The sequence below is a fragment of the Pleurodeles waltl genome, chromosome 5, assembly GCF_031143425.1.
Source record: "Pleurodeles waltl isolate 20211129_DDA chromosome 5, aPleWal1.hap1.20221129, whole genome shotgun sequence".
NCBI lineage: Eukaryota > Metazoa > Chordata > Amphibia > Caudata > Salamandridae > Pleurodeles > Pleurodeles waltl.
The window spans coordinates 1,006,951,508-1,007,023,596 of NC_090444.1; the positions used below are offsets into that span (position 1 = coordinate 1,006,951,508).

The 72,089-nt window shown below is 46.6% G+C and overlaps 1 protein-coding gene across 2 annotated transcripts; it reads right to left on the reverse strand.

The window, feature by feature from the left end:
- Nucleotides 1-12,698: 12,698 nt before the first annotated feature.
- Nucleotides 12,699-42,022, reverse strand: LOC138296244 (trace amine-associated receptor 1-like). 2 transcript variants are annotated; one of them, XM_069235172.1, is made up of 2 exons: nucleotides 41,755-42,022; nucleotides 12,699-15,155 (listed from the first exon to the last, which is right to left on the reverse strand). In XM_069235172.1, exon 2 carries the CDS (start codon nucleotides 15,017-15,019, stop codon nucleotides 13,997-13,999), a length of 1,023 nt encoding a protein of 340 aa, XP_069091273.1. In that variant the 5' UTR covers nucleotides 15,020-15,155; nucleotides 41,755-42,022; the 3' UTR covers nucleotides 12,699-13,996. The 2 variants fall into 2 exon arrangements, with proteins under 2 accessions (XP_069091273.1, XP_069091272.1); XM_069235171.1 differs by having other exon boundaries at nucleotides 41,750-42,020.
- Between the last annotated feature and the right edge of the window lie 30,067 nt (nucleotides 42,023-72,089).

The window sequence follows — 72,089 nt, forward strand, 5'->3', positions numbered from 1 at the left end:
CAAATTTAGAGGTGTCAATCCCAGCCAAAGACATAATCCACTTAACCCAGCGAGCCAAAGTAGCCGAAGACACAGGCTTGTAATGCTTCCTGAAGGAAATAAGGAGTTGATGAGTTGAGGACGTTCTTAGATGAGCAGTCATATGCTCGTAAACTTTTAAACATTGTGCTACACATAATTTGGGATGATCCGGAAAGTATGGGTAAAAAACAGACTGTAAATTTGTTTTTGTACTTCGAGACACAGTAAATAACACACCTGAAGGAGTAAACTGTCTAGAGGAAATATCTAAAGCTTTGACATCAGAAATCCATTTAATAGAAATAAGACACAACAACATAGTGAGTTTGGCCGACAACATCTTCAGAGTAAGAGAAGAATTGTCGGGCCATGAGAGTAAGAAATTCAGAACTATATTAACATCCCACAAGAATCTGTATTTAGGTAGCAGTGGATTAGAAAACTTTACTCCCTTTAAAAGGCGGCAAATAAGCAGGTGTTCACCCACCGGCTTTCCGTTGACGAACTGGTGATTAGAGGAGATGGCTGACCTGTACAAATTGATAGTACAAAAGGCTTTACCCTTACTACCCTCAGCTGCAAGAAAATTCACTATAAAAGTGACATCTGCTGAAAGGGAATCGATGTGTTTTCCCAGACACCAGCTCTGCCATAAAGCCCAAGCTGACTTATAAGCTTTTCTTGTTCCAGGAGCCCATGATTGTCTGATATATTCCGAAGCTTGTGACGAAATGAGAGGAAAATGTTGGGAATTCCCAAAATTTTCCAAGCTGAAAGAGAAAGAAGGTTGTCCAAAATGAGGTTGTGTGGGCGCTGCAGAGGGTCCAAAAGGAGGTCTGGGAAAGTAGGGATGAGAAAAGGAAAATCTATGGCTAGTTCCAGAAGAGTTGGAAACCAAATCTGGGATTGCCAGAATGGAGAAATAAGAATTAAAGTGGCTTGCTGACGACGAACCTGAGCTGGAACCCTGCTGATCATAAAAAAAGGGGGAAAAGCGTAAGAAAGGGACTTGGACCAGTCTTGAAGAAATGCATCGGAGGCCAGGGCCAAAGGATCCGGACGCCAACTGTAAAATTGAGGGAGTTGGGAGTTGAGGTGAGACATGAACAAGTCGATCGTCAAGGGCCATTGTCTTGTAGAAAATGAAAGACTCGCTGGATGGAGCTTCCAATCGCTTGAGTCGTGGAGATGACGAGAGTGCCAATCGGCAATGGAGTTGAGAGTTCCCGGAAGATACTCTGCATGAACCAAAATTTGGTTTGTAAGGCAGAATTCCCAAAAACTCTTTGCTAATTATGCTAGAGTTTTGGATCTTGTACCCCCGAGATGGTTTATGTATCGGACTGCCGAAATATTGTCCATCCTGAGAAGGATAGCACAACAGACCTTATTCTTTGCGAAGCTTCTGATTCAGAATTCCCAAAAACTCTTTGCTAATTATGCTAGAGTTTTGGATCTTGTACCCCCGAGATGGTTTATGTATCGGACTGCCGAAATATTGTCCATCCTGAGAAGGATAGCACAACAGACCTTATTCTTTGCAAAGCTTCTGATTGCAAAGGAGCCTGCAAGCATCTCTAAACAATTGATATGCAATTTGGACTTCTCTAACGACCATGAACCTCCAGTCGAGATTGGACCACAACGGGCCCCCCAGCCGGTTAGGCTTGCATCTGACTCTAATACAAGATCTGGGGCTGATGGAAAGATAGTTCTCCAGTTCCAGGCATCTAAATGGTCTATCCACCATTGCAGTTCTGTACGAGAATCGTGATCGAGAGGAATAGTGTCTGCGTAAGAAAGCTCTTCCCATAAATGTTGACTCTTTAAACGCTGAAGGACCAGGTAATGCAAGGGACCTGGAAATATAGCCTGTATGGAAGAAGAAGGAAGACCGACGACGCGGGCGAGAGTTCTTAGGGAAATGGACGAATGACATACTACTTGAAGAATCTCTGACTTTATAGATTTTATTTTTGCAGAAGGAAGTAGCAGGGTGTCTGAAACGGAATTTATTAGAAACCCTAAGAATTCTATATTTTGGGTAGGGAGAAGAAGAGATTTCTCCTTGTTGATGATGAAACCCAAGTCCAATAGAAGAGCACAGGTTAAGTTGAGGTGAGTTGTAAGTAATTGTGGCGATTGACTCATGAGGAGAATATCATCCAGATAAATGAGAAGTCTTACACCCTGAGCCTTGAGGTGCGCCACCACTGGCTTCATGAGTTTGGTGAAACACCATGGAGCTGAAGAGAGACTGAAAGGTAGAGATGTAAAGTGAAAGAATTGGTCGAGCCATTGAAATTGTAAAAACGTCCTGTGCTCTGGGTGGATCGGGACGACCAAGTAAGCATCCTGCAAATCTAAACGGACCATCCAATCGTTCTAAAGCAGAGAGTTTCTGAGATAGAGGATGGTTTCCATCTTGAAATGACGGTAAACAACAAATTGGTTGAAAAACTTGAGATTGATAACAGGTCTCATTTTCTTGTTCTTCTTTTGAACCAAGAAAATGGAGCTGGTGAAACCTGAAGGATCTGGATGAGTGAGAGCAATGGCTCGTTCCTGCAGAAGAGAGTGCTCTTCCGAGGAAATAAGAGCAGACATATCTGTAGAGGAAGAGGAGGAGCAACGGCTTGCACTGGGGTTGAGTCGAATTCTATTGTATAACCCCGAATGGTATTTGCCCAGTTCTTTAATAAAGTTATCACCAAAAAGAAAGTCCTCTGGTTTAACCTGAGATTGGATTGTGGCTAGGTGTACCAGTTTAGGGTCTAGTTTGAGTAGAATACCTTTGCGCCTTTCTTGAGAAATAGCAGCGTTAGCATTCCCCAGAAGGCAAACAGACCTCTGAACCCATAGGGTGAGTTCCTCTGGATCAATAAAGGAGCCATTGATTCTGGCAGACTCAGCAATGTCGAATATACGGGTGAGAGGGCCAATTACGTCCAACAGTTTTGTCCTGACAAGAGGACCAGGCTTTATCAACTCCTTTCCGAGGATCCTTGCCGAATTTGGTGAAGAATGTTAGGATGGGTTGATTAATGGTAGGCGTAGTGGAAGACTTATGCGCCAAAGAGGGACGAGGACAATCTGATCTGAGCTTGGCTCGTGTTTGTTTATACAGTGGACAAAATAATTTGGCCGACATATAATCCCCCACATGAGCGGCTGGGAATCATTCAGTCGAATTGGGGTGTAAAATAAAAGAGGGATCAAACATAGGCAAGCCTTCGCAATCCAGAAGCGGTGTGGGAGTGAAGCCTCAGAGGAGGAAAATGTAGGCTTCTTGGAAATAGGCAAAGAACACAAATCATCGTGGTCAGATGGATCAGCATCTGAATCAGCATCAGGTACATCATCATCAGTGTCCAGTATGGAGGAAATTATTAAAGGAGACATAGGGGGTGATTCTAAGCGGGAACCGCCAGAAGACCGTACCGCGGTCAGAAGACCGCGGCGGTCATACTGGGTTTCCCACTGGGCTGGCGGGCGACCGCCGAAAGTCCGCCCGCCAGCCCAGCGGGAAACACCCTTCCCACGAGGACGCCGGCTCAGAATGGAGCCGGCGGAGTGGGAAGGTGCGACGGGTGCAGTTGCACCCGTCGCGAATTTCAGTGTCTGCAAAGCAGACACTGAAATTCTTTGTGGGGCCCTCTTACGGGGGCCCCTGCAGTGCCCATGCCATTGGCATGGGCACTGCAGGGGCCCACAGGGGCCCCGCGGCACCCCCTACCGCCATCCTGTTCCTGGCGGGAGACCCGCCAGGAACAGGATGGCGGTAGGGGGTGTCAGAATCCCCATGGCGGCGGAGCGTGCTCTGCCGCCATGGAGGATTCTCAAGGGCAGCGGGAACCGTTTCTGGCCGCGGCTGAACCGCCGCGGTCAGAATGCCCAGCGGTGCACCGCCAGCCTGTTGGCGGTGCTACCGCCGACCTCCGCCATGGTGGTAATTACCGCCAGGGTCAGAATGACCCCCATAATGTGTTTAGTTTTTGCCTTGCGTTTTTGAGATGTACTTTATGGAATTTTATTCTCCTTAGTTGGAGCCTTTTGAGGGACCGCGTCCTCTGCCATGGGTGAGGGAACCTCACAAACCTTTAGCGCCTATTTTTGTGTATTTTTTTACATGGGTTAAGGGCGCTTTCTGCACTCCCCTGCAGATTGGGCTGATAATTACTTGTTGAGCATTTTCAAAACTGAGGATTCCAGATTTTTTGATAATTTATTTATAGAACTATTTACAGCTTGCTGTACAGAGTTCTGAATCAACACATTTATGTCCTGTTTGATGGCAGAAACTTCCTCAGGATCCACCTGAAGTGAAGTGGAACTGCCAGACTCCATATTTACTGAAGAGACAAGGAATAGATAATGAAACCAGGAATTTAAGGGTTAACTGGGAAAGGACAGGGGAAAAAACAAGAAACTCAGCCCCTGGGCGTGAACAAAAACTTCCTACTGTGAAGCCACACAGAATAGAGGAGCTCTTCGGGTCAACAAACGTGTCCGGTGAGCGAGGGGCTGAAAACCCTTTGTTTATGTCATGCGAGGCAGACGCGCGTCAGGCGGTGTTCCTGAAGTGCGAGGTAGACGGCAAACAGCTCGTTCCTCAAGCGCGGGCCGAGAATAACGGAGCAACGCATGAGGAACGGTTGGAACCGCTCCTAAGGAGCACAGCGCACGCGGAGGAGAGCGCGCGAGCAGGGGGAAAAGAAATGCAGCAACTTGCCAACTAGGAAGAAAAAAACAAGGTTAATAATATCACAAAGCAGTGCGAGTAAGCGCGATAAAATACACAAATTAAAACCAACATTTACAGTGAAAACCTATAATAAACATGGAGTAATGAAGAAAAATCACTTAACTGGCTGCGAGCAGCAAGAAAAGAGGGCTGTTCGCAGTCCAGTTACATCATAATGGCATACATGGTTATTCATTGGTTATTGTAAATGGACTACAACCTGTTTCCCATTGGCTGGTTTTCTCTGCGCTCATGGGAATTGTAGTTTTCTTCACTTGCTGCTGTTTTATTAAAGCAAGAAAAGAAACGCATAATAGGAGCCTCCAGTCTTGTCATAAAATGTATTCCACCTGTCCTACGAGGTTGCCTTTTAAACAATTACAAACAATGCATTCAACAATGGCTGCAAAATATAGTTAATTTATTTATTTGCCCCCAGCCACTATTAAACGGGCTTAACGTCTGTTTGCCTATTTGTTCATGCTGGGTTGTGAGGTATTGCCAACAACATGCCAAGTACTGGCTGGAGCAACCTTGTTTTTACCCACATGCAAGCAAACACTCTGTATTACTTGAAAGGAAAGGCTTAGGTGTGATGTAGTGAATACATCAAATACTGCCAAGTTACCGCTGCCTACAGAGCTATCTACAGCAATGAATGTCTATTTTATTGGCTTATGCATTTATTGATGAACTTATTAATGGCGTTGTAGATGGCTTCCATGGTTTCTCCTTCAGTAACTGTTAATCATACATCTGGGAAAATTATCTGTGACATAATGAGGCATGCCATTGCTGCCATTAAACACAATATGATTATACAAACAATTCACCACCTGGCAAGTTGCTATTTCTTTCTTACATATGCCTTTGTTTTTTAGTAGTAAATACGTTTATTGGGACCAATGCCCATAAAACATTATTCACGATTAAAATACAAACAAACAGAAACGTTACAAAGACCAAAGAGAGAATGTTATTAAAATGCAACTTTACTAACTTATTGATGGCCCTATCATTTTAACACCATATAAAAAGCGACGTAACCTACTGCTGGATCAAGAGAATACATGTTAGACAGCAGTGCGATCGCTTCCTCACTAGACCTTGTCTGATATTTAATAAATAAAGTTTCAGAAACTTAAATCGAGCTGATTTAGAAAACAGACAATCTATTAAAGAATGACCCATTGAACACTTTTTGTCTAAGGAACATTGTCACACACAAATATTCTCCTCGCAGACTTCATGCCAGTCCATTTGTGAGAAGACCGGGTGACATCTGCTTCTTTTTTTGAGTATTTCCAATCGTAGTTTGGGGTCTGGTAAACTATAGATATACAGGAAGAGATCGGCGTGACACAGAGTTTTGTAAGTTAGACTAATGGAGGGTATCTTACAGGAATAGGTAATATCCTGTCTGAAGAAGACCTGAAATGTTGATTAGTTAAATAACTGTTTATTTATAAAAGGTTGCCATGTTGGAATTGAGCCCAAGGAAATAGACGAAAAGTCATTGACTCTATTTTAACCACCATTCTAGACCATTCCTTTTCACTGGCACAAATTTCCTCCCAGCACATCTTTCCTCCCACTATAACTTGGATACTTTAGATATGTGTTCGTCCTAAATTAACTGTTGGACAAGCCTTGAAAAACTCATGAAAGACCATGAAGTTAAATTCAATTCCCGCCTTATGCCTTGAACTATTGACCATTTGGGTAGACACAATATCCTCTTTAAGGCTAGACTCTCAATGATGTCCCAAGAGAACCTTGTGCCTAAGCATGCACCTTGGCCCCATATAATGCAAAAAGTGGAATCTTGCCACTGTAGGCTTTCATGGGGGGAGCAAATGATTGTCCTCCATAAACGAGATTAAATATCACTATGGATTTTGGATAATCTTCTGTTCTCAAATTATTAGAAAATGTAAGCCCTAAATATGTGTACTGATTCACTCATTCGCTGCATCACATCAAGGTGCCATTTGAGATTTTTTTTTTACTTTTTCCAAAAGTCAGTATCTTTGTTTTCCCCAAATTTATCGTCAGTGCATTTTCTTTACAATAGATGCTTAAAGTATCTAATTTTCGTTGCTGACTGACGGCTGTATAGTCTAGGACTATCAGGTCATCAATATACAATAGATAAGGGAGATTCCTCAAGCCCATTTGAAGGAAAAACGCTGTCTTTTAAAGCAGATGGCAAGTCTGACACATATAGACTAAAAAGCGTGGGGTTTAAAATTCAGCCTTGCCACAACCTCCTAATTTAATTTTTTTTAAAGTCTCCTTGACTTATCTAGTTCTACATGGGTCCAGCTGGACATACAGAGAGCCTAGATTATATTTAAAAGATCTTCTGAAATCTTTCAGTTATTCAATTCGCTCTACAGACACCCTGTTTTCACTGTGTTGAAGGCTGTGCAGCAGTAATAATGCAACAGCACAGCCTTTGATTCATTGTTATGATTTTTTAATGACTGCCCTTTGTGCGAAACAGTGGTAATGATATTGACCTTCCCGAAATCCGCCTTGTTCGATGGGGTGAAGACTACAATCCCTGACTCATTCCTCCAAATGCTTCCGAAATATCTAAAAGACTGATAAGTCAATAATTTGCTAGGTATCTGATGTCACCCTTTTCAAAAAATAATTTTACAAAAGCTTCTCTCCAACTGCCAGGATATTTCCCTGTTTTAACCATCCATATGAATAATAGGGAAAACACTTTGGGCCGCCAATCACTATTGTTTTTTATTACTACTGATGAAATATTGTCCCAGCTGGCTTCTCTACTCAGCGTGTAGGATGTTATTGTAGACTTAGGGCCGGATTCGCAAAGGTATATATACACTTTTGTGTAAGTTTACGATGGCATGCTATTCACACAGAGATTTACAAGTAGTGCCTTCACGAGTACGGACTCTCCGCACATAAAAAGACCTATCTTTATATGTGCACAGGCTCCTCAGTCATAAAGATACTAATCGTAAATCCCTCTGTGAATAGCATACAATCATAAAAATATGCCTTGATAACTGCAGAACTGCGTTTGTTTATTCATTCTAGCCGGCCTCTGAGATTTCTCTCCTAACAAATACTAACAATACGTCCAGCAGTGGTGGCAAAGAGGAGAGTTCTATCTATCTATCTATCTATCTATCTATCTATCTATCTATCTATCTATCTATCTATCTATCTATCTATCTATCTATCTATGTCTGTCTGTCTATCTGCCAATTAATCAGCCAGTCTTCCTATCTATCTACCTGTATGTCTGCCTGTCTGTCTAGCTCCCGGTCTTCCTTGCTACCTGCCTATCTATTACCTATCCTTCTGTGAGTCAGCCTGTATGCCTGTCTATCTATCTTTCTATCCATCTTTCTGCATATCCTCCATATCTGTCTGTTTGCCTTTCTAACTGCTTAACTATCTTTCAGCCTGCTTTTTTATCTGTTTGCATATTTGTCAACTGATCAGTCTCCATATTTTCCCGTCAGTCTGCCTGTCTGGATGCCTATCAGCTTTCTGCATATCTATCTGCCTATGTTACAATCTTATTTAAATTGCATCTGCAGTAACAATGTCTATCAACCCACAAACATGGAAGCCAATTCTTGTGCTACAGCACAAGCAAGAAATATTACTTATTTGAAATATAGCATAGCTAGCATACCTAATATGTATCTTCCTCTCTAACTGACTACCTAATTGTCAATCTATCTACCATCTTATAAACAATATATCGAACCATGGCTGTGAAAATGCTTGGCTCTTAATTACTATCAAACATGTTTGTTTCATTGAAAACTGTCGTTGGCTTTCTCATTGCGGTTGCCATTCTGGGTTGCTCCAGCAATTACTAACAATATGTGTACCAATGGCAGCAAAGGCACATTTTCTAAATCGCTTACCACTAGTGAATGTGCGTGCCGCTTTGGAAACCCTTTCTGACGATTTTAGGTCTTGTTTACAGAGTGCTTTAGTTGTATGTTTACGAAGACTTACTGGGTATCATAAAATATGTAGGATGGGCTTTGAGCTAGGCCCTTGCTCATGAATGGATGGTTGTCTTGTTTATCTCAATTCCATGCTTGTTAATACATGACTTTTCTCCCTAGCCTTATTTTTAATCTGCTGTGGAGTTCATCTTTATTACTATGTTTTTAATTGGATATGGGGTGAGAGCAGAACCCACCCAGGATGGCCCTCTCCGAATTTTATTACTCTTTACTTTTGGTGGGACTGCATTTGTTAGGTCATGTTTTAACTTGCTTTTAGGGCGGGGTGGGGGGTCTGCACTATTTCTACTTGACTGTCATTGGGCCTGATAGAGTCCCATTCACCTTCTGTGGCGGCCATTTTGGAGAGGCCACAGCGCACTGCTAGTCAGTGCTTTATCAGTTCGGGTCACATGACCTTGGGAACACTATTAAAGCGTGCCGCTATGCTGACTCTGTCCGGGTGAGAGCAGAAGCCACCCAGTTTGGCGCTCTGCTAGTTTTATTTGTCTTATTTTTGGTGGGACTACATTTAAGGGGGGACATGTTTTAACTTGCTTTTAGTGTGTGGGTCTGCATGCTTTTTACTTGACTATCAATGGGCTTGTTAGAGCCCCATTCTCCTTCCTTGACGGCCATGTTGGACGTGCCACAGCGCACTGCTAGCCACTGCTCTAGCAGTTGAGGTCACACGACCACAGGAACACTATTAAAGCACACTGATGTGCGGACGCGGACTGGATGCGAGCAGAAGTCACCCAGTTTGATGCTCTGCAAGTTTTATTTGTCTTTATTTTTGGTAGAACTACATTTGTGGGGGACATGTTTTAACTTTGTTTTAGGGCGGGAGGTCTGCTTGCTTTCTACTTGACTGTCATTGAAATTGTTAGAGGCCCATTTCCCTTCTGTGGTGCCATGCTAGTTAGTGCTCTAGCAGTTGAGGTTACATGACCCTGAGAACACTATTAAAGCATGTTGACGCCCGGATGTGCCACTGGCATGCCAAAGGCGCACCTAAGGCATGCCCATCTGCGCCCGTCCACGCCAGGAGCCAGGGATGCTGCTCGTTTAGTCTCAGGTATTGCGCGCATAGAGTTAGTATCCAGGCAGATGCTTTTTAAGCTGTGCCCTGTATGTGTTACGGGGAATTGCAATGAGTGGAACCCCATGCAAACAAAGAGTTTCTGTTGCCCAGCCTGTAACTGCAGAACGGGAGCCGGGTCATGTAATCGAACATGAAACAGATATGCTGAGGGCACACTCAGAGAAATACAGACTTAAATGTGCTCTGGTTAATGCATGCTCAATACCTAAACATAGCTTGGAGAGTAATGATTTCATTGATTCCAATAGACTAGTCTGTCTCTTACGTAACGGAAATGTGGGCAAAAGACGATTCAAGTCCTGACCTAGTGATGGCTGTCCCTGCAGGGAATGCTATCACCAGGGTGGAAAGGGGACATCGCGGGGGGCTTGCTAATAAATTTTGACAAGAGCTGAAATTTACTCTGGAAAACAGAGGCTCCCCAGGTAAGGAGGGTTGTGAGGTGGGACTTTTTGAGAATACATAGGAAGAGCACTTAGTTAATGTCTGGGCTACTAGTATATCACCCTCTGGGCTCCAAAGCTCAGTTCCTAAAGAACTGGAAACACATAATAGACCTGTTCATTGTTAGAAGTAACTTTACTTGCTTGGGGGCCTTTAATCTCCACCTTGAAGCAGAGAATGATAAAGATGTAAAGGGCTTTTTGGACCTGATGAACAATTTTGGATTTTCACAAAGTGTAAAGACAGCTACTCATCTGGGCGGTCATACTTTGGACAGACTTCTTACAAATGGTGCTGCTGTGAGAGTGGACGACTGCGCTCCTCTCAATTGGTCAGATCCTTTCGCAGTTTTGTTATTTTTAATTTACCTTATTAAAATGACTGTAGACCATCTTGGAATAGCCATAGGCACAGGACAGCCACCGTACAATGCTTTATCTTTATCAGAAAAAGAACATTCCAAAGTGGCCACTTATGCATGCATGTGTGCTCATACATGGTGATGCAATAGTGGACATCACAATACCAAGAGTGCTGCAATGTATGTGTCACAAAGCACTAATGATCATTTTTTGTTTCTTTCTTTTATAATTGTTGGATGAAGCCAACAACATTGGCAACAAGCACTGAAAAAAGCAAAATGTGATCACTAACCTTTTAGAGGCAAGGCCTATTTTGTGCATCCTTGTTTACAAAACCGAAACAATAACCCTTGACGTTTTTAACCAGAATACATTGAGTAGATCTAATGTTATGTAGGGACCTTCAACTTCCACAAAAAAGATCTTTAGTATAATTTTAAAAGAGCAGAAACGTACTAGTTCAGGGCTTTACTGTGAACTTGAAATAATGATGGTGTTAATTTACTCACCAAACTGTGCAAGATGGATCTCATAAAATATTTAATTAACATATGGAGGCATTCCTGAAAGAAAATGTATTGCTAAATGAAATTGTATTCTAAAAATGGGCAAGGGACTGGACCTTGAAGGAAACAAAGCTTCAAAAGTAACGGCAACACAACTAAATGTTCAAAGGCTTGAGAGTCAAGCACCCCACTGATAGTCTTTTAATGTTACCAACTGCTGACAAAATCCAGCCATTAATTTTCTCCAAATACCCTTGGGAACCCATGTCTACCACGTCCCTCTGAAACATAATTACAGTTTTGTCCTATTTTGTTCATTATTTAAAAATTACCATCTGCCTCAATCCTTTTAATGTTTAATTTTCTTCATTGCCTATCCAATTCTGCCCGCTGTGATCTGCCCACTCTGCCTTACGATGCACCATTCTCAACTTTTTTTATAACGTCCTATGGGTGGACACCAAGACTCCTCCTAAAATTTCCTTAATTGCTATTTAGTTAGTTATTCCTGACTTAGTCTTCCTAATGCACTATTTTTCTCAATATTTCCTAAGCTTTCCTTTGAGAAAGCCCCCAAATTGCCCATGTATTCTTACTTATATCTAGCCATTTTTGACCAATGTTTCTAATCTAGTATAATATAAATTTCTCTTTTTTTGCCACAAAAATGTCCTGACTATTCTTTGTGGGAAACCCCTAATCTGACAGACAACGTTAATTTAAATTCACAAATGTGTGTTCTTTGCTGCATGTCCAAAGTGCTCTAAAATTTACCATTTGCCTCACCATTCTTAAATAGTCAATGGGTTAAATCCCCATAAGGTTTATTTTCTAATTCACGTCCAGTTTTAACCAATTATATGAGACAAGGGTGTTGTAAAGCAAGTAGTTCCTAACCTGTTGTCCATGGACCACTAAGGGTACGCAACATCTATTCGGGGGTCGATAGCTGTTCATAAAATGATTATTAGCAGACTCATAAAATATATATTCATAAAAAGGTAAACTGAAAGTGTTAAAACGTTTAGCATAGCTGAAGAAATTGGAAGGTAAAAATTAAGTTAGTGTCATTATCCTGATTTGTGGGAGCAGCACAAGTAAAACAAGCAGCATCCACTATAGACTATTGGTGGCCTCAAGAAAAGCAGCAGTGGTAAGCGCTGACAAAAAGACAGCTTGCCGCAGGAGCCAAAGAGTCTAGCATATTGCTTTGTACTTTAGAAAAGCTCTAACCTGCCAATTAAACTTTCGATTTTCACCTACTTTATGTTCGCGAATTAAATGATTTCCTTAATTTCTCTTTCCGTTATATGAATATGTGTTTCTGTGTAGTGTTCTGAGATTCAAGTCAGGGAAACTGCTTAGGTGGGGGTCCCCGGCTTTCAGGAGCAACTCACAGGACATGCACAGATGACATAAGTTACAGAACCAGTGTTGTAAAATACTTCTATGTTCCTGTAAAAATCAGAAGGAAAAGCTCCATGTCTCTTGTCCTACCAATCTCTGCTTCCCCTAGCAAGCCCAATCTGTTGAGCATTCCTGTTAGACATTTCCCATGATGAATTGTAAATATTGTTGGTATGGCAATCCGAAAGCAGTAGCAGCTGGGCCACACACAAATATGAAGTGATCATATGCACATCTCGTTCAGTGTGCATCCCTTCAAAAATCTCACTGTCAGTTCTTTCCATTTTTTATTTATTGTTTGTTGCATCACGTTTTGCATGCAGCTGTTTATTTAGCAGAACTTTAGCATCTTCACAAAGCCCACGTACAACTTCCTGTTGTGCTTTCCATGAGATCTGATTGATTTCTAATGGTACTCAGATCCCTGAGGGAGGGTGTCATGCCTGAGGGAAATCCTGGTGGAAGTTGACAATAGAAAATCAGTTTTACATACTTTTCATAAACATTGAAACACTAGTTATATGTTGACTTGGCGTGCAAATCATTTTCTCTATTTTCACATTGTAACATTCATCCCACCTGTTACACACAAATTAGTTTCTTTTTATCATTATTAATATTAACATCAGGTAATATCATACACAAGTCAGCACACTTTAGATGAAAATAGAAGCTTGTGCATTGTCAAGCAATCTATGTGATTCCAGTTATTTTACATCCTCTGGGGAATACACAAATAAGATTAAATTATTTTAAAATTGACAGTAACCATCGGAGATTCCTGAACAGATCTAATGAGCAGCTCGGTTTCCCCGTTTGAAATTGATGTTCAGTTCAAGTGAAAGACCAATACAAATCCTCGGAATTCTGTCTGGCAATCTACGCAGAGCAACAGGGCAGTCATCTAACTTCATTTTTAGGTCTAGCTCGACAAATCACCTGCCTGCAAGACATATTATTGTAAATCCTTCAAATTTACATGGATTGGGCTTGGCTCCTCCCAGTGGAGTATTACTTTCTCACCTAATGTTACTGTCTGTTTAGTGTATCATTGACCTTCCATGCACTGCCAGCACCGCAGCGCAGGAGGAACTATTTCAGATCTCAAAGTACGGTGAATTGTTACCCACTAATTATTTAGGTTATAGATGATTGTATACACAAATACGTTTTCTGTTTGTCTTTCCACTACAACGATGTTTTGAAATATTTTTCTCGGAATTCAAAATGCAAGCCAGACCTATTAGCTTTGATAATGTTTGTTTTCTTTGGCACACCATTTTTGTATTAAAGCATTAAAAATGTAGTTGCTCTCAGTGATTCTGGCCTGATTTGAAATGGAACTCCTGCTAAGTTTAGACTGCTGAAATTCAAACTGCCACAACCAGTGTCCATATTAATCAATCACTATAGAGTTTAGTTCTGGAAGACATTGGATGGAAAACTTTTCCACATATGATCATCTTCAGTGCTCGTCTGAACCACTTGTAGAAAAAGGCATACACCATGGGGTTAAATGTGGAATTCAGATATCCAAACCAAACCAAAGCATCAATTAAAGTTGGTGGCATGGCATAGTTCATAAAGGGGTCCGTGGCAGTGCAGAAGAAGAACGGGGACCAGCATACAAGGAACACGCCCATCACTATCCCTAGCGTCTTGGCTGCTTTCCTTTCTCGGATGCGAGAGATCTGATGCTTTTCCCCAACTCCAACCTGACACTGGAATTGGTATGAGGTGGCATCCGTGATGGTCCTAGCTTGCCTTCTGGCTATGCAGTATATTTTTCCATAAATTGATAACATAATAAATCCTGGGATATAGAAGGATATCAAGGAGCACAAGACACCAGTAGTTTTATTAAAAAACAAAAAGCAGCCCCCAACACAATTGATATGGTCATCAAAGAACTGCTCTGATCCCATGAGGTTCAACTTGAAGAAAATCATGCCAAAGCCAAAAATGGCAGAGCCACCCCAGCTGAGACAGATCATGGACAGAATGACCAGATTATTGATCTTCCTCTTGTATCGCAGTGGGTCACAGACAGCATAGTAGCGGTCCACAGAGATGAAGGAAAGGTGGAAGATGGAAGCTGTGCTGAGCATGACATCCATGCTACTGTGCAGCTGGCAGAAGACATCCCCGAAGTACCAACAGTGCTCCACTGAGCGCACCATGCTGTATGGCATTACCATGATGCCTAGAAGGAGGTCCACAGTGGCCATGGAGAGGACTAAGTAGTTGGTGTGGTGATGGAGCTGCTTGAAGTGAGCAATAGAGATGATAACCACAAGGTTTCCTGCAATTGTTGTCAGGATCGTGCAGACCATGAAGGAATACATAGGGACACGAACATCAAGACTCCAGCTGCTCTTCTCGCAGGAACCGTTTAATGAGGCGAAGCAGAACTCAGCAGGCATGTTCTCATCAGTTTCCAATCACTCCTTGCTACTTTCACTGCCACTGTAAATTTGGAGTTGACTTCAATCATGCATGTAAAAGTGGAAAGCATTCTGTTTTTTCCTCTGCCCAGTGAAGGACATCCAGCCCAGGACACTGAATGGAAATGAAGAAATAAACATTTAATGAAAATGATACAGTTGAAGTTGTCAAAAAGTATTCAGCGAAATTCTAAAATTAAAGCAGCAGTTTCATCAGGACAGGACATCAAATGAAACCTTTCAAAATATCCATATTGACTGGATTGAACTAAGTAATGCACCCCAAGATAGACAACAGACCTTCCAGGTGGGTTTACCAAAGTTGATATGGGACATTTTTCCAGGGCCAAGAGGCCAATGTTAAAGCACTTGGCTGATTAAGTGCATTGATCGCTCATATGGAAAGATAAAGGGAACATAGAAAGACAGGGAAAAATCATATTAAAGAGGAAAACAGACTGACAGATCCCTAAAATCGATAGGATTAAAATGCATGAACAAGAAAATGTTATATAAAAAGAAAGGGAATTGTGTTATCTGAGAAACAAGGAACAATGGGGAGCAATGATGGGGGGGATTACTGAGAGAGTTAAAGTGAGTCCAATAATTTTCCAGCTAGTGCTAGAATAATAGGCATAAACTCTATTGAAACATGCAAATATGCTTTTGAGGAACATAGATTAGCCACTGAGACACAGAAATTAAGAAACTGCTAGAGAAGCACCAAAGATATTATGACCCAGGTATATATGTATATATATATATGTAGTTAGAGTTTTTTCAAGTATTTCGATCTCCCAACATGCCCACTTTATTCTTCAATAATTTAAAGTTATAAAAGCTGTCCTAAGTGCTGTAATATTTGGGGTAATTAGCAGTGCATGGCGAGGGTGCGAGTTATAGTTACCTTAGGCTGAGTGTTATAGTTACTTGAAATAACTGTAACTATAACTGCTGAATTTCTAAGGGTTTTGTGTGAGTAAATTCAGAACCTAACTATAACGTTCCTGTAACCTTTGTTTTTTAAGTGAATTTCTAAGATTTGTTTAATTAAATTTCCTAACAATAATATCCCTGCAACCTTTGTTTTCTTCAGTGAATTTCTATGTTTTTTGAAAAAGTACAGTCATTTTCATTACTATATGTTAAACAATCCATTGTGGGGGTTGGCCGCAGGGCTGGATTTCGGCCAACCCCCTATAACCACTCAACCCTATGACGAGCACGGCCTTTGGCTGCGCGCAGTGGCAGTTAGCCACAGGGCCTGTCTCTCTGGTTGTGAGAGTAGGTGTGTGAGGGTGTCTCTGGGTGTGAGAGTGTCTGTCTGGTTGTAAGAGTTGGTGTGAGAGGGTCTATATTGTTGTGAGAGTGTCAGATTGCGCTTCAATAGATTGAAGATGCATTCACCTCCACAATGCATTTCAGATCATTTTTCAATATGGAATTGTGGAGGAAACACACTTGCTTCGCGTTCGACAAGCCCAGGAGTTAGGATCATTTGTCCTTTCCATAAGTGGAGCTTCAACTGGTGCACCTGGTAAGGTTATATGTGTAAGTGCTTCCTGTTGAGGTTTAATTGCTGTGAAGTGTGGATCATGGCTAGAATGGAAGCTCACCTGATCTTTTATCCAAAAAGAGTCCAAATTTTGCACAAAATGTCTTTCAAACTGCAGCAATTTCTACTGGTTAGTTAGTAAGTGCTACCTCGTTGGTTCAAGATCCAGTGTGGGGGAGGGGAGCTGCGTGGTTCCCCCCCGGCCGTTTTCAGCTCCGGGGACCGCACCCCTAGGGCCCACTACAATTTAATTGGAGGGACGGCACGCTCACCTCCCCGGGCCGATCTCAGCCCCTGGGACCCAATCCCCTGGGCTCAGTGTTCATTAAATATAGGGCCCCCATCGCCCAAATGATTTCGACCCCGGGGACCCCATTCACCGTGGCCCAGCCTTAAAAAATTTTGTATATTTTTTGACGAGGGGGAGCACACAGGCCTCCTCCTCTGGCTGATCTCAGCTCCAGGGACCCCATCCCCCAGGGCCAAGCCTTAATATATCTGAAAACATTTTGAGGAATGGGGGCCATGTGGCCCCGTCCCATGGCTAATCTTGGCCCCTGGGATCCCATCTCCCGGGTCCCAGCCATCAGTCCTGTGCACCCCGCAGGACACCCAGTGTGCAAGGGGACCGCAGAGGGAACCTGAAGGCCCCTGCGGCCCAACTGGCTCCCCGCCTTCTGCAGAAGCTGGCAGTGCTTTTGCACACAGGGAAATGCTAAAGGTATAGCTCCCTGTTTGTAAAAGCAATTGTTTCCTCTGTTTCCCTGCCAGCATGTCTGTGGGCAGGGAAACAGAGAAAACTTCCGCTTTCAGCAAGTAGTCACGGTCCCAGTCCATTATTGGCTCCTCCAGGGGGGGCTCTCAGCCCCCCTCCACATTTTAAATTTGTCCCAGAGAGGTGGCTGGGGGTTCACAATGGATCCCTCTCCTTATATTTTTTCAGGGGAGGTGGCTGTCCCAAGAGCTAATACAAGCCCTAGAAGGCTTTCAATCCTCCAATACCCCCGGCACCTGGCCCACCCAGGGAGCAAAATAGAAAAAGGGGTGGAAGACCGCCCTTTTTCATAAAATATCCGGAAATACCGGATCCATGGATTTTCCTAACATTTAAAAAAACAAAACAAAAAACTTTTTAGTCTTGGCGAGATCCATGAGGGACCCCAAGACCAATGCTAGGGGCTCAGGGTGACCCTACTCTGGCCCCTTTTCTTTTTTTTTCACTTTCTTCCTGGGACGTGGCTGAAGTCGAGTCACAAGATGGCTGCCAACACTTCCTTGTTGAAGTGGTGACAGCCAATCAGATATCAGCACGAGGACAGTTGGATCCGTGGAGGATCCGCATCCCTAGTTACCTAGATTTTTTAAACTCTAAAATCTCTAAACCTACTGAAGGGATTTACACAACAGCACAAAAAGCATGCTTTCTGGAACAAGAGCTAGCTCTCTGCCAAATTTAGTGTAAATCCATCCAACAGTTTGGGCTGTAGTCGTGTTCAGAAATTTAAAAATTCCATTGATGTAGAATGGGGGGAAAGTGTTTTGGGTCCCCCTCCTTTTTTCTTAGCCCCACTTGATGGATCACCCTGAAACTTTCAACACAGCAGATGAACTGACTAATGTATAAATTTTGAAAATGTATTGAACATTCATGAAGATGCGCCAAAGTTACAGGCAAAATAAAAATTGCTCTGTCAATGGAAAAAAACGGCCCGAAATATAACTACCTACTGGCGACCACCAGTAGGTAAGATATATATATATATTGAAGGTGAAGACGTGTCGCCGAATTGCATAACCCGTCTTACTTATTTAATTGCTTGCACCAATTTTTGAATTATCTGGCACTGTGGAAATAAAAGATTTATTGTTGTAAGATCCCAAGTGTGGATGTGTGGAATAGTTTGATTTGTGCTGCTGTACGGATGACCCAAGAGGAGGGGCTGGCTTGGAGAAAAGAAAAAATAAAATAAATATATATATATATTTATATATATATATTCATATATATATATATATATATATATATATATATATATAAAAAATATCTTTCAGGGTTAGAATCACGCATAAATTATGGAAAAAAGGAAGAGAGAACTCTGGGTAGTTTTCAAGTTTAGGTGGAGAGCAGCTCCAGTAGGGAATACTCTGCAACACCAGCGACACTCTAGATTTGCTCACCTCAAATATCTGTTTACCTAGCAAAATATTTAAGCATAGGACCAGCACAGTGCTATCCACCCCGAGCTAGATAGTGACAGAGTATTTTGCCACTTGTACAGCAAAGTCTTTAAGCATAGGTTTGTCACAATATCAGCCTGGCCGAGTTGTAAAACAACAAAGGCCATTTGCTATTGTAGGTGCAATATTAAAGCTTTGGACCGGTAAAATACTATCCAAATGAACCTGAAATGAATAAAAGCAACCCCTGACATGTGTTTTGCTCACATTAAAACTCATCAGAGCGTTTTAGCTTTATCCAGACACAAGGGAGCACCCAGTATAAGTAAAAAAAAAATCCCTTTTAGGGTTAGAGTGATGCATAAATTATGCAAAAAGGTGCTCTCCACCTAAACTTGGGAACTACCCAGAGTTCTCTCTACCTTTTTGCATAATTTATGCATCACTCTAACCCTGAAAGGGATTTGTTTTGACTTATACTCTAATGAGAGCGAAACGTGTATCAGGGGTTGCTTTTTAAAAAAAAATTCTTTCAGGGTACCTTGGATGCTGTTTTACTAGGCCAAAGCTGTAATGCTGTTCCTGGAGTGGTAAATGACTTTGGTTATTTTATAGCTCGGCAAGGTTGACATTGTGTCAAACCTATGCTTAAAGACTTTGTCACTATCTAGCTCGACATGGATAGCACTGTGCTAATCTTATGCTTAAAAACTTTGCTAGATAAACAGACATTTGAGGTGAGTAAATCTAGATTGTCCCTGGTGTTGCAGAGTGTTCCCTACTGGAGCTGCTCTCCACCTAAACTTGGGACCTACCCAGAGTTCTCTTTTCCTTTTTGCATATAAATATTAGGACAGGAGAGGTTTCAAGTTTTAGGGGTGGGTGAGGGTGTTGGGAGGGTAAGGGTAATTCGGTGGCAAGGGCCTTTTTAGGGTGGGTAAGGCTATTTTAATGGCAAGGGTATTTTTAGGGTTTATGGTGGGTAGGGGTATTTGAGTGTCAATAGTATTTTTAGGGTTTAGGGTGGGTATGGGGTATTTGGGTGGCAAGGGTATGTTTAGGTTTTAGGGTGGGTAAGGGTATTTGGGTGGCAAGAGGGTTTTTAGGCTTTAGGGTCGGGAGTGATATTTGGGTGGCAAGGGAATTTTTAGGTTTTAGGTTAAACCACACAACCTCTACATTCACAAATGCTGCCCACACATATGACCCACAAGTACACCCAAAAAAGTTGGTGGTAAAGTCCCTCTCCCTTCTGAGACCTACTCTGCCATTACAAACAAGTGGTGGGACAATGTTTATTGGGTATAGAACCTAATGGCAGTGAGAATACATCAGCCCTGAGCACAATCAGATATACTTTCAGAATCTCAACCACATTAAGACAGGAGCATGCAAAGCAAGACCTGCAAACTTCACCCATGGATAGCAAGGACCTGCACATATCTAATTGTTGGAGGGTCGAAAAAGCACACCCCTCCTAGAAACCTTCTCCTCTGGACAATCCACCATGACACAACCCTAGAGACTTAGGCCCTAATTATGACATTGGCGGTAAATGCCGCTTACCGCCACACCGATGGCTGCCAACTTACAGCCACGCTGGCAAATATCCGTCCACCATATTATGACACACACACCAATTCAACAGAATACAGCCATATACAAAAATCCGCCAGACCAAAGGTCAGTGAGAAACTGGCAGTCCCAAAACCCAAGCCATTACGTCAACAGAACAACGCCCATCACCTTATAACCCACAAATCACCATGGCGGACATTCAACGGCGGTACAGACCGCCGCGATCACAATGGACACCCACACACAAAACAACACCACATTGGCCAATACCAAAAACACAAACCTGACACTCATACACACACCACACCCACACACCCACACACCCACACCACTATGAAACACACATCCATATTACCCACAGCCCTTTACCAACAACTATTGCCACCATGAGACTGAGAAGAAGAGCATAGAGACAACTGGACACACACACCACTGACCCCAATACACCCCCTCAGGCACTCCACATCACACACACAGGTGCAGCAGATTTCAATAGCAAGGAAGATGGAGCTATGGTGGAGAACCGTGGACAGGGTCAATGCTGTGGGACAGCACCCATGAACAAGGGACAACATCAGGAAGAGGTGGAACGACCTACGGGGGAAGGTACGTTCCATTGCAGCAAGACACCAGCTCGCCATACAGAGGACTGGCGATGGATCCCCCCCCACCTCCTCCCTCACAACTCGCAGCATGGGAGGAGCAGGTACTGGTGATACTGCTGCCTGAGGGACTCGCCAGAGTTGGCAGAGGACTGGACAATGCTAAGTCAACTTTTAACAGTTATCACCCCCCATACCTGCATGCCATCACACACCCTCACCCTCACTCCCATCACTCCACCACATCCCACACACTCCGCCAACACATCTCACTAATCCCAATGCCGGGCCATGCATGCTGTAACAATTCATGGACACCCCGCCCAGCCCTGCATGGAAACCCATCACTTAAGCATGCACAGCATAGCGAAACTAACAATACACCAACATACAGAAGCAAAAGCTTGCAGGGGAACAACAACCATAGAGGGGAGGAAATACAAATGTCAGACACTTGAAGCATAATACATCATTTACATCCACACAGGTACCACTGCCAATGTCACTGGAGAGGAGGTGCCACCACTATCCAGTCCCCCAACAGAAGAGGCCCAAGTGATGACAGTAACTCTGGACTTCTGGATCTGGACGATCTACCTGACCCATCAGGGACCACTGGACAGCCAGTCACCCAAGCCCACTCTCAGACCACCACAGAGCCTCCCCCATCAGGAACCAACACCACAGCACCCACCCAGTGTACCCACACCTCTGTCCCCAGGACACATCAATCAACAGTGTGCCCACCTGTACAGGGACCCCAGGCCAGACCTTGCCCACAGGACAATCAGGGACCTGGGGTCAGTGGCAGTGGGCACACCATTCAGGGGACAGAGGCAGAGGCCAACAGGGACACTGGGAGGACTGCTGTGCACCAGGGGGAGGACAGGAGCAGGGAACCGACTCTTCAGGAGGCACTCTCCAAGATCCTGGGATCCTACCAACATTCCCAGAACACGATGGGCAAGATCCAAGACAATCTGGCAGGAGAACAGGCGGCTGCAGGAGGGACAGTATCAGGGGATCAGGGAGGACTTGCAGACCATTAACAACACCCTGATCTCCATTGCAGGGGTGCTAGCAGACATGGCCAACATCATGAGTGAGGCAACAGCACACCAGCGGGCCACTGCCACTAGCCAGTCATCTGAATAGCCCTCAACTACCACTGCCACTAGTGGCCAGGAGGCCCGCCACAGAATCAATGCGCCACCAGCACCCCTACCCCCTGCAGAAGGTGAACTACCCCACAAATGTTCCCTGTGAACCAGACATAAGCCAGAGACACTTGCCAAGACCACCGCCAGGAAACAAGACCCTCCTGATTGTTCCCCTTGTGTCCCACACTGTCCCCTTCCTATATCTCCATGGACAATGCACCTGTGCTACAAAAAGACTGGAACAATACCCTGGACTTTCCTCCATCATCACCCCATTCCATTACACATTCCCCTCTATATTTTAGCACAACAATAAACAACCTTGGATAAAACTCGACTACTAGTAATTTATGTGTTGCAAATTTGTATTGATTGAAACAGCTACCACCATTGCAAATGAACTGTAAATAGCATGAGCATAGAGTTAATGACCTGTAGCTGGCTGTTGTGATCACATCAGGAGAATGTTGTCATATCACCAACATCTGTAAAATGAATATCCATAGGTAACAGTACGTAGGAGAAAGAAGTGGGTAATGCCAGCATGCCAATGCCACACAGCATACACAAAAACTCATAGAAATGTGAAGTTGCACTGTCTCACCTGTGTGTCATTGGAAGTACTGACGTATCACAAATGTTCTGTTGTCCACATACTCATCCTCTGCTTACTCATCCTCACTGTCCTCAGGTCCACTGCTGCCACAGGAGCATCTCCAGTCTCCTCCTCCTGCAGAAAAGGTACATGGCACCTGAGGGCCAGGTTGTGCAACATGCAGCATGCTACATCTATCTAGCAAACCTTCTGAGTAGCACAGGGATCCACCTGTCAGATGCAGACACCCGAACCTGGCCTTCAGGAGGCCAAAGGTCCTTTCAATGATCCTTCTGGGTCACCCATGTGCCTCATTATAACGTTCTTCAGCTCCTGTCCTGGCATTCCTCACAGGGGTCAGCAGCCATGATAGGTTTGGGTAACCAGAGTTACCTGCAAATATTGAGGGACAACATTTATCCACACACTATCCTTTTTGGCCCACACCTTAGGCATACACCAATATTGGGTGGGAACCAGGGCTCATCTATTAGCCACACCCTGTGCCTCTGTAGTTGGGACATCACATTTGGGATGCAGCTATTCCTTAAGACAAAGGCATCATGCACTGATCCCGGATACTTAGCATTGACTTGGGAGATGTACTTGTCCGCCAGGTACTCCATCTGCACATTCATAGAGTGAAAACTCTTACGACTCCTACACACCTGTTCATTCTGCTGAGGGGGGACAAATCCAATATGTGTTCTGTCAATCACCCCAATTATATTGGGGATATGTCCCATTGCATTAAACCTGACCTTCACAGTGGCCAGATCCTCCACCTGGGGGAAAGCAATGTAGCTGCACATGTTCTATCAGGGCAGACAAGACTCCTGCTAGCACGATTGAGAACATTGGCTGTGACATTCCTGCTGCCCAGCCCACTGTCACTTGGAAAGAACCAGTTGCTAGGAAATGGCGCACTGGTAAAACCTGCACAAGAGAGGGGATCCAAGTCGGATGACGGATAGCTGAGATCAGGTCAGGTTCCAACTGGGCACACAGCTCCTTGATTGTGGCCCCGTCCAGTCTATAGGTGAGTATAATGTGCCTGTCCTCCAGTGTAGCCAAATCCACCAGGCGTCTGTACACGGGGGTATGTCTCCATCTCCTATTCATCCACAGCGGTAGGTATCTAAGGGACACAGGAGTGAGTAGGCTGTCACAATTTGTACAACTATACCACAACAGCAGTCCACATCGTGCAAACATGCTTTGGGACAGTGTGATTTATAATGTATGTGCCTATTTATCCTGTGACACAGCAATTATCAATAGGCCTGTTCACCCCCCCCCCCCCCCCCCCCTGAAATGGCGACCCCATGTCCTGTGTGGAGGGACTGGTGGAAGTGAGGTAATTCCACCAATGTTGTGTGCTGTGGTGGTAGGCAGTCGTGAACCGCTGTGCAATTCCTCATTGGTCTATATTGGGCCCTATGGGGTACAGTTGCCAATGGGGATCTACGCCGGTGGTGACAGTATGCACTGCCGCGGACATGACCGCCATTTTCTATCTCAATCCTCACTTGTTTCCTGACTTTCCATAGGAGAGGACCTACACTGCATGTGTTGCTGTGACCTGTGTCTGGAACCTACCATGGCCTGTGTGACTGGGGAAAGGCCCCAGCCTTCACTTCTGAGGAGTTGGAGCGATTGGTGAATGGGGTCCTACCCAGTACGGACTGCTGCATGGGCCTCCAGGCCAACAGGTGAGTACACTGTGGGCATGATGCATGTGGCATGAATGCATAGAGTTGTGTGTGAAGGCATCATGTAGAAAGGGGGTGGGTGGGTGTCCTCTTGGAGGTGTACATGTTGTGTGCTGGGCTATGTGTGTGCCAATGATGAGGGATCGGGGATGGGGGGCCATTTGTGTGACAGTCTGGAATGTTTGTCTAATGGTGTTCTCCTGTCTATATTGCCTCTGCAGGTCAGTGCCCATCAAAAGAAGGGAATATGGCATGCCATCTCAAAGGAGGTGCAGACCCTGGGGGTGTACGGCAGGCGGAGCACCCACTGTTGGAAACAGTGGGAGGACCTGGGATGCTGGGCACGGAAGACCCTGGAGGCACAGCTGGGATGGCCTCCCAACGAGGAAGGGGTGCCCATCGGATCCTGACTGCCCTGATGGCCCTCATACTGATGGTGGCCTACCCAGAGCTGGATGGGCACTTGAGGGCATCACAGCAGCCACTAGAGGTTGAGTACAGTGACTATCATTACAACTTACGGCTGGTGGGGTGGTATGCGGGTGGTGGTTGTGTGTCCTTGGGTGACCCTAGGCCAGGCCAGACATGGCAGCGTAGGCTCTCTGGTGGCTAAGGGTTTGAATGTAAGATACTGCTTACCTTGTATTAACTTCTGGGCAGGGCTGCATGGGTCCCAGGTGTGTTGCAGTTGGCAGTGTGTGCCCCTCCTCATTCCTTAGTGACTAGCCATTTCACTGGTAGTGCAATGCATAGTGCGTAGGCCTGTTCCCTGTGTGTGAGGGTGCTGTGTATGCCAACGGTGGTGGGGTTGCAGTCATTCACTCAGTGTATCCTTTGTCTCTCTCCCCACCTTTCTTGTTTTGTCATCCTGTCCTTATGTGTATTAGCATCATCTGGTGGAGGAGCAGATGCACCGGCGATAGAGGGAGCTGCATCCCACAGGATCCAGGAGGCAGAGTCCACTGACGCTGAGGGAACCAGTGGGACAGAGGGCGAGGGGAGCACCAAGGCGGATACTGGAGGGGACATCACAGACTCTGATACCTCCTCCAATGGAAGCTTCCTGGTGGTGGCGGACACCTCTGTGACCACCCCAGCTGCAGGTACAGCCATCACCTCCTGTACCAGCACCGCCCCCCCCAGTAGCCTCTCATCGAGATGCCCATGCCTGCTCACCCTGGAGGGTGGGCGTATCCTTCGTCCCAGGCACCTCAGGCCCTGCCCCAGTGAGCCCTGCTGCCCTGAGTGAGGAGGCTATTGACCTCCAGAGATCCATCTCTGTAGGGCAGTCAACCATTGTGAATGCTATCCAGGGGCTGGCAGCCCAGATGCAGCAATGCAAGACATTCCTGGAGGGCATTCATGGTGGATTGGCGGCCCAACAGAGATTGATTCAGGCTTTGGCCTCCTCTCTGATGGCAGCCATTGTCCCTTTTTCTACCGTCCCCTTCCACCTTCCACTTCCCAGTTCCATTCTCCTCAACTCCAACCCATCCCAAGCACACTGACAGACGAGCATGCAGACATGTCAACACCCAAGAGTGGCACAGCCAAACACAAGCACCACACTTCATCCCACAGGCACTCACAGAAACACCATTCAGTTGAAGACACAACAACATCCACTGTCTCCCCCTCCTCCTCCTCACTCCACCTCCCACCCAGTTACGTTCACACTCACACCTGCATGCACTACATCAATATCCACTACTAGCATCATCGCCACACCAAGAAGAACACACACCTCACTGGCAGACACCTCCACAACATTCATGCATGCGTCCCCTGTGTCCTCTCCCACCGTGTCTGTTCCCCCCTCCTAAAGGACACAAACACTCAGACACCCAACAGCCATCCACCTCACAACAGCATACAGCCCATGCACCTGCACCAAAATCCAGCAGACATACACCTCCGATGACCACTCCCTCATATTCCACTCCCATTACTCCTCCCTCCTCGTGCTCCAACGTCCCTAAAAAGCTTTTCTTTGCCCAACATGACCTCTTCCCTTCCCCTTCCCCCTGTCCTGCACATATTGGTTGGGCAGCAAGGACACAGCCCAGCACCTCAGCCAAACAGTCAACGGGGACAGTGGTAGCACCACCTACTCGTGGTGGTAGGGATACCAGAACCACAGCACTGAAGGCGATGGAGGCAGCACAACCTGCGATGAAAGGGAAGAGTCCAGCACCAGCTGTGAGGAAGAGGAAGGACCCTGCACCAGCTGAGAAGAAGGGAAAGGAGCCTGCACCAACTGGAAAGAAGGGGAAGGAGCCTGCACTACCAGGCAGTGGGGGGAAGAGCCCACCCACCCCTGCCAGGAAGGGTAAGGGAGCCCCAACACATACCCAGGAGGAGAAGAGGCACTTTACGCCAGCGGAAGCTGTCAGTCAAACACCGCCACCACCAGCAGATGTCACAGGGCCCCCATCGCCAGCCGTGGATGTGCTGCCATCACAGAGTGCGGGCTGCCCAGGAGCCTCCCATATCCACCACCATCATGCAGTCACCACAGAGTGCAGGGGCTGCCCAGGACCTTCCCACAACCACCACTAGCATGCAGCCATCACTGCTGGCAGACACCATGTAGTCCACCCTCCAGGGGCTACTGTGCAGGCTGCCCCCTCCAGAACCAGTGGACAAGACACCCACTCAAGAGACTGTGGCCTTGCACTCTCCAGAACAAAGCACAGGGCATGTTGCCCCCTCCAGAACCAGTGGGCAAGATACCCACTTGATAGACTGTGGCCTTGCACTCCCCAGCACACATCACAGGGCATGTTGCACCCTCCAGAACCAGTGGGTAAGACACCCACTTGAGAGAATGTGGCCTTGCACATCCCAGGACAAAGTACAGGGCATGTTGCCCCCTCCAGGAGCAGTGGGGAACACACCCACTCAAAAGACTGTGGCCTTGCACTCCCCAGGACAAACTGCAGCACATTACTCCCTGCAGAACCAGTGGGCTTGTACCCGCATTCGGCTGAGGTGCCCCCCACACCCGGCTGAGGGCCCCCCCGAGGTGCCTGCCTATTTGACAACTGATGCCACTGCAGTGTTCTATCCGGATTGGTGCAGGATTCGAGTTTGGCCTTGGACTGTGCCCTGTGGCTATGTGGCCCCTTTGAACTGTGGACTGGGCTGTGTCCCTTTCTTACGCAAGTGTACATATCTGTTTCATGGCCAAATCAGATTATTGATTTTGATGTTGAACTGATTACAATCACTTTTGTAAATTCAGATTGTCCTTGCATTAATCTGAAGATTTTCGGGGTCAAATTATTTTTGTAATGCAGCTGGTTGTGTGTATGGTTTGTGTGTGTCAGGTGTGTGTGATGCGTGTCGGTGTCACTCTCGTTTTCCTCCCTCCCTCTCTCCCTTGTGTGCTAGGTGGCTGTACTCACCGTCGTCGTCTTCGCCGGCGTTGGTGTTCGTGGTGGAGCATAACATAGAAGATCATCTGGAAAACTTGCTGTTCGGGTTCCATGGCGGCGTGGTTCTTCCCTGTGTCTCCAATGGTGAGTCCTTTCACTTTTGTGCTCTGTTTCCGCCAGGCTTTTGTTGGTGTTGGTACTGCCCCGGAAAAGGTGGCAGTTTGCAGGGTCTTAATATGGTGTGCGGAACTTTATCTTCCGCCTGGCTGTAGGTGGCTACCGCCGTGGTGACTGTTGTTTCCCTCCAGGCGGTCGGTGTGGTAAATTGGCTGTCTATCGGAGATATCACCGACATGGTCAAAATTTGGTGGTACTTACCACCTGCCTGTTGGCAGTATTAACGCCACTTTATCACCCACTGCAAAGGTCGTAATGAGGGCCTTAATATCCATGGACAGCCTTGTAACCTGTGTAGGCCACTCTATACAAAAACTAAGGTTATGGGAACTTTTCATAATTTCCTCCTCAATAATTATGTGAAATTTCAGAAAAAATATGTGAAAGGCCATGGCATTTAGCACTGTAGTTTAGAGCAAAAATACATCCTTGTATCCATTTTGGACGCAAGAATACATTTTGAGCTACAAAATAGCACAAAAAACACAAGTAATGCGAAGGAAAGCTATTCACATTCTATTGGAATGTGTTGTTCCCATGCTTCAGGGATTACATTTTTATACAGACTTGAAGTTACATAAAGCAAAATGCTGAAAATTGTGCAAGATATGCCATTGAAACAAATATTTCACCCAGGACTTACAAAAACCTCCCAATATTACATAAAAGGTTATGTGGTACATGTCAGGGCATTAGTGAAACCATTTATTTTTAAGTTCTTGGGCTCTCAATTTATAGCTGGACATCATTAGAAAATAGAATTTACTTGAAAGTTATTAAACACCTCAGGAAATGGCTCTGGTGAAAAGTACAGGAGGAAGTGAGAAAAGATGGCAGTAAACATTGCTCCCTGATTTAGGAAAGTTGGATGAGGTGCAGTTCTGGTAACAAAGTAGACACTGAAAAAATGATAAAACAGTTACTGAAAGAGCTACTGATAAGGGGGAGATGAGGTAGTGGAGAGAGTAAGAACAGCTGGAGCGAGAAGGGTAGAGAGTGAAAAGTAATGAGAGTAAGAACTACTGTGAAAACATCATAATCTTAGATGACAGAGGAGGCTTAGAATAACTGCATGTTATGTTGCATGTGGGTGAGCCCACTATGTGCAAAAATACATTATACTGGTGTCAGTGTATGTTTATCATGCTGTGCCAACACACACTGGAGGTCGCACCCCTGAGAGCACGCAACAGCTGGCGATGAGGAGGCCCATACCTGCAGCCTCACTTTGTCTCTTCCTTTGGCTGCCCTTCGCCTGGATCCTGCTAACCACGGCGTGTCTTGCCGCCCTACTGTTTTAGAGTGTGGCTCCTGTCTGCCCAAACCGCACTCTGCGGTGTACCGCAGCTGGGAGCTGGCCCTGCTAGAGTGCAGAAACTTGCCTACCCTTTTCTAATTCCACCTATTCAATGTGATGCATTCCTGATTTCCTCTAGCAGCGTCTCCATGGTGCTGCACCTTCTGCTGATGCCTTCATCAGCACGCTTGCCTGTAAGGCACTGGTCACCCTGCCCACCTGCCTGCATCTCATCACTGTTTCTGCTGGGAAGCCCACCCACGTTAAGCATCTACCCGGATGGGGCTAGATGGCCATATGATAAAGCAAGACACTATATAGTATGTGAGACCACCTAGTCTGTAAAGGAAAATTCCTTTCCCCCTTCACAGCTACTCTTGACACACTACCAAGTCTCAAAATCTGAGATTCAAGGGCTAAGGGCAATTTCTTTGCCACTGGTCCCTTAACCACACCCCATACTCCTTGTGTATATGGTTCTGAAATGTGGGGAGACAGTATGGGGCACTGGCTCTTCCTCTGAGTCAAATTCTCCCCCACTTCCCCTTTTGTGTTATGAGACTAGCTGAACAACAAGACAGAGGCTGTTATACAGTTAAATGAAGGAGGAACTAATGGATCAAGAGAGGGTAGAGAAACCATGTTTGGTGGAAAGAATTGATGAGGAGAGAAAGACAAGTCCGGTGGAACTAGTGGGGATATTGGTAGCAAGCAGGGTTAACATTTTGAAATTAGGAACTTTCGATAAGTGAAAGAAATAAATAAGCCATGAAAAAAAGAAAGAAACCAGCAGGTGGAGGGTCTGCTGATGGGGTGGGGTGGGGCGCTGCAGCTAAAACAGTAAGAAATAGGGTCAGAGGGAAAGCAGAGAACACCAACTGATCATAAAAGAGAGAGAGAAAATAGGTACAATACGGGAATGGCTGTTGGAGCAGTGACTGCTCAAAAGCGAAAGCGAGTCAGAAAAGGAAAGTGAAAAGAGCAAAACTGCTGATGAGAAAGATGCGTCCATAGACAACCAAAATTTGAGAGGGCAGATACTCAAGGGAAGAAAGAAAATGTGGAGAAACTGATGGAGGTAGTAGATACTGGAGGTTAAGTGGTACCTGCTGAAAGAGTGAGATGTAGATGAAAAAAGAGGGATAGAATTGCTTTAGAGAGTAGTATCAACAGAGAACAAGCAGGGAGGGCATGAAATGGGTGAACAATTTAAGCAGGGTCAGCAAGCATGAGGAAAACAAAGAGTAGAGCAGGCTGCCAGGGGACATTATCGCAGAGCAGGTGTGGAAAAGATGCTAACTAGTGAACAAATGGTGCTGAAATCATTAAATAACAGTGTCAATAACCATGGATACCATTTAAAAGTCGCCAGGGATAGTAGCTGTGACCCTGACCTGTTACTTGTGACCCCAACATTCTCTTATCAACCCCTTGCACAAGAGATCACAATGGCAGTGGCAGGAAAAGAAGGAACACAGAGCTTGTATGAGCCCTGTTTAGTTTTTGTTGCTCTAACAAAACTGAGACATTTTAATTTGGTTGTTTGTATCCTCAGTGCCTCTAGAAGGGAATTTTAGGGGTCACACTAAGGGGCCATAGATAAAACTGTTAGAGCCACCTAAAATGTGCAATCATGCATACTGCACACAAGTATCTATTTTATACATATATGTTGTTTTTTTAGTGAAGATAGATAGATAGATAGATAGATAGATAGATAGATAGATAGATAGATAGATAGATAGATAGATAGATAGATAGATAGATAGATAGATAGATAGATGGATATTCTCTTAATCTAACATTTATTAATTATCATTGTAAAGGAGATGGACATCTTAACCCACTTGAGGCTCAGCCTGTCATGTGTCATAGACTTTTTTGTTATATTTCTTAACTATAAGGTCCCTGTAAACTTTGTTTTTTTAGTGAATATAGATAGATAGATAGATAGATAGATAGATAGATAGATAGATAGATAGATAGATAGATAGATAGATAGATAGATATTCTCTTAATCTAACATTCATTAATTATAATTTTAAAGGGGGTGGACATCTTGACCCATTTGAGCCTCAGCCTGTCATGAGCCATAGACCTCATACACAGGAATGGAAATAAAAGTATATTATATTGGTTCATCTTCCTGTATACAACACATCTGAATAAACACACACACAAATGAATGCTAATGGGGGCTATAATATGTTTATTTAACTGTTCTGTGGGAAGAAAGCCACAGCTCATGCATGATGCAGAAACAAAATAGTACATTGTTCCAATGCAGACACATAATCCAGATTATTCTGCATACTGTAAGAAAACAGTTGTCGGAACATTTTCAAGCGGTCCCAGTAATACCATAGACTGCAGTAATGTTGTTTGAGAAATATGGCGTATCTGTACACGTTTTATGAATTCCCTCCCCAGATGATCAGATATACTTGCCTCAGGATCAATACAATGTGGTCTCGTAAAGTGTTCGATCAATGTTTGATTAATGTCTCGCCACAAAGTTAGCTGTTAACAAAGAGGCCCCGATGAAGGTCAGGATGGAGAGGGCTCCAACGCCTAGAGTGCCACTTTGAAGTGCACGTAATGCACTTGAGGAAGTTATTCACACGGGAGAAGGCCAACTCTGCGCCACGAACACTGCATGCATGTGAGTGTCTTCTGCAGGCATGACAGATGAATAGTGAGTTTGGGGGTGTACGACACAAGGCTATGGGGCAGAGGCAGCTGCTCTGTCTCTTCGAAAATGCCACAAGGGCAAGTAAAATACATTTAAAAACAAACAAAACAAATGTTTTTGAGCAATCATCAGCACAGTATAGTTGTTGCTGGGCAAGTAAAAAAAAACATTTAATTGTCAAATAGTCGCTTTCAATTAAACCTATAGATTTAAGAGCTGCCGCTCTGCTTTTTTGGCATTTAAGTGTGGTGTTGTGGAACACCGTTTATTTTAGCGACCATTCAAAATGTTTTTTGCGGGAAACTGTGTCATTTTTTTCCGACAATATCGTGAATGGTCACGTTGCTTCAGAAATTAACGACTGGCCTCGATAACCAGAATTGAGAACGACAGCACATTATAAAGGTAATATGAGACTATTGCCCTGCAGTGTTGCCCGCCTTCCCACATACACACCTCCTCCCTCACATAGGGCTGGCTGAAGCAGAAAGATTGTAGTGTCGCGCCAGTGATGTAACTGGTCACGGCCACTACCATTGATTAAATGTTGTTAGTAGGGGCGACCACTACCCCTTGGAAGTGTGTATAATGTATCTGTCCCACCCAGGTACATGAGGCAAAGTGACAAAATAAACGAGGGCCAGCAGGCGGGCCATTCACGCAGAGATAGCCAGAGAGTAAGCTACCTGCTGGCCCCCGAGCACACCAGATTGGTCATCTGTATTTATTTACGTGTGCATGCTGCCGCGCTCAATATCACGCTGTCCAAACACTACACATGACCTAGACCCGATCTCCCTGCCTGAATGCCACCTATAGCCCCGGAATAAGCTCCCGCTGGGGACTGAGGGGTCACAAGGCACAGAGCAGAGCAGCCTGTGTAGGGTCGGTTGATTGAACACTGCTTCTGTCCTTGACCTGCAGGGAAATGTTTCACTGCGGGTCACATTCTTCTGCCTGGTCCAGGCTTCTTCTGCAGCATTTGTACGGGCCCCCAAGAAATATTGCAACACTGGTCATCCACTTATATGTCAATGCCAGTCCAGTGCCCCCACAGTTCCGAGTGACCGCCCTGACAATGGTCATTTGTTGGACTTTTTTCCTTTTACAGGGTCATCTCCAATCTTTTTGACTCCTATTTTTTCTGACCTGTTTTTGTTTGTTGTTTTGCTCTCAATGTAAATTGTATTGTTGATTGGTTTATCCATGATTGGCATATTTGATTTACTGGTAAGTACCTAGTACAGGGCACTAGAGGTGCCCAGGGCCTGTAAATCAAATGCTATTAGTGGGCCTGCAGCACTGGTTGTGCCACCCACATAAGTAGCCCGGTAAACATGGCTCAGACCTGCCACTGCAATGTCAGTGTGTGCAGTTTTAAACTGCCAATTCGACTTGGCAAGTGTATCCACTTGCTAGGCGTAAACCTTCAATTTTCTTACATGTAAGACACCCCTAAGGTAGGCCCTAGGTAGCCCCATGGGCAGGGTGCAGTGTATGAGTAAGGTAGGACATATATCTATGTGTTTTATATGCCCTGACAGTGAAATACTGCCAAATTTGTTTTTAACTGTTGCAAGGCCTATCTCTCTCATAGGATAACATGGGGGCTGCCTTTAAATATGTTTAAAGTGTATATTCCCTTTGGGAGTAGATGGACATGTGGAGTTTGGGGTCTCTGAACTCAAAATTTAAAAATACATCTTTTAGTAAAGTTGGTTTTGAGATTGTGTGTTGGAAAATGCCACTTTTAGAAAGTAGGCATTTTCTTGCTTAAACCATTCAGTGACTCTGCCTGTTTGTGGATTCCTTGTCTGGGTTAGTTTGATTGTTCAGCTGTTTGCACCTCTCTCTAGACAGTGACACAAAGGGAGCTGGGGGGTAGGCTGCATATCCTGATGAGTCATCTGTGCTAGGGGGGAGGTGAGGAGTGGTCACTCAAACCTGAAAGGGCTCTGCCTGCCATCACACAATGCAGTCTCCAACCCCCTGGTGTGTGTCTGGGGCCTGGCCTGGACAAGGCAGGATTTCACACACAAGAAAGACTTTCCTTTGAAGTAGGCATACTTCAAAGGCAGAAATGGGTATAAGTATTGCACCCAAACCCCTGAAAATTAGATCACTTCTGGAAATCAAGAGGAACCTCTGGCCTGGAAAAGAGCTGAAGAGCTGAGAAGTGCTGCCCTGCCTGTGACTGTGCTTTGTGGAGCTATCCTGCTGTTGCTGCTTGTGCCTGTACAAGGGGACAAAGACTGGACTTTGTTGTGCATTCCTGCTTGTGAAGAAATATCCATAGGCTTGTCCTGAGCTTGCCTCCTGTTGTTGAAGTATCAGGACCATCAAAGACTTCCCCTGCCAGCACCTGGACTCTCTGCTGAGACTCCTGCACTGACAAATTGTGTCCTATCCAGTTCCTGTGGCCTTGAAAGGTGAAGCAGGCAGACCAAGACTGAAAATCCACACACAGACTGCCATGCAGAGAAAATTTTGACGCACCTTCCGAGACGCGGGTGAGAAATGACGTGACGCTGGCTTCGGGACTGAAATCTATGCTCCACCTGCATCGCGGCTGGAAGATCGACGTACGCTGCTGGAGAAACGATGCGCAACAACTGCTGACGGAGGCTGATAACGTCACAACCCACATAGTGCGGTTTTATTGATACTATGCGGCAGGATTTTCCACGCAAACCTCGCTGGGTGCGGAAAAACAATGAAAAGCCTGCCTGGACCCGATGTGCCTGTCCGGATCGACAGATCGCTCTCCTGCGGAGAGGAAAAATGATGCATGCTGACCCAACCGGAGGAGGAACAACGCACGGGCTCGCTTGAGAGTGAGAATCCGACACATCGCTGGCCTTTTCCAACACACACTCGCCCGTGCGGTGTTGTTTTGATGCAACCCAGGTACTTTTTCACGCTAACAGCGTTAGCGCTGTTTTCTAAGGATTTAAGACTCTTTTTGCTTTTTAATTCATAGCTTGACTTTTGGATGGTGGATTTTTGTCATTTTGGTCTTGTTTTGTTTAGATAAATATTACCTATTTTTCTAAACCTGTGTTGTGTCATTTTGTAGTGTTTTCACTGAGTTACTGTGTGTGTTTAGTACAAATACTTTACACCTAGACTCTGAGGTTAAGCCTGCTTGCTTGTGCCAAGCTACCAAGGGGGTGAGTGTGGGTTAACTGAGGGTGATTCTCCTTTATCCTGACTGGAGTGAGGGTTATTGCTTGGACAGGGGGTAACCTGACTGCCAACCAAAGACCCCATTTCTAACATCATCCAATAACCCTTCCAATATCTGGCGTCTGTGACAGTGCCACTGCATACCCCATCTGTATTCTGCCACCTGTCTGTCAGTGCCCACCCTAAGCTCGGCTGTTGCTGCGCATTTTATGCCCTTCTGCAAATTGGAATCTGTCAGGGCCAACCTATGTCTCAACAGCATCTCGCCAAGTGTCTGCCAATGTTTACCTGACAGATGCCATCCAGGGCTCCCTATATATCCACTGCATGCGCGTCCGTGATCGCCCACGCTCCACTTTTTACCAGCAGCCCTCAATGTCTCCTCTGTATCTTGCACTTCATTATCAGAGTGCGAAAGATGCCACAGCAGTGTCCTAGCACTAGTTCTGAACTGCTCATTTTTCAGTTCCCCGCCAGTGCCCACACAGTGCCACTCACTCTCCTGACACTTGACTGATGGACAACAGTGTAGTCACACCTGCAGGACCTGCCCGCATTCCGTGCCCCTGACACTCACTGCAGGCCTGCGGGGAAGCACAAACCGAATCAAGTGCAGGCAGGTGCACGTGCTCTGCAGGGTTATACAAGCACTGCAGCTTTCACATGGTCTGGGCATTTAGAACAGAATGACTATTGGAGCTTCCCCGTCTGATTCACCCCCTAGCTCTTCTGCCACACCCCTCCCCAACATCTCTTCCCCACCCTAACCAGTGCTGAGGGCATTGGGATTTCTAACCACCAAGTAGAAATCAGCCATCATAGCCTAGGGGTGCTTTGGGGTGGTGTGTGCTGCCATCCCACTAGCACTCTAATTGCAGCTTCCTTCCTTGTCCTCGACTGCCCCTTCTAACCCTCACAGGCCTTGCAGAAAATGTATATATTTTTTATATTACTAATTGTCAAGCATGTTAGTGGCAATTTCAAGAAGTTTCACAATTTCCACCTGCGACCACGGTTAGCTTTGAGTAAATCCACTGGGTGTTATCCAGCATTTGCAATGCCACCTGCACACTGGCACCTCATCAGTTTTCCAGCCTCTGCACATTTGCCCCCATAAAACGTACCCAAAAAATATCTGCACGATGCCCGTTGCAAACCTCTGCATTGCCCCACTTCGCTATGTGTAGGAAAGTCCTCCTTTTTGCTCTGGTAACCTCCAAACCATTTGGACAGATACTGGTAGTTACTGACTCTTGGCTGTGCCCAGGGTACTGCTTACCAGTCCTACGGCCAGTGCTCTGTGTAAAGTGGATACGCAAATTAGGCTAATTATAATTGGCAATATTAACCTACCTATAATATGGTAGAGCATGTATGTTTAGGGACCCCAGCATAGGTATTGCACCCATAGGCACTGATGAGGTGCCTAGTTTCATTTTAAAGGCAGGCCTGCCTTGCAGGTTGCTTTTAAATTAAAGTTTCATGGAAATTCTATTTTGGAATTAAAAGTACTTCCAACGTCTTAAACTACCTTATTTTTACATATGTCACCCCTAAGGTGTGCCCTATGTGCCCCTGGGGCTGGGTGCCATGTAACTATAAGCAGGGACATTATAAAAATAGTTTTATGAGCCATGGTGAGGTAAAACAGCCAAGTTTGTTTTCCCTCATTGTAGTGAATGGCCTCCATAGGCTAGGATGGTAAGACTTTATTTTAATTTATAAAGTCCCCTTAAGTGTCAGATACCTCAAGTTTGGTATCAAATTAATTGTTATAATAAATCCCACAAGTTACAGTTGTTATATTTAATATAACTTGTACAGGTAAAGAGTTTTAAACTCTGCCTAAAGAGTTGCCAACTTCAGCCCTGTATTGCTTTGCCCTGATTGGCCAGCCTCTAGCAGCCTGGCTAGGCTGCTTGATGAGGTGTGAAGTAGCCTGGGTTGAACACAAAGAGATGTGCCCTGGGGGAGGAGAAATTCCCTCAGCAGATGGAAAAGCAGGAAGGAGGAGGGCTGTCAAACTGGCCTTCAAAGGAAGGGAAGGATATTTGGAGCAACCCAGCACCTCCCTCACGTACTGCAAGCCCAGACAATTAGGTGCCCCCTTGATTAGATTAGGAGCGGGCAGGAGAGAGGTGGGTGAGCTCAGCCAGATATAACCTCCAAAAATCATTTTCAGCCATGATAGATTCTTGAGGAATGTTGCTCCCAGGGATTGATTTTTGCCACACTTCCCAGGATCTGGTCATTGCAGGGGGAAGGACCCTGCACCTGATTATAGAACCAGGGCCCTCCTGTTTTTCATCAAGGAGCAAGGATAAAACTGGCAGACCTGCACCCACACCTCATATCCCTACAAGGAAGAACTACAAGAGAAGAACGACTGCTGTGCTGCTCCCCTGACCTGCTCCAGGACACTGCACTCTGGAGGACTGCACCAGTTGCACACTTGGGCTTCACCACAAGAAGGACTCTGTCTGGCTTCAACTGGTTCAAGGAGGGATTCCCTGTTTGCTACAGGTGAAAAATTGCTAACCAAAATCCCCTGCACCAACTCCTGAAGAAACTGACCTGCTGACCACTGTCCAGTGGCCAAATTGGAGTTTACGCCAGGTACATTCTGGGAGTTGTAGTCTGTACCCTCAAGGAGCATCCCAAAGCTTCTGGAACCTTGGGGTGAGCTGTGGACCATAAAAGAATCTTAAAAGAACATATGGGAGAATATCCAGAAGTTTGGAGAAGTTTCGAGAACTTTTTGAAAAAAGCTCCATAAAGGGACCGACCCGCCGTAGCAGCTCTAGCCAGCTTGCCCCAACTGCGACCCGGCCTGACTTGCAGGTACGTCTCGGTGAAGAAAATCTCAGAAAAAGTTACTAAGTCCGAACATAGAAAGTTGGCTAGGACCTCCCACGCAGTGTATCCGAAGAGGACTCCTAGGACGTCGGATCAAGATTCAGGTTTGCCCGGGGTGAAGGATTTTCATTATTTTTAAAACGACTAATTCTGAAGGTAAAAATCTCCACCGAGGGCTCCCGCGACGTGTTTCCGAGAAAGAGTTCCAGAAGGTCGGACTGGACTGGCGACTTGGTCCAGCTGAAGAAAATCTTCAAGAAAACGACTAAATCCGAAGGTAAACTTTTGACCGAGACCTCCCGCGGGCTGTAGCCGAGAAGGGCTCCATCGTGATCGGCCTTAAACTTTGACTTTGCCCCAGTCAAGGTGCGACCAGATTGACGCTATTAGTTTCTAAGTGCTGAAAAGCAATAATTCTTTAATAATTCATATCTCCTGTTCCCTTTATCCGATGTTATTCATTTTGGTGTCATTTCAAAGCTAACCATATGTCCTATGATTATAAATTGATTTTGGATTTTTAAACAGTTTCCTGTGTTTTATTCAATTACTGTTTTGTGATATTTGAATGCTTTACTCTTTGTCTCCTAAGTTAAGCCTTGCTACTCATTGCCAAGCTACCAAGGTTTGAGCTGGGTTTAATTTATTGAGACCTAACTGGACCTAAGTGGAGGTAAGTGGCCTATTTCTAAGTGCAGGTACTTACCTGCTCTTACCAATAACCCATTTTCCAACATTATGCACACAGAAAAATGCACCTGCACTCCGACTAATGCACAATAGCCCTCCTCATCCCACCTATCCAGTTCCCTTGCACAATATTGTCCATTGATCATCCATGTTTAACACCCTATCGCAAGGTGCGCACATATTCCCCCTCCATTATTTTGCACAATGAATACCTATGATAATACCACTGCCTAGTGCTCCTGCCTCATGGTCCATTGCAAGAAACCAGCACATTGCTACTGCATGCTGTTCACCACTCAGTGCACCTTCAATATGACCAATGCACAAAACTCCTGGATGCTGCTGCTGCCCATTGCCATTCAAAAAGTCCTATGTACATTACTCCTGCATTATACCTATGCACCATACCCATGCATAATTGCTCTGTGCACACTAGCTCTATAAAATACCCTTGCCTGTCGAACTCATACAGTGCCAATCAACTGAACACAGCTCTGCACAATGCCTGGTACTTTAATCCTCAGAGCAATGGTTTTAAACAAATGGACATGAATAAAAAGCCTGGTACAATGCCTCAGCAATATGCCCCAGTGCAAAGATGGTGCAACATGGCCTATCACAAAGTGTGCTCTCACTACTCCCTGCAAGGTAGCCCTTCCCACTACCCCTGCAGAGAGCGTCCTGACGGATCCCCAGTTAGGAAACACTTACTTAGGGTGCCTGCTGCAGTCCCTCGCTGTAAGCTGCACAGATCGAGGCTGGCTCGGGGGCCTGTCCTTGTTTTTTTTAAAGATTTTGCTGCAAACATTTGTTTTTAAACTGCTTTTTTTGCCCTGGCGGGGTCCCAGGGCAACACCAGCCCTAAGGTTAGGAGGTCAGGGTATTCCTACCCTACCTCCTTTACTTTATTTTTTATCTTTTTGTTTGGGACTCAGCTGAGTCCAAAACCCAAATGGCTGCCAACATGTCCTGGTTGAAGTGTTGGCAGCCAATCAGATCTCTGCATGAGATTGGGAGGATTAGCAAAGGGTTTGCAACTCTAGAAATATACATTAGTTTTTTTTTAATATCTCAAAAACTACTGAACAGATTTACACCACATAACAAAAAGTTCACTTTCTGGATCAAGAGCTACCTTCCTTCCAAATTTGGTGTATTTCCATCCAGTGGTTCGGACTGTAGTCGTGTTAAAAATCCCTATAGGAATTAACATGGGAAATGCACTTTTTTGACTCCCCTTTTTCTAAGCACCTGGTTGACAAATAACTCTGAAACTTACCATGCACAATAAGACATAGAAGAGCACTTTTTTTGTGGTAAATTTTGTGAAGATTTGTCAAACATCCCCAAATTAGAGGCAAGTCAAAAAATGCTTTTCCTATGGAAACTAGGTCCTAACTATACCCACTGATGACCGGCAGTAGATAATATATAGTAATATAGTACGCCAGTAGGTAGTTATAGTTAGGACCTAGCTTCCATAGACGGAGCGTTTTTTGTTTTGCCTATAACATCGGTGCCCCTTGATGAATCTTTACGACATTTTCTAAATTTATACTTTGGTCCATTCAGCTTCTGTCTTGAAAGTTTCGGGGTGATCCATCAAGCAGGGGCCGAGAAAAAGGGGGTCCCTTTCATTCCCCATTCATTTTTCCGTAGGACGTTTAGACACGTCTACAGCCCGAACCACTGAACGGAATTACAGCAAATCTGGCACAACGTTAGATTCTGTTCCACAGATTGAGCTTTTTTGTAATTTGGTGCAAATCCATTTAGTAGTTTTGGACTAATTTAAGGACAAAAAATATAGATATCTGGGAATTGTATCCTCCGCGCACCTGATATGCAAAACAGAAGTGATTAATTCCTGGTGCAAATTATTATTTTGGGGCTTTCCAGCACAAATCTTCAATTGCATAGGACAGTAGATTTAAAGGAACACAACGTAGCACAATGCTCTACCTTAGGTCAAGGAGGCGTACAATGATTGGAACATGGAGGTTCCCATGGACTCACACATGCATTTTGATGCAATTCCTACCTACTCATCGAGGCAGTGTAAAGTTCGAAAAAATATTTATTTTCTCCACACCTTTCCAACATTGCATGTGTGCTTCATCATACAGCACAAATACAAAGTGGTAAAGTGTTACATTTTGTCATAGAATTTTGTGCTGGAAAGGAACAACGTGAAAAACAAAACTGAAAGCATTTGTTGTTCACAGCAATTGTGTTTCTCACACCATTTTTTTATATGAAATACTTTGCGTCAAAAATTGACACAAGGCCGCGCTAAATGAAGGATGTTGCTTTCCACATCTATTCGTGTAATTTTCAGGAATTTTTGTGTAATTACAGAGAACCAAATTATGCAAATTTTTGCACATCTCTAGGGAAAACCATCAATGGTTTGATTTTTTGGCCATCATTGTTTTCGTGCTCTGCGTTTTTGTACCCATTTCCAATTATTGTTAGGGTTCTGTTAGGCTGTTTATTATGGAACAATTGTGGGGGTATACAGTACTTCGAATATGAATGTTGTACCTGGTTGTTGCTGAGAAGTGCAGGTAATCTCTCTTTAAAAGTAAGGAAGTAGGAGTGATCAGGTACCTGACTGTATCTGCCTGTTTAAAGCACTTGGTATTCGAATGTTTTAGCATTTAGGCCAATCCACATTTTACTGTAATCACGTTCCTTACACTATAGTGAAGTGCAAGAAAGTCCCCCTGCTCGGCCTCTACAGTCAGAGCCCCTTACCAGGTTTACATAAGTAAGACGAATGTCAAATCATAAAAGCCATGCGGCCACTTAAGACATACTCGCTGTACACTCTATACAGAAGAAAAGCGGTTAATTTAGGCTGAATTTCAGTTGTAAAATATACCAATCCCCACCAATCACCCTACTCCCGACAAAAACAAAATACATAAACCCAAGGAATCTATCCCATCTACCGTAAGCATGCGACTGTATTGCATGGACCCTAATTTCACCTCGGTATGTCCCTCCTCCTCTTTTCACACAACCGATTAAGGCAAGTAGGTTGAAACTTACTGTACATTTCACACGCTGGAACAGTGCCATGGCCGGTTTTCTTGCTCGAGGCATCTCCTCGGGTCACATTCACTCCACAGAGGCTCTACGAAGCCAGGGGCTCATTGCACCGAAACCGGACCAGTCCTGCGCCACTCGCCCTCTACTCTCACTTCCTCTCCCCTGCGATATCAGTTTACTCCACGCGCCAACATCACTGCGTGAAATGCTGCAACGCAAAGGCGGGTGAGATCTTCAGGGAAGTCCCTCCCAGACTGCCTCCTCCGAGCCACTTCACATGCTGCGGGTGTGCTCCCAGCGAGTAAGGGGCGAATGTGCAGTCAGAACAGCACGTCAGAACCGAAAGTTGGTAGGCAATGATTAGTGAAGAGAGAACTAAGAGATGTCAGCTAACCGGAGGGCTTTATTCGTGTATAGTTATATAAAATGAAGTGCTATCCGTAAATTACGAATTGAGAAGCATTTATAGAGCCGCGTTTTCTTGCCGTTCCTTAAATAGGAAGACGTCACAGCTCCGCATTTAGGTGCATGTGCTGAGCTGTCCATGTACCTTAATAATTAATCAGGATAGGGTGGTGCGCGTCATGATTGAGGAACATTGGGATAGATTTGTTTAGTTTCCAGTGCTGGGCTAGATGTGCTTCTGCTAGGTCTCACCACGGCAAAATGTTGGGGTACTTGAGGTCTGGGATTAGGTAATTTACCAGAATTTCGGGACAGATTTACAAACATTTCACACTGGCACAAAATAGTTTTTTTTTTTGTTATTTACTTTCCAGGACAAAACAAAGTTGCCTAATTAGCATCAAGGGGGCTGTAGAGAGCCACTCGGGCTTTCCTATACGTTGTTGCCCGCTCCGTGACGATCTACGGTGTCCGGAGTGCAGGCTATATAATAAAGAGATGTCGGACCCTCGTGGTTTTTGAGCACATGCACCTGCACGAAGCCAAGTCGCTGTCTGTTTGTGCCCATGCTAGTAGGCCCGTTAGCACCGGGCTTTCCCCCTTTACAGGGGCGTTACAAGGTGGCACAGGAGCGTTCCCATACAACCACCCATCCTTTTAACATAAAACCCTATGTACCAATAATTTGCGATAGGGTTTTGCATCAAGAATCAACACCACTTGACAGCAGACCTTAAAAGAAGAAACGTTTTAATTTCTCCTTTCTTTTCCGACTTTGCATGTGTGCTGCATGTTGCAGAACACATTCAAAGTAGGAAAAGTTTTAAAAATTGTCTAGACATGGTATTTTCTACTTGAAGAAAAACCTCCCAGTCAATAACCTATGCTAGACTCATGCTTACACACACAAAGGTGTGTTCATGGCAAGTTGCAGCAATATTCTGCACCAGAGCTAGACGAGAGGGGGGAGTAGAGAGCTATATCTCTGTAGAAATGGCACTGTTCTGCTCCGGCCCTGTCACACGATGCAGTACAGCGTTTTTGACTGCAGTCCTGTGTTCCATGACACTTTGGCAAAACTTGCCCTTCATGTTTTTGGGAACACCGCAACAGAAATCAAGACTGCAGGTCAACATCGGGCATACGTGCTTTTGCACAGCTAAGTGTGGATCGTAGACGTAATTGGTATGTGAGAGCGCTAGGTGAGAAATAAGGTGCATTGGCTGAACTATGCTTTGTCTTGAATACCAGGGAGGGTGTAGAGCAGATTTAAAGTGAATTGACTTCAGATTTCTGCAGTGCTAAAGTGAGTGGCCTACAGATCATGTTTAATGTAGACTGGCATATCAGCACATTGTTTCCCATACTGACAAAGCAGGTGGCACTCCTGAGCAGGACCAAGGTGCATTGACAAAACTGTGCATAGCTTCCATAAATTCTGTAGGGTGCTGTGAGTGAAGCTTGAGTGTGCAGGCAGAGCTGTGCGTGATTTCTAGGTTGGAGTAGCAGAGGAGCTGGTCAGGAGTATCTTACATTGGCAGTGGTGTGGGAATGAGGATCAGAATCACAAGGGTTGTTGGGATGGCTAAAGGTCAGGAGTCAGGTACATTGAGACAGCTTATTCCAAACATGATAGTGGGTACTGCTGACTGAGGTGAGGAGCAGATTGACAGAGGTGTCAGTTTCTGACATTGTAGGAATGAAAGAGGTGCTGAAGGACAGAGACGTAGGTACTTTGGAAAGACAGGGCATAGGTCTTTGGCCTTAGGAAGTGGGATAGCAGAGGGTACTCCAGGACGCAATAAAGTTGCATGGGAGATCAGTGGAAGGGTGTGGTCGATGAGGTAGCTTCTGGTGGCGCAAGGCAGCATTTTAAGGTTCAATGTCAAAATTATGGGCGTAAAATCATGCAAAATTAGCATGTGTCAGGGTGCAGCGTATTTTTTTATTTAGGTTTTCGTAAAGCAGTAAATTGTTATTTAACAATCAAAGTACATTTGCACTCTACTGTTTAGTTCAAAGTTCTGCAATAGCAGAAGTACTGCAGTACATGATTGAGGTGCATTCATATATCAGTGTTGTGGTCTCAGGGTAGGACTGTCAGGGGGCGATGCAGGTATAAATGAGGTAAATTTAGGACCACTATAATTATACGGCATGGGAAGACCAAACTGTATCACAGGCTTGACAGAATTAGGTAGTAAGAAAAGTCACATTATGTGGCATAATGTGGCATATTTTATGATGATATTACCTCATTATTTTTTCATTTACATGCGCAAACACTAGCTGGGCAAAGAGTTAACATCATTTATATCACTTTGACACCTAAACACACCAATACACAACAAAAAGGTGGCCGGTCAACCCATGTTGCCAAGTTTTTAGCAAACTGTGGACTGCCTGACCTAGAAGCAATTTGTTTTTTGTTAATATCTGCAGATTATGCAGCAGATGATGGATCATGTGGCATAGTGGATGTAAAATATTGGGTTATTAATTGAGGGGGTAGAAGCCCCAAGCAAGCAATAAACACAATCATTGTCATGTTAAACCACAGAAGTCACTAAAAAAACCTTTGCTTTCGCCTCTGGTTTCTTGGCACAGAAGCAGTCAGGTTAAGTTAGAGGCAACGTGTAGAGTAGTTATGCAGCACTCAAACAGTTATAAAGTGAAAACACAAGTAAAATCCCAAACCAATTTAGAAAAATATAGCAATTTTCAATAAATAACTTGACACTAAAACAACAAAAATCCAATAAGTAGAACCAGAGTTATGAATTCTTAAAGTTCTAGATGAAAATAGAGCCCCAAGCTACAAAGCAGTACTCGCAGATATCTGGTCCAGCTGGACCGAGTCAAAGTCACAAGTTCAGTCCAATTCCGATAGAGCATGAGCTGGATACAGGGAACAAGTCTGATCCAATTAAAGGTTTACCATGTCCAGATGGGAAACCTCAACTGGAGCTTTGCATTGGCGGGGACTGCAAGGAGTCCGCTGTCGGCACGAGGAGCAGGTCCCCAATGGAGCTTCACGTTGACAGATGACTCAGGTGGTCGCTACTTGGCATGAAGAGCAAGTAGTCGTTGGAGTTTTGAATTGGTGGGAGATGCGGCGGCTGTTGCAAATGTACAAAGTCATAGCTAATATGAAGAGCAGGTCACTGCTAAAGGGTTGCTTTGGTAGATGGCACGGTCAGTTGTTTCTTAGTGTGCAGAGTTCACTCGTAATCACCAGGAGCCCAGAACCTCTGCTTTTTCACCTGGAGTTATGTTTTGAGCCAGGTGGAGCACATTCTGGACCAACCAAGGGCCCATGGACTGAGGGCACCTCTTGGGGATCAGGGTTCACCAAAGCAGAAGCCAGCGGCTGGGATCAGGCAGACCCAGTTGGTGCTGGTCAGATAGGAAACTGCAGGGAAGGCCTCTGAAAGCTTGGTATGTCACTGTAACTCAAACAGGAGGTCAGCCAACTGGCCCTTGATTTCTCTTCTTGGGATCCTGGGTTCAAAGCAAGCAGGTCCAGTCTTCCATCTTGAGGCAGCAGGGAAGTCCTTCCCCAGAATCTTCCACAGGTCTAGAACTGTTCTTATGAGAGGTTCTAAAGATGCCACATTTTTTACATAATGCCAGCTTTTTGTGTGAGGGGCACCTCTTGGCTTATTCACAAACTGGTTCTAGTAAGTTCTTCCCCCTCCCCTGGGTTTTGCTCCAAACTATGTAGGTGACCAAGGCAAGGGCAAGCCTGGTGTCAGGATCCTTTGTGTTTGCTGTAGGCAGGGTCCTTTAAAAAGTAATCAGGGCACAGTACATCTCCTCCCCAAACATCCTGTCAGGAAGACCCACTCCCTCTACACCATGGCCCCATTTTTCCCCATGTCTGGAAGGAATTCTCAACACTCTGCGGGCGAGCCATTTACAGTCATGTGACCCTTGACACTGGCAGAAAGGCACATTTAGTTTGGGCAGGAAAATGGCAAAGTTCTAAAAGTGGTATATTCAGAAGAGTGTTTTAAAATCGAACTTTACCATTAAATGGGATTTTAAAATACAATTCAAATGACTGAAAGAAGTGTTTCCCTATGTGTTCCTAAAATGAATGTATCCTTTATTAAGAGTAATAAGGTAACCCAGTGTTAGTCTATGGGAGAGATAGCCTTTATACAGTGAAAAACGATTTTAAGAGTATTTCATTGTCACACGTCCTTCATTTTAAATGCCATGTGCTCTGTCCTATAGGACTTTAGGGCTTGCCTTAGGGGTGACTTATATATATGAACAAAAAGCACAGCTAAGGCCTGGCAGCCAGTTATCTTGCCATGCCAAAATGGCAGATTAAAAAAGCACTTCAGGCTGCAGTGGCAGGCCTGAGGTGTTTTACAGTGCTGCATCAGTGCATGCTGTAGTCTACTAGCAGCATTTAATTGTCAGGGCCTGGGTTTATGTAGTACAATTGATTAGGGATGTAGAAGTCAATTAAATGTGGCAATTGGATGTACAACAATTTTTCCATGTTCAAGGGAGAGATTGCTAGCACTTTAGAACTGGTTATCAGGGGTAAAGTGCACTGAGTTCTAATGCCAACAAAAATGACTGCAGCAAAAATGGGGTAGGACAGGCAAAACGTCTGGTGGAATACCACACCAAGAATGTTAGGTTTAACACTGACAAATCAATACCAATGGGGAAAGGACAGCTGCAAATTGCATAAATCCAGTGGCCCTGGGAATAATCCATAAACCGTGCTATCTCTGCTAGTACTGCAGCAGGCAGGGAAACTGCAGGCAAGGTACTGAGGAACACTAGCAGAGGTCTTGTGTGCCATACATTAGATAAGCTATCACAAATGAGGGACATTGTCAGAGCTGTGTTTGGTCTCAGTACTAGAAAAACACGCTGGGTAAAGAGCAAGCCTGAGATGAATTGCAGAGCTGCATGTTTTATCTCAGAGCAAAAATAGCCAGAGGTGCTTTAGCTACTTTTCAAGGTACATATGCAGAGATGCATGCCACAAATTATTTTAGGACAGGTGCACTGGTGGAGTATTATGAAGGTCACAGGTCTGGAACACTACTACCACACGGCGGAAGAGAGGTAAATGGAGAAGCTGTTTGGAGTGAAGCTGTAGGCATTGCAAAGCTGCATTTCAGGTCATTCTTTGAGCTGATTGTGTTGCTCCTTCTGGCAGGTGAATACTGGGATTAATTGTCCTAGCTGTGGCTGTCAAGTCTTAAAATGCATGATTTGCCACCATACAAGAAATGAATGGTGGTGCATTGCCAGAGGTCCCGATCAATGACATGTCCGGAATAGGAGGATTTGCTACACATGAATGTTAATGAGCCCTGGGAGAGTTGAGTGTTGCTTCCAGTACATGAACTGTATGAGCGCTGTTGGCAAAAAGGGTGGTGCAGTGGAGGACTGAGGTAACGTGGCACAGCTGTGTTTGTACCCTAGTCTGGCACTCCACACGAGACATCAGGGCAGTATTCCCCTACGTGGGGTGAGCAGTGTGAGATAAACAGTAGCAAATAACCATGGTTAGCTGTGAAAAACACATCAGCTTGAGGTGGAGAGCTCTGTCCTTTCTTAATAAAAGTGGAAGACCCACATGTTAGGTTGGAAGTACATTAGAATAGCTGTGCCATTTTTAGGTCACACCCTACCAGACAGCGCGCTAAACACATCTTTGAGACATTCTGAAAGCTGACCTAAGATGCATTCTGGTCGTTAATTAACATTGGCTTTGTGGTATGTAAATCACATGTTCTTCGTGTTCATTTGCTGACTTTGTTTGTTTTAGGCTGTCCAGCTTGAGTTCATACCTTCCCTAGCCCAAACCTCACTTACAGTATCCTCCCTAGTGCTCTCTTTCTATAAACAGGCATGTTAATCTAGTTCTTATATCGCCACATTTGCTGAGCATTCAAAGACTGAGGTCAATTGTCAGGTGCTGTCTTCAAAGGGCAATATGTTACTTTTCTGTCTCTAACTTCAAAGTGAGAGGATTTATGTGACAATCTTGCTGGATGCTGGGGGTAGGAAAGAGCTTTTTCTAGCACACAACAACATTTAAATCAACTGATTAAGTATTTCAGAATTTATCAGAATTAGGAACACAAATTAAGCACATTTTTGTTAATTCTGAAGTTTGTTGGAAACAAATAATGTACTACAATAAAAACAAATCATTACACTATATGATGCAATTTCCAAACATTTACTTCTGTGCACTGTATAGTTCTATTAGTAAACCTGTATGTCTGTGCAAATGTAATGGCCATTTCAATTCAAAATGTATTGTCTGTAATGGCAGTGTGCTACCACATCACGAATACTTCATTCAATGCCACTCTACTCTGTTCTGCACCTCTCCACACCACTGCACTCTGCACCGCTCCACTTTACACCACTCCACTGCACTCTGCACCACTTCACCCTATGCCACTGCACTCTATTTCACTTCATGCTATGCCTCTCTTCTCTACCCTGTACTACTCTATTCCAATACACTTTGCCACTCTACTCTACACCATTGCAGTCTTTTCCACTGCACTCCACACCACTCCAGTCTAGACCACACCAATCTACGCTGCACAACTCCACTCTACCCCACTGTACTATATGCCATTCTGCAATACTACACTCTGTGCCACTGCACTCTATGCCAATGCACTTTACTCTGTAACACTCAACTGTATGCCATTTCACTATGTGCTGCACTAATCTGCTCTGCACCCTTGCATCCTATGCCACTGCACTCTTCACCACTTTACTCCACGAAACTACATTCTGCCACTGTACCCAACTACACTCTACCCTGCACCACTCCATTATACTCTGAAACACTGTACTCTATGCTACTACTTTGTGACACTCTATGCCACTCTGCACCACTCCATACTAAGCCATGTCACTCTACACTACTCTACTCTACTCTTAACCACTGCACTCTACACAACTGCACTCGGTCACTGCACTCTACACCACTGCATTCTACCAGGATCACTCTTCTCTACACTACTGCATTCTGACACTCTACTCTGCAACACTGCACTCACTGCCATTGAACCCTATGCCACTCTCTTCTGCACTACTCCACTCTACTCTTCTCCATTCTGTGCCACTGCATTCTATGCCACTGCACTCTACGGCACTATACTCTACTCTGCACCACCCCACACCACTGCACTCTATGCCACTCCACTCTACTCTGTGTCACTGCCCTCTGCATCACTCAACTCTATGCCACTCCACTCTTCACTACTCTACGCCACTGCACTTTACACCACTGCACTCTACGTCACTCTACTCTACTCTGTACCACTCCACTCTGCTCCACTGCACTCTACTATGCACCACTCTAATCTATGCCACTGCATTCTACGAGGCTGCATTGTACGCTGCTTAGTTCAATGCCACTGCACCCAATGCCACTGCACTCTACACCACTATATTCTGCAACACTCTACACCAATGTACTCTACACCAGTCCGCTCTACTCTATGCCACTCCAGTGTATGCCGCTCTACACGACTCCACGCTGTGCTATTCCAATACACAACACTCTCTGCTACTGTATTCTACAACACTCTACTCCATTCTTTGCCATTCCACTCTACAACACTCCACGCTACACTCCTCTATGCCACTGACTTTTAGCCATGCTGAAAAGCAGCCACGCTGATGTACAACATGACCAAAACACAGTGACATAACCAATTGCTCATGCATAGGCAAGACCTATTGGCTTTGCAAATGTTTGTTACATTCCGGAACTGCAGGGGGTGTTGCAGGTCAGGACAGAGGTGATTTGGGAGAGCTGAAAGTGGCTACTGGTGTGGTTACTGGGCTAGAAATTATGATGCTGAGTAAGTTTAAGATACAGGATGGTTCATGGGTGTGGGGAGTGGAGACCAGGACTAAAGTGCACTTCACTAGACTAGAAAGAGTGCTGAAGGTCAAGATTGAGGTGCATCAACCGAGCGGAATTTGTTGTCATAGTAAATTGAGTGTCAGAGAGTAGAAAAAGATAAGAAAATACATTTGTTTATTGACAGTGCATTGGAGTAACCCCAGAACTATAACTGCACTGTGTGGAGGTAGGTAGTGATGTGGTGCATTGGTAAAGCTATGCACAGTGTTAGAATTGGGGTCTTTGGTTGGCAGTCAGGTTACCCCCTGTCCAAGCAAGGACCCTCACTCTAGTCAGGGTAAATCACATGCAAAGCAAACTATCCTGTGCCCACCCTCTGGTAGCTTGGCACTGAGCAGTCAGGCTTAACTTAGAAGGCAATGTATAAAATATTTGTGCAATAAATCATGCAATAACACAGTAGAACGCCACAAATATACACCACACGGTGTTTAGAATAATATATATTAGAGGAGGAGATGCATGGAAAACGGGGAGGTGTGCGTCGATTATTCTGGTGCACATAGATGATGCGTCGTTGAGTTTTCACACAGGGCAGGCTTTGCGTCGATTTCCGGCACATAGACTGGGATCATCTTTGGATTACGGAGTTTTCGGACGCCCCGGGGATGATGCGTCGAAATCCGGGCCATGCAGGACAAAGTCACAGGGGCTGCGTCGATCTGGTGGGCGATGCGTGGAAATTTCTGCCGCATGGCAGGCACTGCATCGATTCCTCTCAGGAAGTCAGGCTGCGGCATTGCGGCTCAGCTTTGCATCGATCCAGTGGTCCATGCGTGAAAATTCTGGTCACAACACTGGCACTGCGTCGGTCTTCTCCTTGTGAAGTCGGGCTGCATTGTTCTGGTTCGCTGTGTGATGATTTTCTCACCGTGATGCGGGCTGTACATCATTTCTTGCAGGTTGTGTGTCGATTTTCACCACACAAGGAGTTCTTTTGCAGGAATTAAGTCTTTTTGGTCCTGAGACTTCAGGGAACAGGAGGCAAACTCTATCCAAGCACTTGTAGAGCACATCTACGCACAGCCAGAGAGCAGCAAGGCAGCAGGGAAACAGCAAGGCAGCAGTCCTTCTCAGAAAAGCAGTCCAGATGAGTCCTTTGGGCAGCCAGGCAGTTCTTCTTGGCAGGTTGCAGGTTCTGGTTCAGGGTTTCTTCTCCAGGAAGTGTCTTGTCCAGAAGTGTCTGTTGAAGCAGAAGTGTCTACCCCAGAAGTGTCTGAGTTGGTAGGGTCAGAGACTCTGCTTAAGTACCCAAATGTGCCTTTGAAGTGGGGGAGACTTCATAGAGTGGCTTAGAAGTGCACAAGGTTCCCTTTCAGTTCCGTCCTGTCTGCCAGGGTCCCAGTAGGGGGTGTGGCAGTCCTTTGTGTGAGGGCAGGCTATTGTCCTTTGACGTGTAAGTGTCAGGCCCTCCACCCTCCAAACCCAGGAGGACTTATTCAATATGCAGATGTGTGCAAGTGTGACTGAGCATCCTGTGTTTTGGGTTGTATGAGTGAATGCACAAGGGAGCTGTCAACTAAACCTAGCCAGACGTGGATTGGAAGGCATAGAAGGATTTAAGTGTAGATAAATGCTCATTTTCCAAAAGTTGCATTTCTAAAATAGTAATATAAAATCCAATTTCACCATTAAGCAGGATTTTGTATCACCATTCTGCCCATACTAAATATGACCTGGCTACTCTTTTCAGATCAGGATCTACCACTCAAACAGTATATGAGAGCAGCCCTAATGCTATCCTATGAAAGGAGTAGGCCGCACAGCAGTGTAAAATGAATTTAGGAGTTTTACACTACCAGGACATATAGAACACACATGTTCATGTCCTGTCTTTTACCTACATAGCACCTTGCCCTATGGGCTACCTAGGGCCTTCCTTAGGGGTGACCTATATGTAGAAAAGGGGGAGTTTAAGGCTTGGCAAGTACTTTTAAATGCCAAGTCGAAGTGGCAGTGAAACTGCACACACAGGCACTGAAGAGGCAGGCCTGAGACATGGTTAGGGGGCTACTTATGTGGGTGGCTCAACTAGTGCTGCAACCCACTAGTAGCATTTAATTTACAGGCCCTGGGCACATGTAGTGCACTTGACTAGGGACTTACAAGTAAATTAAATAAGCCAACTGGGTATGAGCCACTGTCACCATGTTTTAAGGAGAGAGGATATGCACTTTAACACTGATTAGCAGTGGTAAAGTGCGCAGAGCCCTAAAGGCAGCAGAAATGAGGTCAGAAAAAGAGAAGGAGGAAGGCAAACATTTTGGGGGTGACCCTGCAGAAAGGCCATTTCCAACACATTTTGAATTGAAACATGGGTGTTACAGATCAGGACTGAAGTACGTTAGCAGAGCAGTGTGTGGGTTCAATACTGGAAAGCAAAAAGAAGATCAAGTGAGAGAGAGGTGAATAATAGTCATGTGCAGGCAGCACTGGTAAAGCTTCAAATGGTTACAGGTTAGGTATGCAGTATTGACAAAGCTGTGTCAGTTTCCCTATGGGAGTATGAGAGGTGTTTTAAGGCAGGATGGAATTGTATTGGTAGATTTGTTTGTGTACATTAATACCAGCTTAACAGAACTAATGCAAGGTAAAACTGAGGTGCTCTGGCAGAAGTTAACTAATTACTTATCAGTGATCTTCATTACACTGATCCATAATTCTCTCCATCAGGAACTGTGGCTGTTCATTAGAAGTTAAAGCAAGTGGAGACGGTGACGCGATACATGCCTCTGCTGGGTTGTTCACGACGAGAACACGTGGAACGCAAGCCACGATCATCTGCAATCCTTTGACAGCCACAATAGCCGTGACAGGACACCCGGCAGCACGCTAGCAGCAGCGGCAGGTGGCTGCAGTAGCGGCAGAAGCTGGTGGCAGAAAGGAGTCGGCAAAGGATTGGCTGAAGTGCCGGTAAGCACTGGCAAGCACTTTGTTAAGTGGTGAAGGGGGGCAAGGGGGAGCACTGCCACCGCTCTCCTCTCGTGTCATCCCCTCGCTGTGTACACAGCTCTGCTGAGCAACCCTGCCCTCTGGCCCCCCACACCCCTACTCCCAGCCCCCCTGCTCTGCTGCAACTGTATACAGGTTCTGGAAAATGGCACAGAGGGCCAGAGGAGAGAGGGATAGAGCCCAGAGAGTGCCCTCAGATATCTTATGTTGCAGTCTTATGTCATAAGGGGGCTTACAGAGGTGTGCATATTCAGCTCCCAGGCTTCCTGGTACCTCTAGACCACACAGCGTGGAGACCGTGGGGAAAAGAACGCAGAATACAGAACACAGAACATAGAATAAACATAGGGAAACTCAGAGACTGTGTGGTAAACTATGTGGTAAATTGGCAAAATAGTGGCAAGCCAGGGGGCGCGAATCACTCAGAGCACTTGGCTGTAGGCTGCTGTAGGCTGTTTTTCCAGCACAGAAGCAGCCAGCAAATAGACCGACGTGACTTGTACACACACAATAATTGAATTGACCAACAGCCGAATACTCAGATATAGCCTGTCAACTCAGGGGTGGCAACAAGGATGACACTAACACATGGAAGAAAAAGAGCAGCAAAGAGGCAAAGGCAAGGCTCCCCAGGAGAAGGTTAGCTCGAGCCACAAAGAGAATCAATAGAAAGGAAAATATTTTTCAAATCCAGCGCAAACAACAAAATTGCCTTATAAATCTCCAAGCCAGGGCAGAAAGGCAGGCTACAAAATCACAGACTTCTTGTTTACTAAGAAGGAGTTGAACTCCACCAGTGCTCTAAAAGGCACAGCTCTTGCCAATGATCCTGCCAATAACCCTGAGATAACAGGCGTGGATGACGTGAAGACTTCGCAGGATGTTGAAAGGACTTGTGTTGACCTGGGAACAACAAACACACTTATCCCTCAGTCCAATAAAACAGGCATAACAATCAATGCAGAAATTCGTAGATGTTACCAAAATGATACTTTTTCCACCTTAAATCTCAGTAACTGGAACAATTGGGGGGAGAGTCCGTGGTGCACCTCATTTTCCAAACAACCCTCGCAAGAAGAAAATAATACTGACTGCATTATAATAGAGGAATTTCGGCTGATAGATCTTTCAGATACTTGCTCAGACACACCTCAAGGCAATCAGTTCGCAAATAACAAAACAAAAATGAGATCCTTCTGGAGTACAAGCTCACCAAGAACATTTTGTAAAATAACAACCACAACAACATCTGACACACATGTAACTTCAGCTGCCAGGGCAACGGAGCAACAAGAGGGACCTGATGACCCATTGGACCACACAACAGGGGCCAATTCAAATGTAGAACCATAAACATCTGGAGACTCATGGAAGGCCTTGCTAGCAACAATGGACACAATGTCAGCAGACATCCAATTTCAAGCAGATAAGCAAGACAGCCAGGTAGACTTACTTAACATCTCGGCCATCCACATCGTGAGCATTGACAACAAGCCTCAATCTTTGAATGATCTGATAAAGAGGACTCAAACACACTCATACACCCAGCAGGTGGCATGTCAGTGCGCCACTATCGGCGACAACTCACAAAGAACTCTGGATATCCTAAACAACATCTTGAAAGAGGTAAAAATCCAGAACCTCAGAGTTCATGAGCACTTTAGTAGTAGTGGCGAGAAAACACCCAAAAAACCATCAAAAAAGGAAAGCACACAAAATGTGGAGGAACCCCAACAGGAAAGCAATAATTTCAGGGGAAACTACTTATCTGGACAGGGAAGGTCTCAGAGCAACACAGAGAGCAGACCATGCCCCAGCACACAAGAAACAGGATCCTCCATGGGCAGATCGAAGGACTTAGGCCCGTATTTATACTTTTTTAGCGCTGCATTTGCGTCATTTTTTGACGCAAAAGTGGCACAAACTTACAAAATACAATTATATTTTGTAAGTTTGCACGCTTTTGCGTCAAAAAGCGGCGCAAACGACGCACTAAAAAAGTATAAATATGGGCCTTAGTTCCCAACAATTTAATAGTGGAGGAATCCTCCCTCACGAAATGGGAAAAGAAACGAAAAAGGAAAGCACTGAAAAAATCTAAGGGGGTCCAGCAACACAGTATATGGAAATTATTCGCTAAATCTAATGGCTTGCAGTGTAAGGAACCAGGAAGAATAGACAACAGTAAAAAAACAGCAAGCTGGGTTAAATCTAGCCAGATGAGGGAAGAACAGCCTGTCAGCAAGGACAATGCCATGGGTGAATGAAGTGCTTTATGTAAACAATTAACATCACAACAACAGTCTCCAAAAACCCCTCTTACCAGCTACAAACGGGGTAGCTGTCAGGGAGACCAGATCCTCGGGGCCTGTGCACGTTCCCAACATGTCCACCACTAGACAGCTCCAAAACTCCGATAGAAGTATCACAGAGCCTGAGAGAGTCCAAGTGGGGGAAAAGGGGATTAGGTAGGGAACAGCTGTGAAGGAGACCTGTAGGAAGCAAACGGTTAAACAACACAATATCAAAATATAATCACAGTGACTTTCACTAGACTATGGTTCTAAGCGTTCTCATACTGTCACCATGGATAACCTAAGAAGTGACTATCACTAGACCTTAGGAACGTTGGGTACCTGGAAAAAATCAAGGATGGTTAATACAATGTTTCATAAGGGCTTTTCATGAAATGTCACATACTGTCTAGGAGTACAAGAACCTTCTAGAATAATGTTTCAGAACAAATATTGCATATTAAAACATAGGGACAAAGGCAATCTGAAACATTCTCAGGAAAACAATAGGAGTTGTACTAGGAACCTAATTTGCATAAAGAATGTCACTTTTGTATTTAGCGTCTTCACAGAAAATCCAAAAGCCCAGAATAAGTGTGTACACTTCAACAAACACTACACATCAAAGTTTTAATTGCCAATAAATGATCACGCACACTGTTGCCGATCTGAACATCAAGTTTTACATGTTGGAAATAAATTGCGCACACTGCCGTTTCGAACAAGAATATGCAAATGCCATGAAATGATCGCACAAGCTTTTGCCGATCTGAACACCAAGTTTTACATGCGGGAACTGAATCGCGCACACTGCCGTTTCGAACAAGAATATGCAAATGCCATGAAATGATTGTGCAAGCTTTTGCCGATCTGAACACCAAGTTTTACATGCGGGAAATGAATTGTGCACACTGCCAATTCAAACAAGAATATGCAAATGTCATGGGGGGGAGTGGCCAACATGGCGACCGGAGAGGCAGCATAATCTGTAGCTCCGCTCCCGTCCCTTATAATTATCCTGTTGACGGCGCCTCTAGATCCTCCGAGTTGAGTGCCGCTCTCCTTGCCGCCCAGGATCCCCAAGAGAAGCTACGGATTTGATCCTGGCGAAGCTGTTGTCCGCCGGGGCGAGCTGCAGCCAGTGCTGCACACTGGCTGCAGCTCGCCCCGGCGGACAACAGCTGCGTCAGGATCAAATCCGTAGCTTCTCTTGGGGATCCTGGGCGGCGAGCCGAGACCCGCGGCCTGTGACCGAGGTGTGCGCCGATCGGGGCCAGAGCCCCAATATCACCAAAATAGAAGCACAAGGACGCTAAGCCTCATTCCTGCGAAGCCGCAAGGTAAGGAGACCAGGGACGAGAGGCTCGACCTGTTTGGTCTTGGACGCCCGCGTGGGACCGACGCAGGCCAACGGGGCGTGGCCCATAAATCTTCGGCGGCATGAATCGACCTGCGGGCATATAAAGAGGCCTGGTTCCCGCTCTAAACGGAGGGATCCAAGATGACTGAGGCCCCGAAACAACACTGCTGCAGTTACCCTATACCCACCCGCCAACACAAGTGACTCTCTCACACGTAACCGCCTCTTACCAGGCACGGCAGCCGAGCTGGTCTGCGACCCTGCCCATCCCTTCTCCCGTGGCCTTCTGGCACCCTGGCTGGCTGGCGGGCCAGGCGTAGATTGTGGCGTTGGGACCAAGGACCCCCGTTGTGGACCCGCGCAGCAGGCGCTATATCCGTGCCGCGCTAGACCCACAAAACCAGGTTGAATACAGATACCCATACCGCAATATGCAGGGAGGAGAACTGAACCCTGCCCCTGTTGGTGCCCGGATGCGTCGGCGGAGAGTCAGTTATGGGGTCAACACGACACGAGGGACCATGAGCTGGTCTGGTCAGCACGTCAACGCAAACTTCACGCCTTACATCGCGATTGGCAAACGACTACCACGGACTTCACTGGGCATACCGATTGCACTTGCACCGCAACGTGGGCCTGGGCCTAGCATCCATCAACACAAGACAGAAACCTAACCAGCATAGCACCACAGCTCCCTTGATGTGTCGATTAGACTTAGTCACATTCGACCGGGCACACAACACCTTAAGTCTCCCACTGCCGCGGACACCAAATGGGCAAGACGAAAACCCCATGTGCACCCCTGGGGACCATGGAATCAAATGCCTCCCCTCCTGGCGACCATGCTGAGATGCACCAAGCACTGCAGAAAATGGAACTCACTTTACACGCCCATACAGCACAATTTGAAAAGATATTACACGCCATCCTGGAAACCAAAACTACCTTGGAAGCCAAAATAGGATCCGTTTCAGCAGACGTCAGCATATTGCAGGCAGACCAGCATGCATTGTCAGATCGTGTGACAGAAATGGAAAAGGACACTCCAACCCTTCCCCTGACAGTGAAAGAACTACAATCACAAATGAATCATCTAGCAAATGAAATGGATGACCTAAAGTGCAGAGGTGAGGATGCGGAGGGAAGGTCACAGCGCAACAACATCTGACTAGTGGGGTTCCCAGAACGAGTCGAAGGCCCCAGCACAGAACTATTTATAGAACAATGGCTCACGGAGACGATACTAAAAGACAAAGGGGGTCATTACAGCATTGGCGGTAAAAGCCGCTTACCGCTGTGCAGAAGACCGCCAACACACCACCGCGGCTGCGGAATTCCGCCACAACTATTATGACCCACATCTCGGAATCCGACAAAATCCAGACACCCACACAAGTCTTCCACACCAAAGGTCAGTGATAAACTGGCGAAAACAAAAGCTCCACCGTCACGCCAACAGAAATACGCCCACACTATCACGACACACGATTCCACGCTGCGGTCTTTCAACCGCGGTATTCCATTGACGGTACACACCACCCCGCTCAAAATACACACACTCTTACAAAACACTACCACATTGGACAATTCCAAATACACCTGATACACATAAACACACCACTCCCACACACCCAATACACTATAAAACACACACCCACATCACCAACAAACCCCTATGACCACTATTACAGAGAGAAGGCCAGAGAGCGACACCACCATCCACAAACTAGCACCCACAGGCACACAACACCATCACCCACACAACTTCCACGCACAAAACACCACACAACACTACATAGCACCACACTTATCACCACACACCACCCCACACATCACCTACACCACCCCATGGCACGGCAAAGACACCCCAGGTTCTCGGAGGAGGAGCTCAGGGTCATGGTGGAGGAAATCGTCCGGGTAGAGCCACAGCTTTTTGGAGCACAGGTGCAGCACACCTCAATTGCAAGGAAGATGGAGCTATGGCAAAGAATAGTCCACAGGGTCAACACAGTGGGACAACACCCAGGAAATCGGGAGGACATCAGGAAGAGGTGGAACGACCTATTGGGGAAGGTGAGGTGCGTTCGGTGGTCTCAAGACACCACCAGGTGGTTCAGCGGACTGGCGGCGGACCCCCACCTCCTCCCCCACACCTAACAACATGGGAACAGCAGGTCTTGGTGATTCTGCATCCTGAGGGCCTCGCAGGAGTAGCTGGAGGAATGGACTCTGGTAAGTCAAACCTTTAACTACCATATCCCCCACCCTACCTGCATGCTATCACATACCCCCACCCTCGCCCCCAAACGTATCACTCCAACTCCTCACAAATGTACCAATATCACAAACCACCCATCCCAAAACCAAGCCCTGCATGCAACACCAACGCATGGACACCCATCACTAAAGCATGCCCACTGCACATACCCATACAACCCCCTAAACCATCATCACACGAGCCCCCACACAGGAATGCCAGCACTGGGGTACACGGTCACCCACCCATTGCACACCATGACACACACAGATGCAATAATCATGCCTTTCCACCCCTGCAGGTCCACTACCCAACGTCACCAGACAGGAGGGTCCAGTCGGTTCCCCTCACACAGGCACAGGCCACCACAGACCTTTCCCCCTCTGGAAACACCAGCACAGCACCCACCCATCGGGCCCATACCTCCGTCCCCAGGACACGTCAATCAGCTGTGTGTCCACCACTACAGGGAACCCAGGATAACCCACCACCCCAACAACATCAGGGACCTGGGGGCAGTGGCAGTGGGCACACGGTCCAGGGCACGGAGGCCCAGGAACACAGGGGAACTGGGAGGGCTGCTGTGCGACAGGGAGCGGACAGGCCAAGGGAACCCACTCTCCACGAGGCCCTCTCCTCCATCATGGGAGCCTACCACCACTCCCAGGAGACAATGGCAACGGTACTGGCCAAGTTTCAGGAGACCCAGCGCATGCAGGAGGAACAGTATTTGGGGTTCAGAGAGGAACTCAGAACCATCAGCTCCACCCTGGGCACCATCGTAGGGGTGCTGAAGGAACTACTCAACACCAGGAGGGACACTGTGGCACTACAAGGGGCCCCTGACACTAGCATGGACGATGAACTGCCCACCACCTCCGCCGGCGCTAGTGGATAGGAGGCACCGCCACAGGACCACCACACCAGCACCCAACCCCCTGCCGAGGGAGAACCACCCCGCAAACGGTCCCTGAGATCCAGGAACAAGACAGAGCACGATGCCAAGACCCCGCCAAGAAATGAGACCACCCTGATTGTCATCCTACTGTCCCACTTTGTCACCCTGTCCATATTGAAACTGCCCCAGCTCCACTATCTATGCCCACATGGGCAATGCACCTGTGAGACTAATAGACTGGACTCTGCCATGGACATGCCTCCGCCATCACAACTCACCATTTTACTACCCCCTCCAATATTGAGCACTTAAATAAACACACTTAAAGCACAAAACAATCTGGAGTCTGTCTGTGATTTCGAAATTGTGTATTTGCAATTACAGTGACAAAATGTCCATGAAATAGTAATGTCAACATACCTATGTCACACAGCTCTAGTCCCTGAGGAATCTAAGCAGATGACACACGTTGGGACCCACACCTGTGAAACCATAAGGGAAAGTGACAACTCAGTGACCATACACTGGGTGAAATCGACAGACAAGATAGAGGTAGAAGTGTTGAAGTACATGTAGTAGGCAGGAATGTATTCTCACCTGTGTTTCACTGGAAATATTGCTGGATGACTGAGTCCCTGTTCTGCATGTCTTCTTCCTCTGCTTCCTCCTCATCACTGTCCTCACGCTCCACAGCTGCCACAACACCGCCATATGGACCATCCTCCTGCCGAAAAGGCACCTGTTGTTGCAAAGCCAAGTTGTGAAGCATACAGCAGGCCACGATGATCTGGCACACCTTCTTTGGTGAGTAGAATAGGGATCCACCTGTCATATGGAGGCACCTGAACCTGGCCTTCTGGAGGCCAAAGGTCCGCTCGGTCACTCTCCTAGTTCGCCCATGTGCCTCATTGTAGCGTTCCTCTGCCCTTGTCCTGGGATTCCTCACTGGGGTCAGTAGCCATGACAGGTTGGGGTAACCAGAGTCACCTAATAGCCACACACGGTGCCTCTGGAGTTGACCCATCACATAAGGGATGCTGCTATTCCGCAGGATGTAGGCGTCATGCACTGAGCCAGGGAACATGGCATTCACATGGGAGATGTACTGGTCTGCCAAACATACCATCTGTACATTCATAGAATGATAACTCTTCCGGTTTCTGTACACCTGTTCACTCCTATGGGGGGGGGGACCAAAGCCACATGGGTCCCATAAATGGCAAATATGATGTTGGGGATATGTCCCAGGGCATAGAAATCACCTTTCACTGTAGGCAAATCCTCCAGCTGAGGGAAAACGATGTAGGTCCACATTTGTTTCAGAAGGGCAGACAACACTCTGGACAATACGTTGGAAAACATACCTGGGACATCCCTGATGCCATGACCACAGTTGTTTGAAGTGACCCACTTGCAAGGAAATGGAGCACTGACAGCACCTGCACTTGAGGGGGGATTCCTGTGGGATGGCGGATTGCTGGCATCAGGTCTGGCTCCAACTGTGTACACAGTTCCTGGTTTGTGGCACGGTCAAACCTGTAGGTGATTATCACATTTCTTTCCTCCATTGTTGACAGGTCCACCAGCTGTCGGCACACCGGAGGATTCTGCCATCTCCTCACATGTCCCAGCAGACGGTGCCTATGAAGGACAGCAGCAAGCACAGAGTCAAACAACTCAGAGGTATGTACCCACATTCTACACAGAACACCATTCATACACAAAATGTAGCCTGTATGTGTGTTGAGAGTAGGCCTATGTGTGACATAGTTGGTAATTAGGCCATGTGGGCCCCTGAAATGGGGGCTGCCTGACCTCTAAAGTGGGACAATGGGATGTGAGGTAACTGCGCTGGCGTTGTACACCGTCGCGCTAGGCGGTCAAAGACCGTGGCGCAATGCTGCATTGGTTAACATTGGACCCTATGGGTCCCAGGAGCCAGTGACGATGTATGCCGGCGGTGATGGTACGCACCGCCGCGGACATGACCGCTGCGGATGTGACCGCCATTTTCTATCTGTTGAATCACTCGATACCTGATCTTCGACAGGAGAGGACCTACACTCAAGTGCTGCTGTGACCTCGGTCTGGAAGAGACAATGGCTCATGCTTCTGGGGAAAGGGCCCCTGCCTTCACATCGGAGGACTTGGAGAAGCTCGGCGATGGGGTCCTCCCCCATACACACTACTCTACGGTCCTCCAGACCAACAGGTAAGTACACAGGGAGCATGTTCAATGGGCTATGCCTGTGTGGAGAGAGCTGGATGTAAAAAGGAAGGGGGCAGAGTTCTGCGTGTATGAAAGACGGTGGGTGCATGTGCCACATGGCAAGGATAGGGATGGGGGCCACTCACTTTGACGGCGCAGTTGGTAATGACTTCTCTTCTTCCCCTGTACATTTCATGTAGGTCAGCGCCCAATAGAAGAAGGATGTTTGGCGTGCCATCGCCAAGGACGTCCGGACCCTGGGGGTCCACCACAGACGAAGCACCCACTGCTGTAAAAGATGGGAGGACATTCGTCGCTGGAGCAAGAAGATGGTGGAGGCTCAGCTGGGGATGGCCTCCCAACGTGGGAGGGGTGCCTGTCGAACCATGACCCCCCTGATGTTCAGGATCCTGGCGATGGCCTACCTGGATTTGGATGGGAGCTTGAGGGCATCACAACAGACACAAGGGAGTGAGTACACTCTCATTTAGCTGACTTAGCGCGCAGTGGAGGGTTCTGGGTGGGGGAGGAGGGCTGTGGGTTTCCCTAGGCCAGGGCGAGTTCCGTAGGCTAGGCCCCTCCGTAAGGCATGGCCCTGTGGCCCCCCACACCACCTCTGTAGAGTGCCAAGTACAGCTATTCATGCCCCTGTGTCATCTATGTGTGCATATGTCGTCCATAGCCTTGTAGGCCATTTCCCAGGAATTGCACTGTAGAGCCCAACAGCGTGACGTAGTTCAGGGGGCTTCTGTGTCTGTCTTGTCCGCCAATGGTAGTGGTAAGCCATGCACTCAGCATGTCTTTCTTCTGTTTCACCCCCCCCTTTTTTTGCGGTCTCCCTGTTGTTGTGTGCATTAGCATCATCAGGCGGAGGAGCAGTGGCACCGGAGCACGAGGGAGCTGCATCCCACATGGCCATGGAGGGCCACACTACGGACTCTGAATACACCAGTGGGATGGAGGGCGAGTGGAGCACCATGGTGGTGACAGGAGCTGAAACCAGCGACACGGACTCGTCCTCCGATGGGAGCTCCCTTGTGGTGGCGGCAACATCTGTGCCCCCCACTTCTACAGGTACAGCCACCACCCCCCCTCCCAGCACCACCCTCCCAGCAGCCCCTCAGCCTTCGCCCCGTGCCCGCTCACCCAGGAGGGTGGGCATCACCTTCGCCCCAGGCACCTCAGCCCCTGCCCCTCACCCTCAGTGAGGAGGCCATTGACCTTCTCAGGTCCCTCACTGTTGGGCAGTCTACCATTTTGAATGCCATCCAGGCTGTAGAAAGGGAGTTGCAACAAACCAATGCATTCCTGGAGGGCATTCATTCTGGTCAGGCTGCCCTTCACCGAACCTTTCAAACTCTGGCCTCAGCACTGATGGCAGCCATTGTCCCTGTGTCTAGCCTCCCCCCTCCAACTTCCTCCACCCAGACCCAATCCCCTGTACCTCTGCCTATCCCAAGCACACCATCAGACCAGCCTGCACACACCTCACCACACAAGGGAAGCTCAGGCAATCATAAGCACCACACATCCCACAGGCACTCACGCAAACATCACACACATACAGACACACCAACATCCCCTGCCTCCACTGTGTCCCCCTCCTCGTCGTCTCCCTCCTCCTTCCCAGTCTCATCTACACTCACACCTGCATGCACTACCTCTACAGCCACTACGTCCCGCACCAGCACACCCACCAGCACACCCCGCTCACGTGCTGTCACCACCCCCACTACCATTCACACGTCCCCTGTGTCCTCTCCCAGTGTGTCTGTGACACCCCCTCCGAAGATACCCAAACACAGGCACACACCCACCCAACATACATCCACCTCACAACAGCCTCCAGCGCATGCACCTGCACCCAAAGCCACAAAACTTACACCTCCTACAACCACCACCTCTTCCTCCACTCCCAAACCCCCTCCAGCTACCCGTCCCAGTGTGTCCAAACAACTTTTCCTGTCCACCCTTAACCTATTTGCCACCACCCCCGTCCAACTCATAGGTCCCGAACTAGCACCTCAGCCACAAAATCTTCGGGACCAGTGGTGCCTGTTGTCACAGGTATGTGGAGTGCACCGGCCACCAGGAAAGCCAGTGTGTCACAGAGCCACAGCACAGCCAGCCCCCCCCGTGAAGCACCAGAAGTTGGCCATTGCCCGGCGGGAGAGGGGGAAGACTCCAGCCACCCAAGCCGCTCCCAGGGGTCACGGTGGGAGTGTGGACTCAGTTGTGACTCCTCCCAAGGTGGGGAAGGCCCAGAAGAAAGCCGGCAAGTCTGGGAGGAGCAGCACGGCAGAGAAGACCGCCATCATCCCCGCTGGCCAGGAGTGCCCCGCCAGCCCCATCGTCGCTGCCCAGGATGCCACCGCCAGCCCCATTCCCGCTGGCCAGGAGGGCCCCACCAGCCCCATCGTTGCTGACCAGGAGGCCACCGCCAGCCCCATCGTCGCTGCCCAGGAGGCCACCGCCAGCCCCATCGTCCCTGCCCAGGAGGGCGGCGCCAGCCACAGCCCAGCTGCCCAGGAGGGCCCCGCCAGCCACAGCCCAGCTGCCCAGGAAGGCCCCACCAGCCACAGCCCAGCTGCCCAGGAGGGCCCCGCCAGCCACAGCCCAGCTGACCAATGAAGGACCGCCAGCCCCAGCCCAGCTGGGCAGTGAAGGCTGAGCAGGGCAAGCACCGCTGAACAGGGCAAGGACCGCCAAGTCAAGCACCGCTGAACAGGGAAGGACCGCCACGTCAAGCACCGCTGAACAGGGCAAGCACCACTGAACAGGCAAGGACCGCCAAGTCAAGCACCGCTGAACAGGGCAAGCACCGCTGAACAGGTCAAGGACCGACAAGTCAAGCACCGCTGAACAGTGCAAGGACCGCCACGTCAAGCACCGCTGAACAGGGCAAGGACCGCCAAGTCAAGCACTGCTAAACAGTGCAAGCACCGCTGAACAGGGCAGGGACCGCCAATTCAAGCACCGCTAGCCCAAGAGCGGCAGGGGCACTGACGCAACAGGGACCGTCACAGGGTGAGTGATGCACTCTGGGCACCAGTCCCCCTCCAGAACCAGTGGAGACATGCATCCACTACGTCTGTCCTTGGCAGGATGAAGCACTCTGGGCACCAGTCCCCCTCCAGAACCAGTGGAGACATGCATCCACTACGTCTGTCCTTGGCAGGATGAAGCACCCTGGGCACCAGTCCCCCTCCAGAACCAGTTGAGACATGCATCCACTACGTCTGTCCTTGGCAGGATGAAGCACCCTGGGCACCAAGCACCCTCCAGAACCAGTGGAGACATGCATCCACTACGTCTCTCCTTGGCAGGATGAAACACTCTGGGCACCAAGCCCCCTCCAGAACCAGTGGAGACATGCATCCACTACGTCTGTCCTTGGCAGGATGAAGCACTCATCCACTACGTCTGTCCTTGGCAGGATGAAGCACTCTGGGCACCAAGCCCCCTCCAGAACCAGTCGAGACATGCATCCACTACGTCTGTCCTTGGCAGGATGAAGCACTCTGGGCACCAGTCCCCCTCCAGAACCAGTGGAGACATGCATCCACTACGTCTGTCCTTGGCAGGATGAAGCACTCTGGGCACCAAGCCCCCTCCAGAACCAGTCAAGACATGCATCCACTACGTCTGTTCTTAGTAGGATGAAACACTCTGGGCACCAGTCCCCCTCCTGAACCAGTGGAGACAGGCATCCAATACATCTGTCCGTGGCAGGATGAAGCACTCTGGGCACCAAGCCCCTCCAGAACCAGTGGAGACTGTCATCCACTTGAGAGACTGTGGCTTTTCACTCCCCAAGATTGAACAGTTGGCAAACCACCCACTGTAGAGACTTGAGAGACTGTGGCTTTGCACTCCCCAGGATTGAACAGTGGGCAAACCACCCACTGGAGAGACTTGAGAGACTGTGTCTTTGCACTCCCCAGGATTGAACAGTGGGCAACCCACCCACTGTAGAGACTTGAGAGACTGTGGCTTTGCACACCCCAGGATTGAACAGTGGGCAAACCACCCACTGTAGAGACTTGAGAGACTGTGGCTTTGCACTCCCCAGGATTCATCAATGGGCATGGAGGCCCCTCGTGGATCTGGCGTCGTGCACTCATCCGACTGAGGTGCCCCCCCTTCCCTTCCCCCTGAGGTGCCTGTTGTATTTCTATCTGATGCCCCAGCAGTGTTCTCTCTGTTTTGATCTGGTATCGTGTGTGGGCCTCGCCAATGCATTTTGGGCCTAGTGGTCCATGGACTATAAATGGTGCAATACCTGGACTACTAATCTTGGTGTATATTTTGTTAATAGAGTATAAATGTATATTTTTGCTTGCTGAATTTTGATATATTACAATGGTTACACTCATTTCCTTTTGTCATTGCATTCTTCCGGGGGGTTGTGGGGTGTAACTGTAATGTATAGATATGCATTGGTGTGTGTGTTGTAGTGGGTGAGGGTGGGGGTGGGGGTGTTGCGTGTGTGTGTCCCTGTTTTTTGCCTCCCCCCTCCCCTGTTTCGTAGGTGCAGTACTCACTGTGGTCTTCGCCGCCGGCATTGGTGCTCCTGGTACAGGAGCAGGAAGACTATCGCAAGGAGAATATGGAGTTCCGGGTCCATGGTGTCCTCCTTCCTCGTGGAATGTGATGAGGTGAGCGTTTTCCCTTCGAAATTCCTGTTTCCGCCGTGTTTTTATCCGCGGTGAATCCGCCCCGGAAAAGGTGGCGGATTGGCCTGTCATAATAGTGTGGGCGGTACATTGTCCTCCGTCTGTCTGTTGGCGGTGACCGGCGAGCTGTTTGCTTGTACCGCCGTGGCGGTCGGAGTGTTAAAGTGTCTGTCTATGTTGGCAGTTTCCGCCACGGTCGTAATTCAATTTTTTTGACCAGCGGCCTGTTGGCTGTCTTACTGCCACTTTAACACCGATTGCCAGGGTTGTAATGACCACCTATATTCTAAACCCACAGCTGGCATCAAAACAGGACAAGTTATCTCTGAATCATTCCCAATAGGCAGAGGCACTAGGCAAGGGTGCCCGCTATCCCCCTTACAGTTTGCAATAGCCATGGAACCACTAGCGATAAAGCTCCGCAGCTGCGCCCAAATATGGGGCATCCCAGAATCTAACACACCATATTATATCCCTATACGCGGACAATGCCCTAATACATCTGCGCAATTATACCACCTCCATAGCTGGGGTAATGACAATATTGGAAACCTTTGCAATCGCCTCTGGCCTATAAATTAACTGGTCCAAGTCAAACATTTTTCCTCTTACTCCCATAGCAACTGATATGCACGCGTCACTACCAAAATACCAACTACCATGGTCTCATTCCACCTTTAAATATTTAGGCATACAAATATATCATTCCATAGCAGACCTCAGGGAAGGCAACTTTGACAGAGTTCTTAGAACTGTCCGCGGCTCTCTACTGTTCTGGAGCTCGCTCCCTCTATTCCCTATGGGCTGGGTAGCCATAGCCAAAATGGTCATCCTCCCGAGGTTCCTATATTATTTAACCGCACTCCAGATACTCCTACCACGATCGTTCTTTCACTCGCTGCACTCCTTGTTGACTGATCTGCTCTGGGGCAAAGACAGACGCAGAGTAGCATTATCTGCAATGCAATATCCACAGGACGCGGGTGGATTGGGCATGCAAATTTCGATCTATACTACGCCGCTGCTCAACTGCAATGGCCAACCATGTGGCTTAGCGAGCCCCTCCCAGAAGAAAGCAAAGCAATGGAAGAATACATTGCACCACTTCCGATCCTAACTTTGCTATTAGCTAGCCCCTATCACCCACAGAAAAAGACAATATTGCTGGATGTAGCCAGATCTTGCTGACGCATTATACGTCCAAGGCAAGACTTCCACGTCTCGTTACTCCCCCTTGCTGCCATTGTCACAACACCCCAGAGCCCAAAACCTCTCACTACACCATGATACGCGCGACATGAGACTGTTAAATGCAGGAGACTGTTACTCAAGCTCCACACTGCGCTCCTTTGAGGAACTAGTGAACGCTGGGGCTACTCATGCTGAGGCCTTTCTGACATACGGTGCAATCAAATTTCTACTCAACAACATATCGGGGCTCAGCAACACTGAGCCAAAGGAATCTCAGCTGCTCACCACTTCCTCACTATAGGCAATACAAAAGGCATAATAACAAAACTATACAAGCTGCTCCTGGCGAAAGCTTGCTCGGAATTTTCACAAGCTAAGACCCGTTGGGACGCCGCCCTCCCCTCACCATTACCCAAGAAAGCTTGGTCCGCAGCACTCTCTATAATCAAGAATGTATCCTGCAATGCTAGACTGCGCTACACCCAGTTCAATTACATTCATTACTCCTATCTACCTCTGGCCTGCATTAAAAATATATACCCCAACTCAAATCCAGTATGCCCCAGATGCACTACTCCAGCAGCAGACTTCTATCATATGGTTTGGAGCTGCCATCCAGTGAGCACGGCCTGGCAACGCATCACCGATACCACAGCTGACATTGCCGTTCAGACCCTTGCATCCACGCCAGAATCTTGCTTACTAGGCATACGCCGGCGCGACAAAGGTGATAAACACCTCCACAAAATTTATAGACCTTGCCTTCGTAGTCTACTAGCGCTTGATTGCCACGCATTGGAAGGCCCCACACGCCCCGTCACACGCTGCCTGGCTCCAAGACCTACACAGCCGCTCGCAAGCAGAGGCCCAGACATTGCGCCAGCTACAACATAGGGGACTGATCCAAGGTGGCGCTGAAATCTGGGATAATTTTGTGGTTAACATCAAGGACAGAGATGATACATATCCCCCCTGAATACCGAGGAACCCGTCGGATACGGTCCCTTTCAAATCTCCACACTGCACCCCCCCGGAGTCCTCCATAAATAACCATGACATCATCACGTCCGCCAGACGCGCAAAAACAATAAGCCAAATATGCGCCCCCCCCAACAGCGGTCCGCTAAGTTGCCACTACAACACCACTCCCAGTGCTTCGCCCACTCCTGTCTCGATCAGTCTCCCCCACAGACCATAGACACAATTGAAGCACCACCCCCACTCTTCAGGCAAATACTGCCCAAACCGCACCACATGCCTATTAATCTACTCCTGGAACACAAATGTGATGTCAATTATAAGTTGTTCTGTTAAATGTTGCATTACAGTACATCAAAATACAAACCGCATTGTATAAGGTGATATACGTGTGTAAACAGAATGCAAAATCTTAATGGAGAAATGTACTGCTGCTTGCTTATCATGTTTAATAAACAGATTAAAAAAATAATATGTATATGCAAATGCCATGAAATGATTGCGCAAGCTTTTGCCGATCTGAACACCAAGTTTTACATGCAGGAAATGAATCGCGCACACTGCCGATTCGAACAAGAATATGCAAATGCCATGAAATGATCACACAAGCTTTTTTCAGATCTGAACACCAAGTTTTACATGCGGGAAATGAATCGCGCACACTGACAATTCGAACAAGAATATGCAAATGCCATGAAATGATCACGCAAGCTTTTGCCGATCTGAACATTAAGGCCCATATTTATACTTTTTTAGCGCCGCATTTGCGCCTCTTTTTGACGCAAAAGCGGGGCAAATTTACAAAATCCAATTGTATTTTGTAAATTTGCGCTGCTTTTGCGTCAAAAAGCGGCGCATATGCGGCGCTAAAAAAGTATAAATATGGGCCTAAGTTTCACATGAGAGCAATGACTCGCGTACTCTGAAAGTTTTAACTAGTAGGCCCAAAACTCAAGAGTCTTTGCGAACGGGGTCGGGGGCCCGCCCGACCTCCGCCTTACCATTCTGCTCAAGGATCACCAATATAATGCAGGGCAGGCCTGGAACATCAAGGTAGGCCTCCGGAATAGGAGCTCAGCATGTTGCTGCTGCTCTGCACCGGGACCTCTGAATAGTGAGCATGTGGAGCTGGGCTGGCTCCCTTATATAGAGTCTGGCCCAGCCCACAAACCACACCCAGTCATGCTGCAGGGAAAGCTTCTAGAAGGTCCTAGAAAGGGACCACACCCTAACACACTCAGTAAGCCTGCAGCAATACATTTCAAATGAACAGTTATTGCAAACATCATTAATAGTGTCTTTCAGGGTTAAAGTCTGCAATGCAAAAGGTTAACATACTGCATATAAACACAATACATGAATTATGCTCTTGCATAAAGGCTGGGTTTTTGCATTTTTGTCGCCCATAGAGCGCGAACTGTCCTGATGTTGACAGTAGCAACCTCTTGCATGGTGAGACGCCCTTAAGAGAATAACAGTGAAAAATAACTATCATCAGGCAGTGCCCAGAACAGGGAACTCAGAAGGTTAGTGACAGGCTGGAAACAACCAAACTCAGGGAACATAAACCTCAATGTGCAAGCTCCGCACATAATATGATTGCAACAAACCAACCTGTAGGTTAAAAAAACAGATTTTAGATCAAGCTTTCTATCTTTGGTCAGACGACTGCACAAACAGCGCATCACAAAAGAGAATTCCAGGACACCAGATATCGCAGGATAAGGAGGCTTCAGAGGATAATAAATTACTTTTAATCCCTTGCTGTGATTTGAAGGGGGCTTTTGACATACTACACAGAAGCACCATACTGAAGTTGATAAATGCGATTCAGCCTCTGGCTCACATCTTAAAAACAGAGCTGATGACTGTTGAGTTCATTCTACATCCAAATAATAAAGACAAAGAGGCAACGTTGACATCCTGGGCCACGTCTGCCATAATTGACCACATTTTAGTATATCAAGACACGTTTAGTGCATGGGGCATCATCCTGCAAAAATTAGAAACGCCCAGCTATCCCAATCTTCTGATACCGCAACAAAAGAAGGGTGGCTCAATTTTATAGGGGGTTGTGGGAGTAGAAATCTCCCCAAGTAGTCAGAAACACTTAACATTAGTAAAACATCAAAGCTTGCTTCATCACAGCATGCACCAACAGATATTCATTGGCACACCCTTGACAGTCAAACAGGTTGGAAGGCAAACTTTAAATGACAACAGTCAATCATAATTGGTCCTGACAAAAACCCAGAAAACATCCATCTATGCTCCTGGAACACACATGGTATAAAAAAATCTAGGTATCGACAAGGCGTTCCTGAGTTTCCTACAGCGGTTTGAAATCATCATGTTGCAGGAAACATGGTGCTGGGAGCCAATACAAATTTCTGGATATTCTGGGACAGACATCTCTGCAAAACAACCACAAAGACACGGACACCACAACGGGGGCCTCACAATGTACGTTCCACGAGAATCAACTGGGTGATCAAACAGATCGACCTGGAAATTGACTGGCTGCTACCAATAAAATTAGAACATCGGGCTCCATCAGGTAACAACAGAACCTTACTCTTGATCAATGTATATATTCACCCTATTAAAACGCAAAACTGTGAAAATGTGGAAACGTTGATCAGGTTTGTTAAAATGCTGCAGAAGCAAAACAAGGATGCAATCCTCATTCTGTCTGACGATTTCAACCTTGATTTGAGAAAGGGCAGAACAAAATCCATTAACGGGACATACGCAAACGCAAAGCTTGAAATCCTGGGTTTGCACTGCCTGACGCTTCTCCCCGAGGATTCTTCATCTGCGCAAGTAACCTTATTAAGTAGCACAAAAAAATCCAACATTGATTATACATTAATGAATGAAATCACACTGCCATTGGTCTTAGCATGTAGGATCCAACAACGCACAGAGAGCGGCCACATTCCACAACTCATTAAGATCAGGAATGAATGGAATTGCCTCCCCTTTGCTAATATCATAATTTCAGCCCCAGTGACTTATGATACAAAACAATTTAAATGGAAGGGGCCGGGCCTCGGAAAAGTAATGGAAGAAGTGTCCCGCAGTGCTGGCACAATTAATTAGCTTAAAAAAAACACTAGAGAATGCAGGAACAAAATGATCATCCTCCAGGAGAATGAGTGACCGCTTGGATTTTCCATCAAAA

Excerpts from the sequence above, each read along its gene's own strand:
- LOC138296244 (XM_069235172.1), bottom strand. The coding sequence starts at position 15,019 with ATGCCTGCTGAGTTCTGCTTCGCCTCATTAAACGGTTCCTGCGAGAAG.